The 72089-nt window shown below is 36.6% G+C and overlaps 1 protein-coding gene across 3 annotated transcripts; it reads left to right on the top strand.

Moving 5' to 3' along the window:
* Positions 1-23511: 23511 nt before the first annotated feature.
* Positions 23512-71029, top strand: LOC100018508 (NACHT, LRR and PYD domains-containing protein 3). Of its 3 annotated transcripts, XM_007491099.2 has the most exons (12): positions 23512-24623; positions 26430-26567; positions 37555-39196; positions 49035-49229; positions 51812-51982; positions 53452-53622; positions 60269-60436; positions 60991-61161; positions 62917-63087; positions 64902-65072; positions 67384-67495; positions 68897-71029. In XM_007491099.2, exons 1-11 carry the CDS (start codon positions 24344-24346, stop codon positions 67481-67483), a joined length of 3378 nt encoding a protein of 1125 aa, XP_007491161.2. In that variant the 5' UTR covers positions 23512-24343; the 3' UTR covers positions 67484-67495; positions 68897-71029. The 3 variants fall into 3 exon arrangements, with proteins under 3 accessions (XP_007491161.2, XP_007491160.2, XP_007491163.2); XM_007491098.2 differs by lacking the exon at positions 68897-71029 and having other exon boundaries at positions 67384-68710; XM_007491101.2 differs by lacking the exons at positions 49035-49229; positions 68897-71029 and having other exon boundaries at positions 67384-68710.
* The last annotated feature ends 1060 nt before the right edge of the window (positions 71030-72089 follow it).

Here is a 72089-nt window from a genome sequence, read left to right as displayed (position 1 = left end):
TCCTGTCCCCCAATCATTCCCCATTTTTATTCTGTAATCATAATCAAATCAACTGTCACTGTTACTAGAAATGCATAGAAATCCTCTATGCATTGCCTCCCATTAGACTATAAAGTACATGCATCATCTCTCCCATGAAACTAAACTCTTTGAGGACAGTCTTTATACAATGGATACAAATACTTTATAAAGAGGCCGTCTTTACTTTTGTATCTGTATACAGTGCACATTGTGCTATCGGCACAGAGCTTGCTCATTCATTGTTTCTTTTATGACATAAATATTATTTGAAATATTATTGCTCTTGTAGAACTGCTAAAAAAATTAAGACATTCTACTGGCTTTTACCTATGTATCCTTGAGATTCCAGTAAGTCATTTATATAGATTTTGGCACTAACCTGAGAATTAGATCCTTGGCTTTCTCCGATATAGGTCCCTCTGGAGGAAATACTAGAGTTTCTTTCTAGTTCATAACTTTCCTATAAGTTTCTTGTGGTGTTTCAGAACAGAATGGTGGATATCCTACACAGCCAAGATAACAAAGTTTCATCTGAATCTTTTTTATTAAACATAGGAAGAACTATACAGGTCAAGTCACACAGGAAGAGATTTTCTTGCTTCTGTAGGGCAGAAGCAGTCTTCTATGTACAAAGCCTTAGTGTTTTATCTTTGATTCATTTCTGTTCTTTAGCTCATATACACTTATTACTAAGACCTGCCAATTCTACATTTTTGAAACTTCATACATTTACTCCCTCCTTTTCTTGTTCTATTAACTCATTTCAAGACAAGCACGTCTCTACTGCCTTCTTGTACTCTTTTCATAGTTTGCTAAAAGCTTTCTGCCTTTGCTTTCTCTTTTCATCCAATCCTTCCTACACGATGCTGGCCAGATTTAGCTTCTTAACTAGAGCTTGGTTCATGCTAGTTTTTGCTAAATTAAAACCTTTCAATGGTTTCTTGTTATCTTGTGAGATTTCTTCTCTGTTCTGGTATTTTTGAGATCCTCCATGATCTGACACCTCTGCCAGTAGACTTCTGTCAGGCCCTGATATGTACCTGTACTTTCTCAACTATGGGTGCTTTTACCAAACTTATTACTCATGCCTGAAATAAGATGTTCCTCTTAAATATGTTTGATTCCTGCCCACCCTCTAAAGATCCCCTTATGCCACCTAATTAAAGATGTCTTCCCTGATCTACTCAGTTGGAAATGGTCTTTATTCTTTTGTTATTAAGTGCTATTATGAATTTAACATGCTTTTCATCTAATCTGACTAGATTTTAAGCTCTATGAGGGCAGACTTGCATCTTATCTGAATTTAGAATCTTAGCACAGAGAACACTAATAAAATTATTATGAGATGTTTGTTGAATGAAAATTAATTGAATTTCAGAGATCATAAGGACCTCAGGGGTTATCAAGGGCCACCTTTATTGGGCAGCTTTCTATATCTCAAAGATGTTGTTTATCTGGTTTCTGCCAGAACACTTGAAAAGTACTCTTTAGCAGAAAAGCATGAAATTTGGAGATAAGAAGCCTGGATTCTATTTCCAATATGGACGAGCTCTGTAACTGTGGACAAGATAATCAGCATTTCTTAAAAGTACCTATTAGGGCACAGGAATGGTGCCTGCTTTCAAGATTCATGTGTGCTGCTGAATATCACTTAAGCTCTCTGAGGCTCAGTTTCTCTATAAAATGCTGAGAAGAGAACAGAAGGAAGGCCAGAAGGAAGTACAAATAGAAGACCTTTGAAAGTTGCATGTTAAATTTATTATAGAGGGGCGGAGTCAAGATGGTGGCTTAGCAAGCATCAAAAGTTTAGACCTCGTGGAAGACCCTTCCTTACCAATACAGACTAAATGCTCCTAGGGCACTGAAATCCAAGCTGAACAACAGGACAGAAGTGGGGAACCCTCCTTCTGGACTCAAATCAAAAGGTACGCCCCCCAAAAGCCGGAATCTGAGAATACTCAGGGCTAAGGGGAAGGCAGAGGGTAGGTCCCAGAACCCCTCCCCCACAACCCAGAGCGCTGAGCCCGCAGCAGCAGCAGCAGCAGCGGGAACCTCTGAGTGGGCAAAGGTGCTGGTTTGGAGGGTCTACCTTGTGAGCAGCAGGGCTCCGGGCTCAGAGCATCCAGCTTGGACAGCGGGGAGGAAGCCAGGGAGAGCCCTCCATTGGGCTCCAGCCTCACTTTTGCCTCGGGGCACAACCAGATCAATCCAGTTGAACCTAATTCAATCAGAACTCCTCAGAGTTTAGGGAGGTGGGCAAAGGCACTTGTGGACAGCGGAGAAGCAGCTGGAGAGAACTGGAGAGAGCCTGGGCAGCCCAGCCTTCCAGGAGTCTTCAGATCCTCAGAGCTTCATACCACATACAGCCTAACCCACTTGAACTCAATCCAATCAAAAGCCTCCAGAGGACAGGGAAGCTAACATTCCTCCCCTAGAGACTGTACCACAAGATCTGACAAAGCTCCAAGAGGGGAGACTGACAGACCCAAAACCAAAACAAAATGAGAGGAGCAAGAGCACAGCCAAATAAGGGGAGCAAAGAAGGGGTAAACTCGAGCAAACAACAGAAAAAGAAGAAAGAAATTACAATAGACAGCTTCTGCACAGGTAATGAGCAAAGAGCAAATGAAACAGAGGGGAAGGGATCAGCAAAAGAAAAATCAGAAATCCCAGCGAATTGGATACAGGCTTTGGAAGAACTCAAAATGCAATTCAAAACACAATTAAGAGAGGCTGAAGACAATTGGGAAAAGAACTTAAAAACTAAGATAAGTCATCTAGAAACAGAAAATAGTGTCTTGAAAGCCAAAATCAACCAGCTGGAAAATGAGGCAAAGGAGATGAAAGATGAGGCAAAGCAGATGAAAGATGAGGTGAAGAAGATGAAAGATGACCTCCAAAGAAAATCCGACCAAAAGGAAAAGGACAACCAAAAAACTAAGGATGAAATCCAATCTTTAAGAACCAGAATACAACAACTAGAATCGAGCTACTTCACAAGGCAGCAGGACTCTATAAAACAAAACCAAAAGAATGAAAAAATTGAGGAAAATATGAAGCATCTCATTCACAAAACAGAGGATTTAGAAAATCGTTCAAGGAGAGACAATTTAAGAATTATTGGCCTACCAGAAGACCATGACAAAAGATACATTTATTATATGATTAAAAAAAAACAAAGTAAAGCAAGCTGTAGGTGAAAGAGATTCACAGTTTTGTGTTCAATCCTCTTTCCTTTTACTTTGCATTTGGAAATAACTGTTGAGGTTGGTTTGTTTGCTTCAGAATAAAACAATTTTAGAATCCCCTACCTGGAGGGATTTTTATGAAGAAAATAAATGTCAGCATGATATTGTTGTTGCAGCTGGGATTCAAATTCCATAATTATTAAGTAGTGAGATAATATCTATGAAGCACTCAACATCATGCTTGGCACATAGTAGGTCTTTTTTAAAATGCTCGTTTCCTTCCTTTCTTATTGAGCACCTGCTATATATATATATATATGTAATATAAGGACTGAGGTTACAAAGCCCCTTCCCTCAAGTAGCTTTACATTCTAACAAGGAGAGAGCACACATACAAAAATAAACTTGTAGGAGGTATGTGCTCAAGTAACTGATTGGAGAGGGGAAGAGATTACTTTCTGTTGAGATTCAGGAAAGGTGGACTCTCAGCTCAGTCTCGAAGAAACATAAGGAAAATCTGAAAGGCACAGGCAAAGGATGCCTTCCAGATGGAAAAGCCTATGTGAGAGCATGGGGAGAGGCAATGGTATGCTGAGTTTGGGGACTAGCTATTAGTACAGTTTGACTAGAACCCAGAGTATGTGATAGTAAGTAAACTGCAATTAAGACACAAAAGGAAAGTTAGGGACATACTGTAGACTTGATGGTAGAGCTCTCATTTCATCCTAGAGGCAACAGTGGCTACCACTGACAATCTTAACTAGATGCTCTCTTTAAACACTGCTAAATATGGGATTCCTTGAACCACATGATTTTAATACAACTCAACACCTTTTTAAAAGAGATATATATTGACTATACATAATATATAGTATTACATTAGTAAAGAAAGTAATTCCATTCCTGACTAATGTAGTTTCTCCTCTTCTCTGCAAAATATACTCATAAGAGATATATAATCCAAAGCACCAAGAAGTTAAGTGATTTGCCCAGGGCCATATATATCACAGTCAGACTTCTACACAAATCTTCCTGGCCTTCCTATCAAATTGTGTATAAAAGATTTTTTTAATTCCTTCTAAAGGCAGCTAAGTGACTTAGTCAAGTGAGAGCCAATTTCTATGAGAGGTCCTTAGTTCAAATCTGGCCCCTCGGACACTTAACCCCCATTGTCTAGCCCATATCTATCTTCTTCCTTGAAACTAATAAACAGTAGTGATTCTAAGACAGAAGGCAAAGATTCCTTTAAAAAAATTACTTCTATCTCTATCTTAACATGATGGTTATAGAAACGTCTCCCTAAACTCAAAACATTTTTAAAATCTCCCTTTCTTGAAAACATACATATATATCCAAAGCGCCTATTATTTCACCATAAATGAAAATGGAATCAACAACTTTCTAAAAGAATTAAAATAGATGGTATATTTGTAGTGTTGGTGAATATTTAGTATATTCTGTCAGGGACCCTTAAGAACATTCATGTATTGTGGATTGAACTTAATAAGGAAAGCCATACCTATTAGCATTTCATACATAATAACTCCCAAAGACCACCAGTCACATAATTTGTTGTACCCAGTCTGCATGAATACTTCTGGAGCAATGTAATCTGGAGTTCCAACTGTGGAATATGCCTGAAAGAAAATATTATGTCAGAGATTCTAACAGTATTCTTAATATTCTTTCAAAAGTTCTGTATGACTTGGAAAGAGTTATGAAATGAAACCTTTATCAGTTCATTTACCTAACATTTACTTTTAGTAAGGCACTATATGATAGGGTACCTGGAATACAAAGATAACAAAAAATACAAAGATACAAAGTAACATAGTCTGAACATTTAAGAGAAGGAATATAAAATAAATAGCACATTGTGTAAAATGGCATAAGGGCAAAGAAGAAGCTTAAAATGCTCCTGGAATAGCTGAATATGAAGGGATCATTTTTATCTAGGGTGAGAGGTAGGCATTGAGGAATAAGTGGCATTGGAACTGGGCCTAACCAAAAAAAGGAAAAGATTTCAGTAGAAAGAGATGAAGAGGAATGGGATAAACCCTATAAGAAAATGGGGAGTGAAGGAAGAGATCTGGAAACAGCTAGCAGTAGTTGGTTGGAATATAGAATGATGATTTTAACAATTTATAGTTTTAAAAAATTGGTGATGGCTGTCTGTGAAATAAGGATGACAACATAGATTGGAGGCAAGTTACAACAGGCTGTGACATCTGCATTTTATTCCAGGAGCAATAGAGAGGCACTGAAGAGTGATGAGTAATAAATTACGGGGTGGATTGGAGGTGAGCAAAAGGGGGGGCAAAGAAACCATTTTGGGGGGCAGCTGGGTAGCTCAGTGGATTGAGAGTCAGGCCTAGAGATGGGAAGTCCTAGGTTCAACTCTGGTCTCTGAAACTCCCCAGCTGTGTGATCCTAGGCAAGTCACTTAACCCCCATTGCCTAGCCCTTATCACTCTTCTGCATTGGAACAAATACACAGTATTGATTCTAAGACAGAAGTTAAGGGTTTAAAAAAAAAAGAAACCATTTAGGATGTGTTATGTGTAGTATAGGGTAGAGACAATGATTCTCATGTGTTAGTGTCATTATTATTATTAATAATAACTAGGGTACTAGTACTAATTTTAAAAAATTTTTCAATTACATACAGTAACAATTTTAACAATTTAAAAAATTGAGTTCCAAATCTACTTCTTTTTACCCCTCCACTCTTCCTGAGATGGCAAATAATTTAATACAGATTATGGATGTATAGTCATGCAAATCATATTCATATTAGTCATTTTGCAAAAGCGAACACAGAGCTTAGAATTATTAATAAAAAGTGGATAGAGGGCCAGAGATTCTATGGAATTAGAAATGACTTGATGACAATTTAAAATTTGAGGATGTGCAGAAGAGTTAAGGGTGAGCTTAATGTTTTGAATGTAGGTAATGATGGTACACCAATAATAGAAATAAGTTGTTATAAATAAAGGTCAAGAGTAGGGGTAGAAAGAAAGAGTACGAACTTGCAAGCAGAAACATCAAGAAATTTTGTCCATTATTAATACCCCAAAAAGATGACAGAGAACATTAACTAGTGACCTATCAGCCTACTTTTCCGTCCCCATAAAAATTTTATCAGAATATATGCATCCATTGAGGGCATCCTTGATAAGTTCTTAGTAAGGAATATACAGATTTTTGCAAGCAGTAATTGTGAGGACTGGCCTCTTCCTAGACCAGTGTTTGACTACTGATTGATCCACTTATGTATTGGAAATTTCGTATGGAGCCAATTTCATTGCGGTAAGAAATGCAAGACTGTTCTTATCATGATCCGTTTAGCAAAGACATCAAAATACTCTTGAAATCAATTTGGGGGGAGGGGGAGAGGGTAAGATGCAGCACATTCTGGGCCGCCCACTGATTGACTACCCTGAAGATCTCTCTCACTTGGGTCCATGTCAGTCTGCCCAACAACTATATCAGATATAAAGACTCAGTTCTTTGTGTTTTTTTTTTCATGAAGCCATGTTTGCCTGTCCCTAAGACTGGGCAGCTGCATACATGCATGTCTGTGACAAACTATCTGACACTTGTGATCCTTGGGTGCTTGTTCTCCTTCTCTATGATGCAACCACGACTTCCTGATGCTGCATTAAAACTATAAATTTACCATCACACAACCGACTGAAAAAAATCTGCAAGATCCCACAGAAAATGCTCTCTTCCACAAGGTGTCTCCCAAATACACATCAAATTTATGTAAGAGACCTTAAAGATATAATAAAGTTAAAAATTTTGATGGCTCTTTGATCAGAAATGGCATAAAGCTGGATACTGGCTTATCCATTGCTTGCCATTGTCATGGAGCACAGCCAGAGCAGAGTCCAAACAGAAGAGTTCTCTATAAATGGTCAAATCCCAGAAGCTCCTATCTGGCGATGATATCAAGTCCCAAAACATGAATGAGTCCATAGATAAGCATGATGGTCATTCAAAAGAATATGGCTTGATAAGCCATGAGAAAAAACAAGTAAACCCAAGTATGTGAGGAATACCTATTACTCCGACTATAATGATAGTAGATGAACAGTTCATCTATGTGGGTATATGTATTTGTGTACATATTGTTTACCATGGAAAGAGATTATAAATGGATCATTTGGATTACCTCTAGAAAACTACAGAACTCCTTTAATGAACCAGAACCAGAACTTTTCCCTGAAATTCAGTTCTATTTTTTTAAATAGTGTACACTTTTTTGCCCTTGGAGTCAGAAGACCTGAATTCACATCTCAGGTCTCAGACATACTGGCTGGGTTGTCACTCTCAGTGATCTGGGCAATTCCTTCTGACTGAGCCCAAGCAAACCTACATGGGTAGAGGTAGTTTCTTCAGTGAGAGTTCCTTAATGTCAGTGAAATCACAGGTCCAAAGAAGCAAACAAAAATTCCACTAGTAGTTCTGCAAGTCAGAGAACACTACAGTCTCAGAGAATTAATAGAGTATCACAACAGATACTACTATTAGAAAAACCAGAATAAAGAATCTCAGAAAAATGTCTGATTTTTAAAAAAGATGTAATGATTGCCTAACAAGAGGAGGAAGAAAGAAGAAAGGAGGAGAAAGAAAAAAAAATAGCTGGAGCAGCTAGCTTGCCCCACTGCTATTCTAGCTATGTCAAAAAAAAAAGATCACCTCCCCTCTCCAGCCCCCAAACATCATGGAATATACAGATGGACAAGTTGCCAAAGATTATAGCTACACATAGAGGGATTTTGACCTGTATCATTAGTGGGAACAGTCACATCAATGAGAGCACAAATTCACTCAAGCCAAAAGCATTAAATTTTTCTATCAAGTCTTGGGCATGAAGCTGCTTGTACATGGTATATTTTGAAGGAACAAAGTTGCTTTGTGCACTCTGGTAAACTACTAATGAAATGACCAGATTGCAAACAGCAGGAATAAGAGGAAGGCATTCTTAAAAGTTACTAATCATTTAACTCTGAATTAGATAACATAACAATGGGGGGGGGGGTCCTATACTGGCCATTTCATCAGGATGGGAAAATAAACTCAATCAATAAACATGTATTAAGTACCTACTTAGTGCCAAGAGCTATGCTAAGCACAGTGGAAGTTAAAAGACAAAAAGATTCCTTCTGCCCTCAAGGAGTTTATAATCTAATGGGGAAGACAACAAATATTTATAAAGCAAACAATTTCTAGAACAAAAAGCAAAGGTACTGGAATTAGAGGGACTGGGGAAGGGTTCCAATAGAAAGTGGGATATTAGTTGACACATAGAAGATCAGGGGAGGGAGAGAATTCCTATTATGTAGACTACTTCCATGATAATAGGTAACTTGCCATCTCAGACATCTTTAACCTGCCTTGGACTTGGATTAAATGATTTATCCCCCTTCAACTAATAGTGTTAGAAGCAGAAATTGAAATCAGCCCTTCCAGATTCTGAGGATTGACACATTTAGTGAATTTCCCCATGCGACCTTTTTCCATTACTATCCTATAAGCAAAGAAACTACAATGAACTTAGCCTCCCTATACAAAGTCATGGAACAAGCCCTTTGTTGGCTCTATTTATGTCAATCTTTCATGGCTATGTTTTAATAGTGAGCACATTCTTTTCAAGGGTGCAAATTGAAACCCCCATATTTTAGGGGACATAGTCATTCAAGAATTTCTGTGGCTGAAAAAAAATCATCAGATTTTTATGGAGTGGCTGACTAGATCATGCTTTAAACAAACAAACAAAAAAGAAACAAACTCTTCCATCATCTCAATCAATACAACTATATATAACAGTCAAGTTGAAACTAGTTTGATGTTATTAAGGAGATCCTGTTTTTAAAAATACTCACCAATTGCCACCTATTTTTTTCCATGTTTCTGCTTTTCTCTTTGAGTTCATATTCTGAAATGCTAATTTCAACAAAACAAGGATTAAAGATAGAGGGAAAAGAGCAGAAAGACATAAAAACTTTTACTTTAAAATCCCAATCTTTTACAACTTAAAGCAAATTTAATCTTGAAAAAAAAACTTGGCACTGTACAACAAGCATTGAGCTTGTTTATTAGAAAACTCTGAAACTTACAGAAATCACTTGGTGGGTTATGTGTGAGGTGCCTATAGAATTCAGTCCTATGTGCTTTCTTTAGTCCTGTGCATAGACCAAAATCAGACAACTTTACATGACCCTATAGGGGGGTAAAAAGGCAGTTGGAGCTGAGGGAGGGGCTTTTGGTCTCTGTGTCTGGGCACTGGAAGTCACCTTGTCCCTAGAGGCTTTTGCTGGCCACACTCTGAGAAGAGAAACTTGGCTTTTAAATTTAGCCTCTCACTCTGAGCAGTTGGAGTTGATCAGGGGGCCTTTTGGTTTCTGGGTCTCTGACTGGGGGACACACACTGCTTTATGGAGATTTGAAGCTGGCTGAGAGACTTTTGTGAGGCTGACTTGGCTTTTGGACTTTGTCTCTGACTCTGAGCAGTGGAAGCTGATCAGGGGAGAAGCTTTTGAGTTGGTGGTCTACTTTGAGAGTTGAGCTGGCCAAGAGGAAACTTAGACACTTTGAACTTTGTTTCTTTCTGATGGTTAAGCTGAGAGATCTGGCTGATTTGTGAAGAAGAAGAAAGAAGATCTTGAAAAGCCATTGACCTCCATCTTTCTAACTGTCTGAGAGACACACTTGTGACTCCCCCAACCCTCAATTTTACCTCATTTAGATTAGGGAAATTCCTCATCTCTCTTACCTCAGTTTCCCATCCCAATAAACCCTTTGACTGAGAAAGCAACTAGAATATTTTATAGTTTACTCAGGAGGGAGGGAAGAAGCAAAGGCTTCAAAGAAGATCTGGGAGGTGAGGGAGAAAAAAGGGAGAGGTTGGTAAGGGAGGGAGTGAAGGAGGAAAGGGTTTAGAAAGTAGATTGACCCCTCAGCAATCAGTAGGGATCAATAGGCAGACCCCAGAGTAAACCCCAGGGCAGTCCCTTATAAGCAGTGTCCCCTGTGTACCAGCATTCCTGTGTAGTGGCATCTCCCAGCATTTCTGTTCTACCTCCATTACCAATAAGCAGCATCAGGTTCCCTCAGCAGCCTCAGATCCCTGAAGCAGCCTCTCTAGTCACAGCCAGCCAAAGAACAGCAGTAACAGTTTCCCTCAGTTTAACCTCTCTAAGTAACCTCAAAAAGGAACAGTTTCCAGTCAGTTACATCTTTATTACAATTGGCACCCCAAGTCTGACAGTACCCAACAATCCCACAGGCAGGAAGGATAGTAAAACGGGCAGTTTTTGGTGTGCTGATCATAGCAGCCATCGCTAGCTTTTGGGTTTACAATATTATTTACAGCAAACTGACTCAAATGGTAGTAGAGACTGTAGATTATGTAGGAAACTTGACAATGACTGTGTTACAAATACCTTTCCAAAATGAATTAGTTCTATGGCAAGTCCTGGCACAAGTATACATACTATTCATGGCTGTGTTGCAGACTTTAACCCTAGTGAGGAAAGTTTGCAGATTCACGATTCCCCTGAAGGCAGAGAAGGTTATGGCCAGTGATAATAACTTAGATAAAATGATCAAGGCAGTATTTGAACAACTCATTAAGGAAAAGGGTTTAGATCTAGTTATGGGCAAGGAAAATGAGCAATCAGAGGATGCACCTCAGGAAAATGAGGGTAACAATGATAATGAGAACCAGGCTGCAAGTACCCCTGAGAAAATATGTCCATTGAAGGAAGTCACCAAGCTGACAACTAATGCTGGTGCTATTCACACTAAGGCCCATAGACAGTTCACTCCACAAGAACTTGAGTCCGTTAAAGGTCGATTTACAAAATTTATGGACAATCCTTTTAAAGCCCATAAGGAGCTTAAATGGGCATTCAGAATACTTGATCCTGATTTCAAGGATATTGATTTTCTTTTATCAGAAATATTCAGCCCCAATGAACAAAGGAAATTTGTAGAGAAAACTAGATCTGATACCACTTTGACAAGTTGGCCTACCCCAGAACAAAGAGAGGATTTTGATTTTGCCAATCCAATCTCCATGTCACACCTTAAAAGGTGCAGGGAGGATTTGCTACAAGCAATTAAGGAATGCTATTCCAAACCTGGTGCATGGTCCAAATTTGATAAGGTCAGGCAGGAAAAAGGGGAACATCCTGCCTCATACATAGACCATCTGTCAGAAATGGCAAAAGCAATCTTGGGTGTAGAAACAGACAATGAAGAGACAGCTGGCCATGTACGTAGGCAATTTTTGAAGGGTTGCACACCAAATCTGAGAACATTCTTTAAAAACTATTTCCCAAAGTATGATTCAGTTTCCCTAATAGAATTGAGAGAGGCTGCAAGTTACCTTTTTGAAAATAGTTAGATCAGAGCAAGGAAGTTCAAGATCTTAAGGAAAAGTTAGAGAGGACTGAAAAGGATTTGAAACAGAGGGAAATTGAAGAAAAGAAAAGAAAAGAAAGATTCTTATTTGATGTATTAAAAAATCTTCATAACAATTAGAAATGTCCCAAATTGGAAAAAGATCAATTTATATGATAATGAGTTTCTTATAATTAATGAGATTTGAAAAGAGAGAGAATGGCCCTCCTCTTTTTTTAAGGGCATTGTAAAAGGAATTCCAGTTCAGAAACAAGTTGGTCAAGATGACCTCTAAGGATTCTTCCAACTTTGTCTATATTTCATATCATACTTTCACAAACTGACAAATATTGGTTAAAAGACTTTAAGTACTCTTAGTTCTGTACATTCTTTCTGAAGATCATCAATAGTGGAGAAGATGTCAACCTGCACTGGAAGTTTCCTCATCATTTGGTACAAATATGTTTCACTGTGCCTGACAACATTTTTTCACATCACCAATCTCTCTGCCCAGTAGTCCAATGGGAATGCACAGAGAGTAAGGTGGGCAGCTCACAAGTTACAGAAATGGAGGGGAACAGAGTGCTCAGGGCATCCCCCTCTCTACACTTGCTGAGGATATTCCTCACTTCCTTTGCCCCTTTGCCCAGCAGCCCAATAGTAGTACATTCTCTCTCCTCCATGTGGAGTAAGGTTGGGGCACAGCCAGCACTTGGTGGGAGGAGGGACACAGCCTGCAATCTCTAAAAGATTCACCATCATTGCTATTATAAGGATGATATTATAAATTAAGTCTTGTTATATTAGTTCAGAGATAAGAAGTAGAGAAGCTGGCTTGAGAAAGAATTGGAGTTTAAACAGATCTGAGACAGTGTCAGTTTCAAATGTTGACAGTTGTAATGGTTTTCCTGTTACAGTTACTCTCTCTGGGTGTGGCTATTGCTGGGGAGGTCCTTGGCAGTTGCTGTGGGGGAGTGTCTTCTCTCTCAGAGTCCTGGGTGCAGGTGACATTTTCTCTCTCTCCTCACTGTCTGAGGTAGAAGGAAAGGAGGGGAAAACCTGAAGGAGCTAAGTGATTTTCCTTTTCCAACTTGGGAAAAACTAGTGATTATATATTGCTATTTCACAAATTGTTTTTATATCTGAGAAGACCAAAGAAAGACCTGGTCTTTGGTTTGGACTCTGAGTCAGTTAAGGCTCAGAGTCCTAACTTGGTTCTTGCTGAGGCTCAGCCAGCTGGCCTTTGTTATTTTTATAGTTTGGAGACAAAGTTAAGAGTTTTATATACTTCGTATAAGGATAATAGTATTTAGTTTACTGTAGAATAGTGAAAATTTGGGTTAGTCAGATCAGGAAGGATTAGGGTAGACTGTGGAAACAGGAGAAATGGTTCCTTGAGGAACCAGGGAGTTTTAATTAGGTGAATTTAGAATCCTTTAGAATTAAAAATCCTTTTTTATCCTCATTTTCAATAAATAGTTTATTTTTATTTTTATATAACAAGAGTCTCCTTAGTGTCCTTGTACCTGGCCCTGAAAAGAAGTTCATTTATGAACTTCACTTCACTTATATAAACTGAAGATACTTTGTAAGCACAGAAAGCAGACTATCAAATCAGTTTATAATCAACAATCAATAATCAATTCATTGCTCATTATTTTTACATATACAGTATAAATGAAAGGAAATCCAAGGATTGGAGGAGGAAGGCCAGGGCTGGAAAAGGCCTCTTACAAAAGGTAAGATATGACTTGAGTGTTGAAAGAAACCTGGGAAACTAAAAGACATAGGGGAGGGGAGAAAACATTCTTGACCTGTGGGACAGCCAGTGCAAAACAATGGAATCAGGAAACAGAATGCAATGTCAGAAACACACGAAGTTCAGTTGGTTCATAGCTTATGTGGAGGAGAATAAAGTATGAGAAAGGCTTCTTTACTCTATTTCCTCACTTCCCTTCTATCATTTTCACAAGACTCTGGTGCAAAAAGAGAAAAAAGGAGTCTTATCTTGTGACTTCATTGACTCTATCTGTCTAGGACCCTCTTCTGGACTGTCTCCACCACCTCCTTTATCCACTCTGGTTTCAATTCTGCTTTCCAGGATATAGACCTTGTTCTGGTCAGACTTCTTCCTTCTAGCCTCCTTGAAACACCAACTCCTAACAGAGGGACTGCATGTTGCTGAAACTGATTCAGGGAAAAATCAATTGGACACGATTCTTCCTTTGATTCCTTTGGCCACTTTGCTTTCCATGACTTAGCTCCAGGGCTATGATTGGTACAAGCAAAAATTATAATTGAAAAAAAAAAAGTAAAATTCCAAATTGAAAAGGATGAATCAATCCTTAAACTCCTCCTCTGGCCCTGGAAAAGTATATGTTTAAGGGACTAATATCTAATTGAAAATATCCTTTTAAAGCCAAGAAAATAAAGGTACAAGGGTCATTCTGTATCTGAGGAGTAGCTAAGTAGCATGGTGGATAGAGTGTCAGGCCTGGAGTCAGGAGGACCAGGGTTCAAATCTTACCTAAAACACTTTCTAGTTGTGCAATCCTGAGCAAGTCACTTAACCTTGTTTGCCTAGATCTTGCCATTCTTCTGTCTTAGAATTGATACTAAGAGAATAGATAAGTTTAAAAAAAGAAAAATCTACATAACAGAAAGTGTTGAACCACTTGCAAACTCTGAATTTTTTAAAACAACTGTTAAGTTGTTAATTTTTATAAACTAGTTTGTTTTATTCTCATTAATTTTTCTTGTGAGTAAAATAATTCCGTTAAAGATTAATTCCTTTGATTCCCTTGATTTGGGAATTAAGTTGATTTGGGGTCATCCATAAGGGGAAGAAAACTGGTTTACTCCCTCACATCTTCATTTGGGTTACTCACCATGGAGAACAATGGTCATATGTTATGCAGCCTCCTTCATCCTTAATGCATAAGAATCTCTAAATATATTTAACATGCTTTCTTTGGAAGCCTTCCAAAGAAATCCAGAAGCCTAGGAAATGAGGCAAGAGGTGAGGGAGAAATGAAGGTTTCAGGGTAGGTGAATGAATTTAAGCCTTGGTCAGTTTCTGCTGAACCTTTAAGGGCTCCCTCTCCTATTTTAAATACATACATTCTATAATGCTTCATCCTTAGCCCTTGACTGTATGTATTTGTTCTACAGCTACAGAATTAGGCAGAGTATGGGGCACTCACCAGACACACAGCTTCCTCCCTCTTGTACTGTGGTGACAGGAAGGACTTTCACTCTGGGGAACAAGGAAGACAAATAAAAAAGAACTGAAAAAAAATACTTGCAGTGAGGAGGTAAGAAATGGCACAGAAAGATTTTTTTATAGGCATTCAGTCTCAGGGAATTTAGCCAGCTTCTTAGCATATTAGTTCTTCTGTTTAGAAATTCATGTAAAGGGTTTTTGCACTAGAATGCAGAGGGAGCATCTTTACTGCTTTCTAAACCCTTGCATAGAGCCAATCCCCACAGGAAGTTAAGGCTCCAAGTCACCTTGACATTCCTGAGTCCTAACCTGGCTCTTAGGATTCAGAGCTCTGCAGCACCAAAAACTTAATTAAATTGCCCCACTCTTGCCTACTCCTCGTATCTTGCTTCCAGGTTCTGGAACCTACTCTCTTATTTCCTCATCTATGTACTGATATTGTTTGTATAGATATGTAGGGCAGGCAAGTACTCCTGATCTGAGGGCTTGCTAGGCCCTTTTTGAAGCTGTACATCTTCTGGTGTCTCACTATCACCCAATTTCCACCTATGGATTCAAGAATCTGTAGCCAGTGCAGTGCTCACACCCTGGTAAGAGGCATCTCAGCAGATGGGCTAACTCAAGTTAAGGGCAACTGATTGCCCTCAGATCTGTTGGTGACTTAGGGGAATGTCTACCCCAAACACATGAGGATTTCACTGGTGGAATGGGCAGAACAATTTGTTCCAGTGGCCATGAAGGCAGCTAGCTGAAGGAGGTGCTTTGGAACACTTAGAGCTTGCTCAGACAACAGAGATGCAACTAACACAGTTCTCTGCCTTCACTGGTTCTCATTGTTTCATAGAAGCAACTGTTCAAGGTCTGTTGGGCTCATTGGGATATGATCTACTCCATTTTATTCCAATTAAACCAATTAAACTCATCCAGGGGTGCCAACGAAAGTCTGTACAAAATGAGATCATCATTTATACATTCCTTAAAATAGGTGATTTTCTGCAGTGACCAGTTCTGCTTGCCATTTTCAAGCTCTTCCCCCCCCCCCCCCCCTTCACTCTTGGATTATTTTCACTTCTGTCTTCCATTGCATGCACAGTATGTAACTGGTTGCAACACTATTTTGAAAGGCTTGCAACATCTGTATTAGACACACCTCCACTTGGGTGTAGAGTCTTTCAATGACTAACAAACTCGGTTTTTCTCTCATCTTAATTTACAATGCAAAACCCTGTTTATTTACAAACCCTGAAATAATTAAAAGGAGTTCCAAGGATCTACTTTCTCTAACTTGGGAAATTCAATCCAATCATACAGTAAGCACATTCAGGGAGACAATCTATCCAAAATTCATGTGAGACCACTGGCCCAAAAGCATTCAATATTGCACAAGTTCCACAAACCTTTGGAGTTTTTTTTTTCCTTAAAACAATCTTGGTTTGAGAAGTAAAACAGAATAATAAATTGTGTTAGAGTAGGAATTATGGTCCACACACACACACATGTGGCAGTGCTGTGCAATGGAAAGTAACTGCAGGCTTCAAACCTGGTTCATCTCTCCACTATTTTTGTGACCTTAAACAAATCGATCTCTCTGGATCTCAGTTTCTTCATCTTGAGAAGAAGGGTGAATAAAAATACTTATAATGTAATCCCTCACTGATGCAAGACTTACCTCAGGATTAATGTGAAAATCAAGAGAGAGATTGACAAAGGAAACTTGTAAATAGGAGATTGTGAGTAAGGTATGAGTGGTGGTGGCAGACATGGTTATCACTGGCTGCTTCACTGAAACTACTGCTTGTCTCCACCAGTGAGGCACTGGCTGTCACAAGAAGCTTCTTGGACTCCTTCCTTGGGATTAAGATGTTTGGCAGAAAAACATTGATGCCAATAATGGTCACTCAAGTAAAGCGTGGATACTAATAATAATTTATTGATTACATTCTTCAACCTTAGAAAATCAAATGAAGAAGGAGCAAGACTGTCAAATCGTGCAGTAAGAGGTAGGAATACTTTTTTTAATGTTATTTAATTGATTAATTTAGAGCATTTTTCCAGGATTACAAAAATCATGTTCTTTTCCTCCCTTCCCTCCATCCCCCTCCCATTTCTGACACACAATTCCACTGGGTTTTACATGTGTCTTTGGTCAAGACCTATTTCCATATTATTGATATTTGCACTAGGATCATCATTTAGGGTTTATAACCCTAATCATAGCCCCCTCGACCCATATGATCAAACAGTTGTTTTTCTTCTGTGTTTCTACTCCCACAGATTTTCCTCTGAATATGGATAGTGTTCTTTCTCATAAATCCTTCAGAAATGTCCTGGATCATTGCATTGCTGCTAGTAGAGAAGTCCATTACATTTGATTGTACCTTAGTGTATCAGTCTCTGTGTACAATGTTCTCCTGGTTCTGCTCCTTTTACTCTGCATCACTTCCTGGAGAGTCATTCCAATTCACATGGAATTCCTCCAGTTCATCATTCATTTCAGCACAATAAAATAGGGGTTAGTATAAGATGCAGACTGTCCTGTCTAAGACCACGATGAAAATAATCTATAACCAGAGGGTCCAAAAAAAAGTCCTAAGGTCCTAGAGAATCTTGGTAGGGCTACAGATATGCCCTATCTTTAAATGGGATAGCTTATTTGGGACTTTCCCAGACTGATATGGTTAGATTAAATTAATTCATTTCCAATTATTCTGACCCTAAATTTATTTATAGCACCTTATTTCCTTGGAAATATATATATATATGAAACATAGTTAAGGGAAAATTAAATTAAATGCATGAAAAGCAAATAAATGGATATATATGTGTGTGTATGAATGTAGTGTGGGAGTCATAGTGTTGTAATATGAAGGTTTATATTGAAAGAATGTGATAAATGGGTTCTAGAAAGGATTTATAAACCATAAAATAGCAGGAGTTGGGACCTACATATTTCTCCACATACCTTATATATTTATTGATATCCATCAATATCTCTATCTATCAATCATTTATATCTATATAAGGGGTATGACTCTTAGTTGTATAATTTTGAAATAATTCTCTATATATAATGACCATGGGTAATTTGTCAGAGAAACTTGATGCAATCATTTTACCAGCTACTTATTTCCCTTCTAATTTTAGCTATAGTAGATGTCTCCAAAAACTACTAAATTTTATTTAATTAAATTTTATTATTTAATTAAAATTGTCATTTTCCTTGCATGATCTTCTTACTTATTTAGTTATGAAATTTTCTTCTATCCATAGACCTGAAAGGTCATTTCTTTCTTACTTTTCTAATTTTGGATGTCAACTTTTTATATTGAGGTCATATATTGACATAAAGTTTATCTAGGTATATAATCAGATGTGCTGGTTCAAACAAAATGTCTGTCACTGCATTGCTATCCAGTTTCCTAGAAATCAATGTTTGTCAAATATCTAATCCTTCTCTCAAGAACTAGAGTCTTTGAGTTGTTTATCAAAAACTATACGCCTGTGTTTGTTCACTTCTCTATGCTGTATACCTAATTTGTTACGCTGATTAAATTCTTTTTTAAACCAGTACCAAATTGTTTTAATGATTATTGCTTTGCAATACAATTTGAGATGTGACAATAATAGATTTCTTCCTTTGTACTTTTTTTTCAAAATTGGCTTCAACATTCTTGACCTTTTGCTCATTTATATGAAGTATATTATTTATTCTAAGTCTAAAATGTTCTTTTGGGAATTTGAATTGTATGACACTAAACAAATAAATTAATTAGTTATTTTTATGTATTGGTGTGACCTACCAATGAGAAAGATCAGCACTTCTCAAATTATTTAGACCTGTCATCATTTCAACAAAGAGTATTTTAAACTGAGATTCATATGGTCTCTTAGTGATTATTGATAAATGTACTCTCAAATATTTTATAGTTTCTATAATTATTTAAATGTATTTTCTTTTTAGATCTTCCTGCTATATATTTTTTATTTTGTTATATAAAGGAATGAAAATTTATGTGGTTTTATCTTATATCTTGCAACTTTGCTAAAATTATAATTTCAATTGATTTCCTATGACTCTCTAGATTTCTACAAGTACATCATCACTTCATCTGCAAAAAGGGTTTTTTTTTTTGCCTATGTTCGTACTATATTGTTTTTGCCTTATTGATCTAGTTAGCATTTCTCACATTATGTGAAAAGCAATAGGCATCCTTGTTTCACCCATATTACTATTGTAAGAAATTTCCATTCTATATGTTTGTTCTTTGATTTTAAAAAAGATTGCTATATTGGAGAAAAGTCCACTAATCCCTGTGATTTCTAGAATTTTTAATAAAAAAGCATTTTTTGATTTAGTCAAAAGCTTTTTCAGCATCTATCAATATTATCACATGATTTTTACTATTTGTTTAATTTACATTCTTCCTTACATTGAACCAACTCTGAATCCTGGTCATAGTATATGATCTTATAAAATATTGAATAGCCTTTGGATAACATTTAATTTATTATTTTGGTGTCAATGTTCATTAGCATTAATTTAGGTTTTTAGATTGTTTTCTCCTAGTTTATTTATCAAGACTTTATTTGTACCATTGAAAGAGACTGAAAGGGGACTCAGCTACAGGAAATTGTTCTTTCTCATTGTCTGTTACCATCCACTGCAAAAATTGTGACAATTTCCAAAGATATTTTACATCTGAATTTTCTCTCCATCTCCCTTGCTGTCATTTAGAAAGCCACAAAGAAATTTCATCACTACAGCCACAAAGCTCATGTCTGGCGTCATCCTTACCACATGTCTCCAGGTGGTGAAGTGCTACCCTAGCTCTGCCCTCACCTCACATCTTCTGAGGTGAACCCCAAACACCTGCTTCCACTTCATCTTAACTGATCTTTCTGAAGCACAACCGTAACAGCATCATAGCCCTGCTCAGAGCCTTTCAATGTGTCAATCTTGCCCACTGAATAAAGTCTAAATTGAGCCTAATTTGAGGAATTCAAAGCCCTCTTACTTGTTCCTCCTTATTACCCACCAACTTCCCCCAAATTTACCACAAAACTCCAACCCTCCACTGCTCAGCTCATGCTGTACCACTCAAGCCAACAAACATTTATTAAGTGCTTACTATATGGCAAGTGCTAAGGGCAGGAGATAGGAAGAAAGTCTCTGCCCTCTAGAAATTCAGTCTCATAAGGGAAACAAAAAAGCAAACAATTATTACAGATGTGATATAGACAGAGAAATTAAAAATAATTTCAGCAGCAGAGAAATAACAGAGGAACATTGTGGAAAGCTTCTTGTCAAAGATGATGATTTTAAGATGATGATTTTAAGAAAATCAGGAAAACCTGGAAATGGTAAGAAAAGAGAATTGTAGGCATAAGAGACATTCAGTGACAATGTAGTCAGCATTTGGGATATCTTGTGCTCACCACAAACTGTTTCCTCTCCTCTATCAAAATCTTATAAATCCCTCAAGACCCAAGACAAATTTCTCCATTTTGAAAGCTTTCTTCTGATCATCCCAGCCGCCCGTGATTTGTCATCTCCTACTGATTTCCTTTCTGTTACACTCATTGTGATCTCCTCACTGACTACCTTATATTCATTCTTACTTTTTGGTGAAAAAGATTCATATGTACTATAATCACAGAATTACTGGATTTGTAAAATGTCCTGAGAGCTTATCAAATCAAGTCCTTCCTTGAGAAATCATTTATTTTTTATTTCAATGAATTCTTATTAAATGCCTATGGTGTGCAAAGTGCAATAGGAAGTTTCTATAATACCCCTAAAAAGACCTTTCCATATTCTTCATAAAAACCACTAGTGATGGAAACTCACCACATCATGAAGCGTTAGGAAAGGGCTTATACTTATTAGGTGTCAGTCAGTTAACAAACATTTAAGTAATTACTATGTGCAGGCCCTGTGCTTAAGAACTGGGAATACAAATAAAAGTAAAAGAAAGTCTTTGCCCTCAAAAAAACTCAAATCAAGGAAGAAGATACATAAAAAAGAAACAAGATTTTCAGGGATGATACTCACTTTGATACATGCTAGAGAAAGTTCCAGATACAGCCTATACTCCATTTTTATTTCAGTGAATGTTTAAGATTTGTGTGTTTTTATAAAATAATATAAATTCTTAATTTTATTTAAATTAAGTAAACTAAAATTATTTCTATAATTGTTTTGTGGAGAGATGTGGTAATTTCCTTTCTTTTCTTTTCTTTTTTCTTTTTTCTTTTTCTTTCTTTCTTTCTTTCTTTCTTCCTTTTTTTTTTTTGGTGTAAAAGCATGAGTCATAACCACTTAAAGTTTGGAGACCAATAATCTTATCTAACCCTTTCATTTTCCCCATGCATAAACTAAGGAATGGCAGAAAGAGAGAAGAGAAAAGGAGGGACAACTAAGGCTAGGGAAAAGGATAGTTTAAATGGGATATTTGTTTATTTATTTTTCCTTTTTTTTTAATTTAGAATATTTTTCCATGGCTATATGATTCATGATCCTCCCACTCCATTCTTTCCTCCCCCACTCCAGAAGCCAACAAGCAGTTCCACTGGGTTATACATGTATCATTGCTCAAAACCTATGATTTCCTTAATATAGAAAACTCATAAGTAGTATCTCATATATCTCTCATTTTGATGTCATCTGCCTCAGTTAGGCACACTGTACATTGACCCTGACCCATTGTTGCCATTTTGGACCTCTTCTACCACTGAGGACAATCACCATAGTTGAGGAAATTAAAGGTAAGAAAGGATAAGTGACCTGCCCCTTGCCCCCATTTTGCTAAGTGCCTGAGGAGGATTTTGAACTCAAATGTTTGGAACTCCAAAGCCAGAACTTTATCCACTGAAACACCTAGCTGCCTACTAATCCCCTAAAGCTATCATACTGAATCTCTCCTCCCTTTCACAGCCAATTCCTTTATCCACGTCACTTTATCATTATTACTTCATACATATGTTTTAACCCCTCTAGTAGAATGTAAACACTCTGAGGGCAGGAACTATTACACTTATCTTGAGTGTCTATTATTGGCTAACAATTAGTAGATAATTAAAAAATGTTTGTTGAGTTGAATTTTATAGAGTTGAAGTTGCCCAAAACCTTGTTCATGACTCAGTACTGTGTATTGGTTCCAAGGCAGAAGAGTGGTAAGGGCTAGGCAATGGGGGTTAAGTGATTTGCCCAGGGCCACACAGCTGGGAAGTGTCTGAGACCAGATTTGAACCCAGGAACTCCCATATCTAGGGCTGATTCTGAACCATCTAGCTTCCCCCTATTGCTTTGTTTTTAAATATTTATTTATTTATTCTTTTTCTTCTCTTCTTTCCTCCCTCCCTCCCTCTTTCTATCCTTTGCTTCCTCTTTTCCTTTCTTCCTCTCTCCCTTCCTTTTATTTCTCCCTCATTTTCATTCTTCCTCCTTCCCTTATTTCCTTTCTTCCTTCATCATTCTCCCTTCCTTTCTTCTTTCCTTCCTTCCCTCCTACTTCCCATCCTCCCTCCCTTAGATGCTATAGTTTTTCATCTATCTCTGTATGCTCTATTCATGACCTTCTCAGATATCATGGATTCGGTTTTCTATGAAGATGCCTCCTAAATCTAAATATCCATCCCTAATCGATCTCCTAACCTCCAGTCTTTCAGTTCCAGGTACCTGGTGGGTATCCTCCTCTATAAAATGAGGATAATAATACTTCCCTAATACTACCAAATACTTCTCAGGGTTGTTCTGAGGATAAAAATGAGATATTTATGAAGCACTTTACAAATCTTCCTTCCTTCTCTCTTTCCTTCTTTTCATCCTCCCTTCTTTCTTTCCTTTTTTCTCCCTTCCTCCTTCTCTTCCTTCATTCCTTCATAGAGATCAACAAAAGAGAGTGAGAACTTGAGAACAGGGAATATAATTGTTCTATTTGCCCCTAAATTATTGAGACTGATTGAATTGGGTTTCGGATCTAGCATAAAGGGATAAAGCCATTGCTAATCTTGTGGAAAGGTTAAAGAGAGCCTAAACTACCAAGAATGTGAGAATTCCAAGCCAAGTATATTGAAGCAACATGTGGAGAGAGGGTAGACAGATTTAGGAATGTATGGGAGTGAATGTGTAGGTAGATCAAACCTACAAGAATACTTGACTCACAAACCCTTTCTACAAGCAGGGCTCCTATGATCCTCACCTGTTTAGTGTGAATATAAAACAGAGTTTCCAGCTAAAACAAACCTCTCACTCATCAAGAGGCATATAATTTGGTGCTGGAAAGAACTTCAGAACTCATCTAGTACAGCTTGAATTAATTAAAAGGATATTGAGTTTAGAGCCAGATGGAACTTGGGCTTAAATCTTTTTTCCTCTGATACAGGGCAGTTATGTAACTCAGCTATTTAGTAAACTTCCTGAGAGTCACTTTCATTGTGAATCTGGTACTTACAGTTGGTAGGGTTATTGTGAAGATCAAATGAGAAAATGAATGTAAAAGCCTTCGTAAACCTCAATGCACTGTCTACTATTACTATAGTATAGCAGAGGAAATTGAATTCTAGACAATCATGAGGTTCAAATGAAAAAAAAATATTTATAGGCTTTTGATGCACTCTATATATATATATATATATATATATATATATATATTAAATATAATAGGATAGCTAAGAAAAGCTAGGGAAGTCTACTATATCATGAAGATCAAAAGAGAAAAGTGATCTAAAGGACTTTGTAAATCCCAATGACATTTAGATGTTACCTTTTTTTAATCTGAGGAAATTGAGGTTCAGAATGATGTAGCAATTGCCCAAGATCACACCCCAAGTAATTCCCAAGTGTGAGATTCCAATCCCTGTCCCTCCTAATCCCTACCCCATTTCTCTTTCTGCTAAAAAATACTCTCAAATCTTTCTAGAAGTCTCATATGGCCATAGTTCTGCATCCTTACAAGGAGTGGTATGTTGGGCCCTTTAAGAATTAATGATGGGGAAGTAAAATTGTGTATTAAGAAACATTGTCTGTTGTTGCCAGACTTGGTTAGGTAAGAGAGAGAAGGCAGAACCAGAATCCCAATCCGGACTCTTGGTTATTGGGACAGATCTCTTGGTCCTTAGGACATCTCATTCATTTGCACTTTATATTTCTCTCCCAAACTGAGACGTATAAGATTGGAGAAGTTTTTGAGATTGATTGGCTCGGATAGAAGTGAGTAAGGATTAGAATGTGAGAAAGGGATATTAGAGGGAGAGACTAGATGGGAGGAACCACTGGGTATTTTTTTTCACTAAAGAAGCACTGAGAGTTTGAGCTTACCAAGTCTCCCTCCTTAGTAAGGAGGTCCCTGCACTGATCTATAGCAGAAGGTATTGAGTAATTGGCAGGGGTGAATTAAGGAGTAAAATAGTAAGATGGCTGTAGCCCATTAAACCCATCTTCCTTACAAGTTTAGAATTTTTTTCTACCATATTCTCTTGAGCCTAGTCCTGGAACGATATGACTGAGAGTGTCCGCTGCATACTGGTACGATACTTAGAAGAGTTGACCTTTGAGGAACTCAAGAAATTCAAGTTATTTCTAGAGGATTCTCCCCCTAAAGAGAAATTTCTCAGGATCCCTAGGAGTCAGATGAAAAAGGCAGATAATACTGACATGGCTGAACTCATGGTTCATCATTATGGAGAAGGGGAGGCATGGGATGTGGCTCTCATGATATGGGAGAAGATGGGCCTGAGAGAGCTGTGGGAGCAAGCAAAGAGAGAGGCCCCACAAATGGGTAAGTATGGAGAGACCTTTGCCTGTGAATATGCCTATTTTCTAACTTATTTTTCTTATTGTACCACCTCACCAAACTTATTTTCTCCTTTTTTCCATGTCATCTAATACCCAACTTCTCCTAATTTAATACTAGTTTTTGCTCATCTTAACCTCTTTCCCACCTTGTCCCTTCACCCACCATATTTTCATTTCCCTTACCTCCATTCTTTTTCTTTCTCCTATCTTAATCCTCTCTTGCATCTCTTCCTAATTCCTTCTATTACTCCCTCACTCAGCACCCCCTTCTTTTATTATTTATATATCAGGGAAAATAAAAATAAACAGAATATTAAGGAATATTAAGCTTTGGGAATGTATTAGTGGGTAGAAACCCTGGACTCCTTATTGCTCTAAAGGCCATAGGCCTTGCTATGAATTCTTACTTACTAACTTAATTAATTACAAATTATAATAATTTGCTTTGTAGTTATTTATTTGTGTGCTGTCTCTCCTATTAGACTGTAAGCTCCTTGGGGACAAAGATTATCTTTTTGCCTCATTTTGTATCTCCAGCATAACACAGTGCCTGGCATGAGCAGGAAATTAATAAATATTTATTGACTGACTGATGATCTCTGGAAATGAAGGAAGATCCTTTTTCCCCAGGCATGGTCACAGGTTAAGTACTAGTTGTGACCAAAGACAAAGATGAAAGGTTGGGCCATAGAGAAAACAAGAGTCAGAGAATCTTAAGTGAACTAGGAAAGGGAAAATCAAAATGGGAATAAAAGGAAGAAAATCAGGGGACCGGATAAGCTGAGCCCCTCCTCTGAACAGAGAAGAGACTTGGGTTTAGGAGAGCAGTCCCAGGAAGAGAGTAGCCAGAATAATGGTTTGGGGGTAAGATATTCAGGTTCTATATCTGATCTATGTTGTGCTTGGAATATCAGACCACTGTAGTTCATATTGGCAAATATCCTCAGCACTGATAAGGTTGAGGTCAGAACTTCAGGTGAGTTGGGCTTGATGTTTCTACCATATGCCATTGGATCAGGAGACAGAGTCAGTGACAATGATTGAAAGGAATGGCACTCTGATGGGACCAATGGATGAGAAGCATTCCTAGAGTCAAAGTGACAACTTTACACATGTGGGCTTTAACCATAGCTCATATCCCATCTGATTCCTGGTCTTGTGATCTATCCCAGGAATTACTATACACATTTTTGAGAAAAGAGGGAAAGTTTCCCTATCTATTAGAGTGACTATTTAGAAAGGGACAATAATGTTTTTGTTCATGTAAGTTTATAACATAATATGAATCTAAGGCTGATGCTAAAATATGGAAGGGGAGATATTTCTCTAAAATTGGTGTGGGAAACATTCCTTGGAGTCTTTATTTGACCATGCATGGGCACTGCCTAGGCTTCATTTGAATGTTCCACATTTATACTTCCTCAATAGAATGGAAGCTCTTTGAAAGTAAACAGTTTGAACTTTTGCTTTTTTTTTTTTTGCCTTTTTTTTATAGCTACAGAACTTGGCAAAATGCCAGACACATAGAAATAAATGGTTGTTGTCTAACTAATCACTGTCAATATCTGGGCAGCATCCAACTTCTAATGTCAATGCTATCTCTTTTATATTGTTTTAGCATGTAGATTTAATGACTTCAATTCTATCTTCTGAGCTAAACAGGTGAGCTCATTGTTTTGAGGTGGATTGGGAGGTGTGGCACTAGGATGAGTCTTTCCTTTTCTCCCTGGGCTTCGTCTAGGTCTCTTAAGAGACCTTTCCCCTAATAGTTTCTGCCCATGTTTTTCAGAGAAACTCAGATGGAACAGCAGGTTCCTGAAAGGGAAGGACAAGAAGTCAGAGAGAAGAAAGTTGGGATTTTGGAAACATGTTGACAAACTAATGAAAAAGTGGTCAGGCCAGGACCACATGGACCAATGGAATGAAGGTATGGATCAGGAATTCAATAACGATATAAGGAAAGGGTAACTAACTAGGAGTATGGACCAATAAGTGACAACATTCAAGAAAGAGGAAATACAGTCACTGGTGGTCAAAAAGGAGAAGCTAAAAGTCAGTGGCTAGACCAGAATTCAGATAGGAAAAGCTCCCAGCAACAAGAATTGAAATCTGCCTCAGAGATTAGATTGAGAACATAAACTATGGTCTAGAAGGAAGGAGTAAGATGAATCATTTTGGAGGAACATTAAATAATCTAGATAAAGGGCATTCTACTTATTTTTTAAACTTAGGTAAGTCCTTTGTTCAGGTATGATACTAGTTGTGAAGTTATAAGAAATGAAAGTTTATTATATTATATAATTATATAGTATCACATCATCATCATTATTATTAACAAAAATTACAAAGTATTTGCTCTCAAGGAATCATTAAATTAGTGAATGTACTTAAAGCTCTTTATGAGCCATTACTCATTATGTGAATGTTAACCATTATTGCCATTATGAATGTTACTATTATGGGATCATAGTATTAACATTACGTAGTAAAAACAGTATGGAGGATGAAATCTACACTCTCTTCATTACCCCTTCACAACCAGAAAGAGGCAATCATAATTCTCTCAGACAACACTTACTGAGCCTGGCTCATAAGGCAAGGATCTATTCTGCATCCTCTCTTTTCCCTACCCTCTCTTCACTCTTCTCTAGTTTCAGGGAAGAGGATGAGAAGGATTTATTCCTAGCAAGGATATTGGGTATTTAGGCTCTTTAGTTGTAGAGGAAATATTTACCTCAGATCCATTTGGACTCCTTTATCTATTTCTAGGAATATCCAAGGACCATAAATTATTTTAAGAATGGGTTTCTGAAGGCAACTCCATTGACTTTCCAACAAACAAACAACAACAACAACAAAAAGAATGATTTTATTTTGTATATTGTAAAAAATAAAATCTTCCTCTCAGAACAAAAAAAAAAAAGATATTTGGCACAAGCACATGAAGAGTGGCCATTTTTATCAAATTATGTATCAGGCTCACAAAATAGTATTTCAATAAAAAAATGTCAGTCTAAAGAATGTCATTTCTTTTTTCTTCCATCTCTATATCCTTCTCTTACTTCCTCCTTTATTTGTTTAAGTCCTCATCTTCTGTCTTACACTAAATATTGATTCTAAAGTAATACAGTGGCTAGAACTAGACAAATGGGATGAAGTGACCTACCCAGGGTCACAGAGCTAAGAAATGTCTAAGGTCAGATTTTAACCTAGGTCCTCCCAACTCCATCTCTGGCACTCTATCCATTGTGCTACTATAAAAATTAAATTTATATTTCTAATATTTCTAAAATTATATTTCTAATAATTTCTAATAATAAAATACAAAATAAAAACCACATGCCCATGGCTGATTAGCCTATTTAAAATCCTCATACTTAGCTTACCACTATACTTGCTACATCATTACAAGGAAGAGAAGAGAGCATGGGAGGTGTTACGGCCAGTTAAATACAAATTGTGATCTTGCTAACATGAAGACTCAGGAGAGATTATAGGGAATTCTGGGAAATACCAAGGACTTCTGGGGATTGAAGTCTAGGGTTCAAAATTTCCATTTATACATACACCCCTGTGATCCTGTTGGGAAACCAGTTTCCCCAAAAGGATGGTGGAAACATAATCAACTTAAAGATTGCAATAATTTGTGGATAAAAGGAAAAGAGAACAAAACCAATGATTACTAGACACATTGACAAAAAGCCAGTTAGGGGGCAGTCCCCTTTGGCATAAGAGTGTACATTCAAAACAAGTGCATTCAAACCCCACACAGTTCAAATCACCACATCCCAAAGTTCACTCTGGATCTTCTGGTGTAGTGTGTGGTCTATGGAGGCATCTTCATGATGTCTTCTCCAAACAGTTCACTTTCTGGATTCTGAGAGGTAGCACATTTTTTAACCTAAAATTACTCTCAAAAGGAATTTAAACTTTGCAATTTAAAATAATAATAATTATACATTTTCCCCCTGAAGAGGGTGATTGAAAAACACAGGGATCACTTAGGGATGCATCGATGAGTTATGAGATATATGAATCAATTGGAAAGAGAAATAAAAAAAATCAAAATAATCCAAATAAAAAAGATAATTTCTGGATGAAATATAGACTATCAAAGTCTTATGTGTAAAAATTCTAAGTAAAGGAAAAATAAATCTATAACAGCTCCTTGAATCAGGGCCCAATTAAAATGATATAACCAATTATGCATTTACCCAATCAGTAGCCAAGACTACAGAAAGTTTGCCACATTATGAAAGACAGAAAAGGGACTAAATTTTCAGAAACCAGGTAGGAGTCAAATTTGAGATACTTAGTAAAATGTGGGACAAGGAAGACCTGCCTTTAATACATGTTAAACAGCCTCAACCTCAAACCCCAAACACATTCAAGTCCTCTTGTCATGGCTCAAAATTTTCATCAATCCCATCAGGATTGATTGGTCTCTTTGACCTTGTGCTCGATTGGCACTATACAGTTTAGCTTTGTGTTTCTTTGGCACTGTGCAATGGCTCTTTTTGTATTCTCTTGTCCTGGAATCAGACAAAATCCAATGTACCATAAAAGTCCCATAAAAAATTTCTAAAACAATTAATGGCATAATTTTTATAGTCTCAAGCTTTTGAGGGCATGCATTGACATTATAGCAAATATATTGTAAACTTATATTACTGCAAAATCAAAAAAAAGGTAAAGAAAATCTTAATTCTGGTGACATGTGCTTCAAATATAAAAAGGAGAGGAAAAAATAAAAAACTGAAATAGTATATTGCACATGCAAGAAAAATATAATAAAGAGTTTTTTTAAATAAAAAAGATAGCTTATAATCATTGACACACTGTGTCAGCTAAGGAAATGTAGAATATAAAGTTTCTCACCAAAAATGAAACCCATTTCCTCTTCATACCTGGCCATGATCCACTGTGAGTACAAGGCAAATGAATTTCACAAAATAACAGTTTTTTTATAAAGAACAGTAGTACAACATGTAATGCACATTCAGAAGTATCAAAATCCCCAAAGTTATAATAGCCCATTTAATGACAATAGCAAACAAAACCACTATCATATTTAACATGAGTCTGCTGTATAACATATAAAGAGAATGGATACTTGTCACAAATTTTTCAGGTGTAGCAATATTTCAACCTTGGCAAATGCATTTTTCAACAAAGTAAAACTTAATTAGGTCTAGAATATCAAGAAATCCAGATTGTTCTGGTGGAAGTAAAGTGAGCTGAAGAGTTATAAATGAGAAATGATCCCCTTTTGGGAGCCATCCTAGGGTACCATGCCCTGGGATTAACATCCCAGCTCCTTTGGTATGAGACTGTGATGTCCTATCCATTCACATTTTTATAAATGTGGGAGGTGGGGATTATAATTATATTTCACTTAAGCTACTAAAATGGACCTTACCTCCTGTTAGAGGCAGGCAAAATGATCAGTTGTTGGAAAAAATCTAAAAATCATGTCTAAAACCCCCCTTAAAATCAATTTGAGATATTTAGTTCATTAAATTTTCCAAAGGTTGTTATACAAGTGTAACCAGTTTTGATGAAGTCTATCCATCCTCTATATGACAATTTACAAAGCCAAAATAGAAAAAAAGGCTGTTTTTCATATATTGGCTTATTCAATAATGTTTGTTCAGAATAGTTATAGAGGAAAAGCAACAGAATATAACAGTAGTTAAAACCCAGTACATTAGAATGATTCAGGGTAACAGAATAGTATTGAATACATTAATATATGAACTTAAAACCAACAAAATGAAATCTTAAACAAAACAATCAGCAAAATGCAATTGAAGTCTGAAAAGCCTTAAAAATATAACCTTTTTTTTTATCTGTTGAGATTCCTTTTGTCAGTACTGTGGAATTCCCCATAGTAGAGAACATGGGTTTTAGGAATCTCAAATTGGGCAGGTTCAAATGGCAAAGAGTTGCAGGGAGATGAATTTCTCCCCTGAATCTCAGGTAAAATAACTAAAAGGATCTGTGCACTCAAAAAACATCCTTTGAAATAGGCAACACCCTGCTATGTCATAGTATATGCCATACTTGTAATCAACTTCCTGTTTGGAAAAGTCTCTTCCCTCTCCTCATTCTCCCCCCTGAGGTCCCCTGCCACATGGAGGTTAATTGTTGCCTAAGGAAAGAACACCCCAGTTTTTACCAGTTGGTTTGTGATTCCAAAGACACAGGGGCAGCTACCAGCAGCCTGGGTCCTGGGGCTGGCCTGCGGCAATCTGTCTCGGAGGCTGGAGATCAGGAGTAGAGTTGCTAGGGCTGGGGCCTGGGCTTGAAGAGCAATCTGAGTCAAGAAGTGGATGGCTGGAGGCAGGAGCAGGCAGCAGGAGTGAGCTGAATCAAGAGAGCCTTGGCAGGAGAAATGTGGCTTTAAAAAAATGATCTATGCTATCTTAAAAAAAAAATGAGAAGTTCTCATCCGATTTTGTGGATGCCATAACTGTAAAAATTAAATTATATCCCTAATAATAAAAATATTATACTTTATGATATTTATTAAGGATTATTAGAAATCAAGGAATAAAGAAGATACAAAATAAAACCAGGTGCCCATGGCTGATTAGTCCATTTAAAATCCCTGCGCTTAGCTAACCACTATACTTGCTACATCATTTCAATGGCAGAGAAGAGAGCATGGAAGGTGTTACTGCCAGTTAAATACAAATTGTGATCTCGCCAATGTGGAGACTCAGGAGAGATTATAGGGAATTCTGGGAAATACTAAGGACTTCTGGGGACTGAAGTCTAGGGTTCAAAATCTCCATCTATTCACTACACAGTCATCCCCTTCCTCATTTTCTCTCAATTGTTTTGGTCTTCCTTCTTTCCTTTCTTATTCCTAATAGTTTTTCATTGGATCCCTTAAAGAGAATATAGCTCATGGTTTACTTTCTGAATATCTTATAGCTTAGTTGAGCAAAACAGTGCATTTTTAAAGAAATTGTTTGAGTGGTTTTCTCAAATGAGACAAAGATACTTTGGGAGATTTTGAGAATAAATTGAGTTCTCATGTTCTCTAACCTTATATTCCATTTTGAACTTTAATATTTGAAATTTATATTATCTGTCTTAAAAAGACAAATCATGTTAACTTATAATGAGATACAGCTCATTTGTGGTTCTACATCTCACCATCTCCTCAGATTCCTTATTTTCTCACTTAGGGGAGTGACACTGTCCCATTTTTGGTGTTCAAAGAATTCTAGAAATCATAGGGCATACAGCGAGAAGGCACCTGGAAGATAATGCAGCCAGTTCAACAGCAACTTGTTTTCAGGTAAAGGCTTGAAAACCATGATGGATTGAATGAATTGATCAAGTTAACAAAGTAGTAAATTGCTGTCAGGATTAAATCAGTCTCCTGACTCCAAATAGAATGCTCTCACAGGAACATTTTGCTACATCTTTTCTTAAAAAAAAAAAAAGTTGGGGAGGGAGATAGAATTTCAACCATAAAATATCATTCAATAGAAACTGTTCTCATTCTTAGCTTTTTATGGCAATATGTCCATGTTCTCCCTAGCTTATCCACTTCCTCTCAATATGTAGTAGTTCTATGGGTACAAAACTCACCTTTCCTACATAGTATGGAAATATTTTCAAGGTATAAATCATATCTATGGGGGTACTATCTTCAGTATACTTTCAGATTTTCAGTCAGTTTAACTCAAGTTTAATATTCCCATTGGCTTCTATTACACTTTGAAAATGTCTTAGCATCATAATTCCTTTTTTATAAAACTCTTACTCTATTTTAATATCAACTCGAAGACAGAACAGCAAGAGCTAGGCAATTGAAGTTAAGAGATTTGCTGAGCATCACAGAACTAGGAAATGTTAGATCAGATTTGAATCCAGATACTCCCAACTCCAGACCTAGCACTCTATTCACTTTGCCACGGAGTTTCCCAAAGCAATATTCTTAATTACATCTTTCACCTATCCTTATATCTTCTTCCAAGCTCCACATCATCTCTTTGTAGAAGTATATGATTTTTTCATTTGATCTCATATTCCTGAGGAAAAACTAGAATTGTGAAAAGCCAGCATGGAACAAGAGAGGAAGAAGAAAAATAGACTAAAAAAAAGAGTAGGTCATGTTAGGATGAATGGGTAGAAGTTTATCAACTGATTTTCCAGAAAAAAAAAATGTACTCAGGATAACTTTCAAGTTTATTCTGCATTGTAATTTTTCTCCATCATATTCTTAGGGTTAGATAAATTACAAAATATTAAATCAAGCCTTAATTTGTAGCCATTTGCCAGTTTCCAGTGGGAGCTGGTTCCAGCACACCCCTGAAGTCAGGTATATACTGATGGACAGCTTGTTAACTTAAGGAGGTAATCAGGATGAGCAAGGCTCATCCCCATGTCTCAACAAGAGTTGGATCATTTTCCTTTATTTTTTTTAGTACTTATTCATAGATGCCTGATCTTGTTTATTAGACCTGGAGGCCATATTTCCTTCTGTTGTTACTATTATCCTAATAATTCATCTGTTGATGTTCATGATATTTTTCTTTTTTGTGAAATCTTTGGTACTTTCCTTTTCCCCACTACCCTTCCCTTAGTCCCTTATTACTCACTTCCTGATTTCTTCCCCTTTGGTTGTGGTTTCCTTTGGGGCTTGATCTCAAAGAGTCTTAGTCTCCTCTCACTCAGAGGAATTCACAATTCACCAGATCATGTCTCTGCCAAATAAATATGGGATGCTCAGACATGACCCCAGTTGGATACTATGTTCTTTCCCCTAGTTTTGGTGGAGTGCTCCCAACTCATGTGACTCAACCTATTTCATTCCCTCTCTTCCTCAGTTCTCTGACCTGGCAACAGAAGTTTAGATCCTCTTTTCCCCTCAGCAACAGCAGTTTAGAACTTTGTAAAACTGTTACTTTCAGTTTTGCTGCCTCTGACAGACTTTTGCTTCTGAAAAGCTGTGACCAAGCTGATTGTTGAAGGCCAAGACAACTTCTGAAGCTTAGGGCAAGGTCTCCATAGAACTTGAAAGAGGCATGTATGAGTGGATTTTGATATATGCTTGAGTTGTGTCCTTGAATCCGGTAGTCATGCCAGTAGTGTGGGAAATGGAGGAAGGGTGTTACGTGGTCTCAGAGTCAATGACTGTCAGTTTGGGGGGGGGGGGGTAGCCTTCTTTTCTATTCTAGGTGTCCTACACACTATAGATAGCTAAAGCAGCTTCATCTTTGGTATGCAATTTCTGCTTTTGAAAGGTTTGCAAAGTCATAGGTATTGGAAAAATTGTCTAGCTGGCCATGCCCTGGATGTCTACCTATGTCAATTTTAGGAGAAATTATCACCCTGCCTCTCTAACTTTTCCCAGCATGCATCATATTTCCTCCCTACCACCCTTGCCCAAGAGAACAATTTCCCAAAGTTACAAAAGCTGAGAAACTGGTCAAAGTCAGAATCAATTATCAAAACAAAAACATTTTCCTCAGACCATACACTCCCAATCTTAGAAATTTCTGAGAAACACAGTTCCTGTTCTGCCCTCTTATACCTTTCCTGGCAGATTACTAAGCAATGTGTACTTTTACAGTAGGGAAATACTGTGAACATTCTATTTTCAAATCTACATACCTTACTTGACCAAAGAGAACTCTTTGATTTCAGAGGCTTAACCTAATGCGTGTGGGTGCTATCTGAAATCTGGCTTGTGAATGGGGCTTAGAAATTGATCTACTAGTAATATATGATGAAACCATCCTGAAAGTATTTTTTAAAAGAAAAAAAAATTAAGTTTTTTAGTTGGATGGGGGAGGGAAGACTCGGGGAAAAGAGAGGCAAAAACGTGGAAGATGGAGTGAATGAAGCAACACCAGGGGGCATAATCAGGTTAAGTGCTTACTATAAGGAAGTGATTTAGAATAATGACATTTTTTAAAAATATGCTTGACAAAGAAATTGGGCACAAAGTAGAGAAATGATGAAAAGTCCTGTAAGAGTCAATAAGTAATTAGTTCTGATTTTTATGCTATATCTAATTATAGATTAATACTATATATCATTGATAATTTTGTCATCTATAACAATAACTCATAATAATAGAGTAATAATAAAATATTATAATATTTTATATATAATAAAATAAAATAATATAAATAATAAATAATTAAAAATCTAAGATTTTTTAGATTTTCCAAAGAATTATCATCACTACACTGAGTGGCATTGTGTATTCCAAAGAATATTGATATAGGATTGGAGAGTAGAGGACATAAATTTAGATCACAAATCTGGTACTTGCTACTTAAAGCAAATCTTTTAACTTCCCTGGGATTCAGGTTTCTGCTTTGTAAAATTAAAAGGACATCTAAATATCTCAACTCCTTTTCAGTAGTAAATCCTATGACAAGGTGGATAGAAAAAAATATTATCAGCAACTTTCTTTTATAGATGAGGAACCTAAGCTCAGAAAGTTTGAATAAATTATTGAAAGTAACATAGTTTATAAGTATCAGAGATGTAATTTCAAAAAAATTATGATGAATTCAAATCCAGCATACTTTCTATTACCCTATTCTGCCCTTCTTGAACTCTTAGAATTGTATGATGGTCATGTTTTGTGTACTAAACTCCTTCAGTAATCTGGTCAGTCAGTCAATAGATATCCTTTAAGAACCCGCCATATGCCAGGTACTGTGCTAAGTGTTGAAGATAAAAAGAAAGGCAAAAGAAACCAACAGACTCCTTAGAAAAGTGGTTTTAAGTGAATAAAATAAATATATTGTGTAATTAATTTATGTATCCTAAAACTACAATTTCCAGCATCCCATGTTCATTCTCACATTACATGCTGATATAGAGAGGATATAAATTTGGTGTAGCCCTGTCTCTCTCTCTTTTTCGGTAATATCACACTGTGGAGGTGAGGTGAGAGAGAGACAGGAGAACTTGCTCACATGGTTTTAATTTTCTTAGATAATTAGATGTTTTTCTTCTATTTCCTTTTTATTTCTTCTATTTTAAGTGATTATTAATAAACTATAAAATATAATTCTTGGAGTGTTGGATATTAATTTTTAATCCTATATCATATTGAATTACAAATTTAATCCTATATCATTGAATTACAAAAATACAAATATTATTCTGAAATAAAGTGATGATCCTTTTTATTTTAGAGAACTCAAGTTTAGAACATTTGATTCTGAAAACATTAGTCTGGCCATGTCACCCTCCCTCCTTAGTCAATCAAATCCAATGACTAAAAATCTAGGATCAAATATGGAATCCTCTGTTTAGCTTCAAACCCAACATAATGTCATTAACCATTCCAAGGATCTGATGCTTTATTCCCATCTTGATCTTCACATTCTCTTCAATTCAGTAATACTAGCTTCCTTGCTGTTCATCCAACAAGATGATCTATATTCAGAATCTGAGCTGTCCCTTGTGCCTGAAATGTTCTCCCTCCTCATCTCTATCTCTGGGCTTCCTGGAGTTCTTTCAAATCCCAGCAAAAATATCACCTTCTACAAGGTTTCTTTTTTAATCTCCCTCAGCATTGGTAACTATCCTTTATTGATTATCTCCAACTTATCCTATGTAGATCATGTTGCACATAGCTGTTTGCATGGTGTCTCCCTCATTGGACTGTGAGATTTTTGAGATCAAGAATTGTTTTTGACCAATGTACCCTCCAGTGCTTAGCACAGTTCCTCGCTCCTACTAGATGTTTAATAAATATTTGTCTACTTGAATTTTAGATGAAATGAGTATTATACTTACTTAGCACTTGCTTCAGTGGGGATTACATTTGTGGCAATCATAAGAACATAGTATCATGGAATCCTAGACTAGATTTAGTTTAGCCTCTTATATAAATTGTATCAGGAAGGAATAACCACTAATCTATAACTATTTACACAGAGCCAATCTATGTTTCATTTGAGTCAACTATGTAACCACTATAAGTGAAGTCAACTGGGGATATTCTGGGTAAGTTAGCCTCAGGCCATAAACTTTCAGAAAGGACCATTTCCTTTCAAGTTAACTATTTGCCTATTAGCAGGACAGAACATCTTGAAGAAACTTTTATTTATTATACAAGAAAAAAACTAACTGCTAACATTCAGTCTGGGACTTATTCTGAGCCTTTGCCTGAAGGGCATATGTCTAGGGATAGGGCAGGATGTCAGTGCCATATGTTTTCCCTGGGAGATGAATTTGAGCCATAATTTCGGCTTCTCTATTCTCAAAGGATCATCAATACAAAGTTGGAAGAAAAACCCACATTTTGGTACATTCAATGGAGGGCTGATTGAGAATCGATTCCATGTTTTTAAAAAGAATGAAAGAAACTTTCTCATAATTAGACCACTAAAAATTGAATAGGTTTCCCCATTTGATAATAATATCCCCATCGACCTAGTTCACAAATGGATATTAACAATCATTTGTCAGGGATGTTGTGTACATGGGAGTTGTGACCTTAGGTAGGAATTAGATGACTCCTAAGATTTATTAAAATGCAATAATCTAAAATTCTGATTCTGTTCCTCAATTGTCTTTCTGAAGAACTTACTGGGGCAGTTGGGTAACTCAGTGGATTGAGAGCCAGACCCAGAGACGAGAGGTCCCATGTTCAAATCTGACCTCAGACATTTCCTAGCTATATGACAAATCACACCCCCAACCCCCTAGCCTTTACCACTCTTCTGTCTTGGAACCAATACATCATATTGATTTTAGTGATGGAAGGTAGGGATTAAAAAAAAAAAAAAGAATGCACCACAAAAAAAGTTGATACAGGAACTTCCTAAAGGGCATTACTACATAACCTAATTATAGAGAATTCATTGCTCTCTAGAGTTCCTTCTGAATGTGACTGTATTTTTTCTTATATTTCACTATTATAGGTTGCCAAACAACATATAGAAATAGAATTATGGAGAAATTCCGGGTCATGAGAGATAGGAACTCTTGTCCTGGGGAATATGAAAACTTACACCACCGATTCACACGACTGTTGCTTCTGCAAGAATATCGTCACAGAGAGCAGAAAGAACATGAGCTCCTGGCCATTGGATGGGAACATGCTGAGATCATGGAAAATCAAGGACAGCTTATAGAAGTGGCATCTTTATTTGATCCTGATAAGAAGAGAGAAGCCCATCCACAAGTTGTTGTGCTTCAAGGGGCTGCTGGGATCGGGAAAACAACACTGGCCAGAAAGGTGATATTGGACTGGGCAGAGGGAAACCTCTACCAGGACAAGTTTGACTATGTTTTCTATCTCCATTGCAGAGAAATGAATCATCTAAGAGAAAAAAAAATAAGATTTGCTGATTTAATTGCTAATGATTGGCCTTTTCTAGAGGCTTCTATGAAAAGAATCCTGTCCCATCCAGAAAAACTCCTATTTGTCATTGATGGCTTGGATGAACTAAAATTTTCATGTGATGAGCACAGCTATGACCTGTGTAAAGACTGGAATCTGCAGCAGCCAGTGCCTATTCTCCTGAGCAGTTTATTGAGGAAAACCATGTTGCTTGAGTCTTCCCTGCTCATCACTACACGACTCACTGCTCTGGAGAAATGTGATTTTTTATTTGAAAACCCACGTCACGTGGAGATCCTAGGGTTCTCTGAAGAGGACAGGTGGAAGTATTTCTGCAAGTTTTTTGGAGATGAAGATCAAGCCCAACAAGCCTTCAGTTTGATAGTTAACAATGAAACTTTGTTCACCATGTGCTTTGTCCCACTGATGTGTTGGATAATCTGCACTTGTATGAAGCAGCAGATGAGGAGAAAAAAGGATCTTAAGCAGGCCTCCAAAACCACCACGACCTTATACATGTGTTATCTTTCTAGTCTAGCGACCCCTGGTGCCAGAAGCTGTTCAGTTCAGCACCACAGGAGCCTCTGTCGCATGGCTGCAGAGGGAATTTGGGAAGGGAAAATCCTGTTTGATGGAGATGACCTCAGGAGGCATGGGTTAGAGGCCTCAGATGTCTCTGCTTTCCTGGATATGCACATTTTTCAGAAAGATAGTGACTCTGAAAATTGCTATAGCTTCATTCACTTGAGTTTCCAAGAATTTTTTGCTGCCATGTTTTATGCCCTTGGGGAAGAGAAGGAAACCGGTGGCAGAGCAGTCCCTCCCATTCCAGGAGTCAAAGACCTTCTAGCAAAGTGCAGAGACTCTGCCACTAGCTTTGTGGCTTTAACCGTGCATTTTTTGTTTGGTTTCCTGAATGCAGACAACAGAAAGAGGCTAGAGGAGATATATGACTGTAAAATATCACAAGAAATAAAGCTGGAATTATTGCAATGGATACAAGCAGTGACTGAACAGCAACATAAAGATCCATCTCTGAGGAATGATCTACTAGAAATGTTTTCTCATTTATATGAAACTCAAGATGAAGAGTTTGTAACAACTGCAATGGCTCACTTCCAGGAAATCAGTTTAAACATTTATTCCAAATTACATTTCTTGATTTCTGTTTTCTGCATCAAATTTTGCCATAATTTGGGGAAAATCCGCCTCAACATAGCGTAAGTACCCCATGTTTCTTCTATGCTCATTCAGACCCTTGGCTTTTGTTTTCCATTTGCCCATAGGAAGGACTCAGTGTCAGTCCCGTATTGGGGAGAGGGTGCAAATATTCAACCCTCACTTTGGGTAGATATATCCTTTATTTTATTTTTCCCAAGTTTTTAAATTTTTTTTATTTAATCAGTTAATTTAGAGTATTTTTCCATGGTTACAAGCATCATGTTCTTTCTTCCCCTCCTTCCCCTTCCATAGCCAATGCTCAATTCCACTAGGTTTTACATGTGCCATTGGTCAAGACTTATTTCCATATTATTGATATTTGCACTAGGGTGATCATTTAAAGTCTATATCCCCAATAAAATCCCCATCAACCCATGTGATCAAGCAGTTGTTTTTCTTCTATGTTTCTATTCCCACATTTCTTCCTCTGAATATGGATAGTGCTCTTTCTCATGAGTCCCTCAGAACTGTCCTGGATCAATGCATTGTTTCTAGTAGGGAAGTCCACTACATTCAATTGTACCACAGTGTATCAGTCTCTGTGTATAATGTTCTCCTGGTTCTGCTCCTTTCTCTCTGCATCAATTCCTAGAGGCTGTTCCAGTTCATATGGAATTCGTACAGTTCATTATTTCTTTCAACACAATAGCATTCCATCACCAACAGATACCACAGTGTTTTTCAGTCATTCCCCAATTGAAGGGCATCCCCTCATTTTCTAATTTTTTGTCACTACAAAGAGCGCAGCTATGAATATTTGGGTACAAGTCTTTTTCCTTATTATCTCTTTGGGGTTCAACCCTCACTTTGGGAAAAATGTGTACCCTTAGCATGCCCCATCCTGACCTTTCTTTGACTGAGGGCAGAAGGTTTAAAGAACTAAAGATATGTGGCTATATTACTTTATCTAGCTACACTTTGGTGATGCCCCCATCTTCTTCAAATATTTTTCAGGAAAGAAACAAATCCTCAAGAGTGAGATCTTGTGTCCATGAAATAACATAAGTATCTTGATTATAATTGTCTTCTGGTGATTTGCTAAGAACAATATAAATTAATTCTTCTACTTTCCATCTTCCAGTTTATCATAAATTCTTTGTTCTTAGAATCCTTTTGTACCCCAGGATTAATGTGGTGTAAGAAGTAATGAAGGAAATGGGCATTTGTTAAATGTGTACCATGCATCAGGAAATGTATTAAGAACTTGATGAATATTATCTCATTTAATATTCAGAACAACTTTAGAAGGAATGTGTTTGTCCAGGGGCAAACATCTTATAAATGTATGGGCCTGGAATTGAACTCAGGTCTTCCTGACTCCAGGTCCAGAACTACCATGGAGTGCCACCAAATAAAATTAAAAATATAATGCTAGGAATTAAGAAGGATGGCCTCCAATCTCAGCTATCACCAACCACCTGACCTTGGACATTTAACAACCACTCTAGGCATCAGTTTCCTCCTCTATAAAAGGAAAGTATTGAATTAGGAGCCTCTAAGGTCCCTTCCAGTTCTAATATTTTAGAATTCTATGACTCCAAATAGTCAGGCTAGGTTTCAGGAAGTCACATTTCCTGGTGAGAGATATGAAGTAAACCCTTACTCTAAGTATCTTCTTTCACAAGATAAGGAAGTTGGAAGCCCTTGGCAAATTTTTTTAATGCAATAGAAATGTGAAATTACTTTTATCACCATTTTTATGCCTTATTTTTAATCCAAATTTATAATTTCCAAAGTATTTTACCTTTAATTCCTATACTTTTGATGTTATCATGTATGATCAAATGAGATATTATAGAGTTTTGCAAAACTAAAATCACTATATACATATTAGCTATTCTTAGCTAGTATTACTATTGGAGTGCCAGAAATCTTGGTATTACCATAATTGCTAGCTGTGAGACCATGTAAAACTATTTGACTTTTATGAGGATCGGTTCCCAGATCTGTAGTAGTAGTAGTAGTAGTCTCTTGGTAACCGAGGATGACATTTGTCTTTGTGCGTTTTCATCTATGGTGTATAGATGAGTGTGCACAAAGACACTTGTGCATGAAGGAGATTTAAGTGGAAAAGTCGATGCACAGAGACAGTCCCACTCTCTCAGCGTTGGAAGCCTGGGTCCAGTGGCACGAAAAGTCATTACACCTGGAGACTTTCTCAGCTGCATTGGGTGGCGTGTTGTCTTTTGTGCTCCAACATGCCCTGAGCACTCCACAGTGCTTTGCTGCATCGCCATCTCAGCCGTTGAACCTTCTAATTGGTTTCTTCCTTTCAGCCGAAGCAGTCTTCACATGCTGGGTGAGCAAAGCCTTAGTTCACCAGGGGTCGATGACCCGATGGCTACCCGCACAAGGTTTAGCCGGCTTGTTGAAGCCGTTGCCCGGGGTGTGGCCTCTGCCGCATGCTAGCAGCTACTGGGAGCCACAAGTGAGAGCTGGGTGTCAGGTGAGGGTCAGAGGCTGGAGAGCTGCCCTAGGAGGGTACAACAAGCCCTCCATACCAGAGATACTACTCCTCCCTGACCACCCCATACACCCCAACTGACAGGGAGGGGCTCTCTAAAAGACCAAAATAAATAGATTAGTGGATATATGCAGGTAGGTGTCACAGGCAGCTAAGTAGCACAGTGGACACAACTAAGCTTGGAATCAGGAAGACTCATCTTCATGATTTCAGATCCAGTCTCAAACATTTACTAGATTTATTACTCTGGGCAAGTCACTTTACCCTGTTTGCCTTGGTGCTAAACATTGAAGAAGATGGCTATTTAAAAAGTTACATCAAAGACGGGAAAGGCTATCTATGAAAAAGCTAAAACATATCTTAAGGGGGGCATCTGGGTAGCTCAGTGGATTGAAAGCCAGGCCCAGAGATGGGAGGTCCTGGGTTCAAATATGACCTTAGACACTTCCCAGCTGTGTGACCCTGGGCAAGTCACTTGACCCCCATTGCCTAGCCCTTACCACTCTTCTGCCTTGGAACCAATACACAATATTGATTCCAAGATGGAAGGTAAGGGTTTTATAAAATTTAAAAAAAAAACATATCTTAAAGAGTACAGATGGATGTACAGAAGCAAAATCCAGTCAGCTGGTATCACACAAACCTGGCAACTACCATGTATCTGCTGAAACCAAGTTAGTGTTTGTGATTAGCATCAGAAGTATCAGTAGTCCAAAGATCTGCAAAGTATTAAAGCTTCTTCCTCTTTACCAAATCTTCAGTGGTAATTTTGATAAGCTTAAACCAAGGCAAACAGGATAAAGTGACTTGCCCAGAGTAATAATTTCTTTATATTTCTACTTAAACCATCCCTAGAACCAAACAATCTAAAATCTCCTTGTTTTGTAAAGATTAAAATTTAGGGGAGACTGAGGCAGGTAGAAATTAGTTTCTCTCTGCAAGGAGTATTATATTTTTTAGAGGTTTATTAAGTATTAAGGATTAAAGAAAATACAGGATAAGGAAAACGTGCCTAGGCCAGAGGCCTAGACAAGACCTCACTAACTTGAAATATTTGAAGTCTTGTCACATACTGTAAAAATATCAATATTTCAATATTTCAAGTTAGTCACATGTCTCATCTCTAATACCACTTCTAGAAATATTCTCTTCTTCAGGCTTCTTTTCATTTCTTTCAACAGATTATCATTACATACATACATGCATACATACATAACTATTTCCCTTTCCCATTCTGGTTGCCCTTTCAGGACAACCTTTTAGTTTATAAATATCTCTTCTGAAATGTGCCATTGAAAAAAAAAAGTCTGGTGATGGTTTATATATTCCTCAAACCAACAAAGATAGCCAGGAAGAGTTATCTCAATAAACACAGGAAAGCTTTGTGGTTAAATGTATGTGCCCTAGGGCTAAAAATACACATTCCCAAAATGTTATTCTGAGAATAAAATCACTAAATAAAAGTTTGCCCATCACTAAGCTTTCTGGGCTTTTCTACAAATGCACTTTTATAGTTCTCTGAAGTCTAGGCTCTTCACCAAAGACAGCAAAAGCAGGCTAATTCTCTGTTGGGGGTGGGAAAAAAAAAAACACAAAAAAACCTAGCAATGTATTGCCATAATGGAACAATCAAGGTTCTGATGCAGGTCATACTCTGTCGATATCACTTGGTCAAGCCAGTGAACTTACACAACATCCAAAATGCATTTATGTCCAAACTGAACGTGTTCCTGGGGACACAGTGTTCCATTATCTGAGAGTGAAAATTAAGATTATTTTCTTCCAACTCCTAACAAGTCTGATCCTGTTGAGAGGAAGGAATCCTAGTGTCCTGCCTAAGGGTTTATTGTACACTCTCATAGTCAGCACACGTTTGGATTATGAAGTTCAGTTCTGGGTGCCACATTTGAGGAGAAACAATAAGTTGTCTCTGTCCAGATAATGATCTGAAAGGAGAAGAGTCTTGAAAATATATCATGAAGGATTGGCTAAAGAAAAGAAGGCTATTTAAGTTGGGGAAGAGAATATTTTGAGGAAGAGCAAAGTATGAATGCTGTCTTAAGATATCTGAAAGGTTAAAATAGGGAACAGGAATCATATTTAACTTGTTTGACTCTATATGACAATTTCTGCAGCCTGAATTAGAACCTCACATAACATTTTATTTTGTAACTTTGTACTATTTTATTGTGTTTCAATTTGTGCCTTTTTCCTTTTTCAGGAGTGGAAGTTCCATGAAGGAAGGGACTAAGTTAACTGTTATCTAAACTTTAAAAACTTTTTTTTTTATGTGCTTTGTATCCAGGTGCTTAAGAAATATATTTGTTTGGATTGAAAGAACTTTTAACTCCCAGGCTAGAGCCCTCTCTGTTATGTCAAAATGTAGACTTTGGCAATTCTGCATACCACTTTGCTCATAATAAAGATGATGATCATGAAGTTTTAGAGTACTACTTTGTAATTACCAAAAAATACTGCTGCCAAAGAAATAGGCTTTTCTAAAGGAAAATTTAAAAATAGATATAGACATTGAATACTGCCACTTTAATATTTTTGAATTCCTGTGTTGACTCTTTTTTTTTTTAAACCCTTACCTTCCGTCTTGGAGTCAATACTGTGTATTGGCTCCAAGGCAGAAGAGTGGTAAGGGCTAGGCAATGGGGGTCAAGTGACTTGCCCAGGGTCACACAGCTAGGAAGTGGCTGAGGTCAGATTTGAACCTAGGACATCCCATCTCTAGGCCTGGCTCTTAATCCACTGAGCTACCCAGCTGCCCCCTGTTGACTCTTTTTTTTAGAAGCCTGATTTAGGGTATGCTTATTCTTATCCAAATAAAAATAAAGATTCAGGTGAAAATATAGTTGGATAAAATTATTTTTCAATATTTTTCTTCTTTGGATAGTGCACAGTGGGTTATAGAATAATAGAAAATTAAGTTTTGGGGATTTTCCTGGTTATTTAGTACAAATCTTTATCTAAAACCCTTCCACCACATCTCCATTAAGTTGTTAACATTCTTCCCCTTAAAGATTTCCAGTGACAGGAAATTAATTCATATCTTCCAGATCTGTAAAATGAGATAAATCCTTACCTTATTTCATAAGGTTGCTGTGTAGAAAACACTTGGTAAACCTCAGAACACCACAGAAATAATAATTTTCCATTATTACTATGGCAATTTTCCTTATATCTTACATTTGCATTTAATTTCAAAGTTTAGGGAATACTTTACACTCATTCTCTAAAACAATTATTTAAGGCAGAAATGGCAGAATAACATAATTTCACAATAAAACCAGCATTGGAATTTTGAATCCTTTTTTTAATTATAATCAGTGGCATGCCTTTTTTATGCTAATCACTGGAATCTCTCCATCAAAGAATATGGAAACCTTAGGCACTTTCTTTGTATACTTCCAAATTGACTTCCAGAATATTTAGACCAATTCCCAGCTCCACCAATGGTAAATAAATGTGTATATCTTTTTACAACACCTCTAACACTGATTTTTGCCAACTCAATAATTGTGAGATAAACTTCAAAATTATCTGGATTTGTATTATTTTGTTTTTGAGTATTTAGACTTTCTTTTATTTATTTGTTTGTTACATTTAAATATACAATTAACTATCTTCTTATCTCTCCTCCTCCATCAGAGAAGGCATTATTTTACAAAAAGATATGTGTATATATAAAACTATGTCTTACTTATTTCTATTTCTCAGCTCTTTCTCTGGAGATAGACATACAGAAGTCATTCTTCAAATAAAATTTCTGTTGCTATAGATCATGTTCTCTTGATTCACACTCTTCATAATTTTACATAGGTCTTTCCATATTTTTTTCCAAAACTAATCTGTTTCTTATTTCTTATAATGCAGTAGCATTCCATCACAACCATATTCCACAACTTGTTAGTCATTCTTCAATTTAAGGGCAACACTTCAATTTCCAGTTCTTCACTACTGCAAAGAGAGCTGCTATTACTTTTTAATTTTTTATGTATTATTTAATTACTAGTTATTTGAAGCAAAAAGACTGCTATTTGGTATGGGAATTTTTCTTGAAAGAAACTACCTGACTGTCTATTTCTTTCCTTCTTATGTCATAAGCCCTGGTATTCTCATCCAAAAAGTCAAGATGGATATGGCTGCCAGTGTCACGAATTCTTTTCCTGTTTGTTGCCCAGTGCTGTGTTCTCTCAGCTCATGTTCATACATACTGAGATCAGTAGTATATTCTATGAAACTGACTGAACTCTCATTTATATCTTGCTTCACCCACTTAGAACATGGATTTCTCAAGAACATGTAAAGTCACTTTTTATTCTTGGATCTAACGTTTAGCACATGGTTGGCAGATAACAAATATTCAATATTTTTCCATGCTATGAAAACATGTGTAAATTTTGTAGGAATGTTCTGCCTTATAAATCTCTACCTGATCAGCTACATAGCCCAGGGCAACAATTCAGCAGTACTCACACTATACTCTGAACCAAATGAAATATCATGATGGCATTATGTAGGAAAGCAACATGATTTATTGTGGAAAAAGTAGTGGGTCTACAAGTAAGAGAACATGGATTCTAATCTAGGACCTAGATTTTATCACCAATATGACCTTGGAAAAGATACAAAATTAATATATATCAATCAATCAATAAGCACTTATTATGCGCCACTCTGCATTTTAAGTTCCATGGATCCAAAAGCAAAAAAGAAATATTCCCTGCTCTCAAGGATCTTATATTCTATCAGCAAACATATCTATATACACATATATACACAGAGAGACATAATAAAGCATATAGAAAGTAAAAACTAATTTCACAAGAGGAAGAAGCACTAACAAATAGGGAAATCTGGAAATGGTCCGTGTAGGAGGCAGCTCTTGAGCTGAGTTCTGAAGGAAACTAGGCATTCTAAGGTGGGATAAAGATGAGATACCTTCCCTATTGGACAGACTGGGCAAAGGCATGGAGAAGTCAGATGGAGATAATAGGTATGATGGATGGGAAATATGCAAATATTGATGGACTATGCAATATTAAAAAGGAAGAAGGGTATAAAATGTCTGGGAAAGGTAGGCATGCCGTTCAAACTCTCTAGGTCTCTATTTCCCCCATCACTATAAAATTATGAGTTTCATATAAATCATCCTCAATGTCCCTTCCAGGGCTAAATGTTATGATTTTATGTCTCCTTTGGTCTTCAATTTTTAATAGTTTTTACATCTCTCCATGATGAAGTATATAGGCCAGATATAAATGGCCACCAATATGACCAGCAAGGTGTAGATATTGAGTCCCACCTTCAGGCCTGGTCAAAGCTATGCTAAGTTTTGGGGCAATCTTCTCCTTAACCGGTGCTAATTGCTTAACTGGAAACAGGAAGAAGTTAGGTAGCCTGGGAGATATTTGGCCTTACATAACCCTACTGCACAGAACGTAAGCACTAACTAGTGTCATACAGCTAGTATCTTATGAACTCAAGAAAATGAATTTTCTTGATTTCAGGATCAGTATATTCATTGTGCCACCTAGCTGCCCAATATTTGCCAATCATTTCTTATGGCACAATAAGATTCTATTACATTCACACATCATAATGTATTTAGTTATCCTCCAAAAAGTGGATAGCCTTTTAGTTTCTAATTTGGGGCTACCATAAAAAGAACTACTATAAATATTTTTCCACTCTCTTTAATCCTTTTGGAATATAAGCATAGTAGTGGGATAGTTAAGTCAAAGGGGAAATGTACAATTTAGTAGCTTTTAGCCTGCTCACTGATTAAATTGTGTGATTATTTAACATGTGAAGATCTAAATTAGTGCTTCAAAGGAATTACTAATAGATGTACAATGAATAATGATGATTTGAGATACTTTGAATTAAAAACAAAGATACTCATCCTATTATTTTTATTTTGTATTATGTTTATGTTATAATAGGAAAAATACTGAATTTTCTCATGAAATGTTACACTATCATTTCATATTTTTACATTTTATTTTAGAAAAGTAACAATTTTCATCTTATTTGAATAAATTCTGATATTAGAACATGACACATATTATTTTATGAAAAGAATGTCTGAGGCACCTAAGAATATTTTATAAAAATAAAAAGTGGGACTATTACTAGAGAAAGTTTGAAAACAACAAGCTGTATCAAAGTCCCCTGTGTCTTCAGAATCCCCATCCTTTGGTGTAGCTCAATTCCACAGAGCTCTACTCGCTCTTGGAATAAGTGTTGAACAGAGCCTGAATGTTGGAGGAGCAGGAGATAGAATTCAGGAAGTAGCAGATGTATGAAAAAACTAACAGGTGATAGGTATGGAATTGATAGGACAGTTGAACCTCCCATGGGCAAACAGATGGCACAGTGGAGACAGTGTTGGGCCTAGAGTAAGGAAGACTATTGTTTGGTTGCTTTAATTTGGCCTAAGATACTTATGAGCTATATGATCTGGGCAAGTCACTTACTTTTTTGCCTCAATTTCTTATCTGTAAAATGAGCTGAAGAAGGAAATGGCAAACCAAATATCTTTGCCAAGAAAATGGGGTCACAAAGAGTCAGAAAGGACTGAAATAATTAAACAATAATAACAAAAAGCCTCACATCTATTCCATCAGGTCTGGCCTTAAAAAAAAACAAGTTCATCATTTCACCTTTTATACTTACCCTAAGAGAATCTTGCACTGGAAAACTCATTGTGTGATCTCTCCCCAACATAATCTGCTTAGCAAAAGACATTTTATTTGAATAAAATTACCCAAGTCCAAGTTCTTTATCTACTATCAACTATATATAGTTATACAGGAATATTTTATTGTTATAGGAATATTTTTACTGGATTTATATAAAGCACTCCATGAAACCTATGAATAGACATCCAATCAATCAGTATAATAGGATTTTCTTCTATTATAATTTTTGCCACCACTTCCTTTTGATGGGATCCCCTAGCAAAAAAAAAATGATTGTTATTCTTTTTGGGGGGTAATGTAATCTTAGGTAAATTATTTAATTTTAACTTCAGTGTCATCATTTATAAAATGGACTCAGATTTTTATAAAGATAAAATGAGAAAGGTATTTGAAAGTAGTTTGGAAAGTATGGACACATTATATGATATAAATAAAGTGTAAGCACTGTCATTGCAATTTTAACATCAACATCATAGAAATTCTAATAGATTTCTCTAATTTCTGATGTTCCATGACACTTCTCCATAGTTCTCCCATTGTTAGCTCCTTGAGAGCATTTTTGTTTTGTATCCCAAATGTTTAGCCCAGTACACAACATAAAAAGTTATAAGCTATTTTGAAAGAATTGTATGAAGGTTTTTGGTCTTTCTGCCTCTCCAGTAGGTTCCAAATGAAATCCCTTCAATTCAAAGTTTTCCAACTTGCTGTGGTTGACTGGCAGCATCTATTTTCAGTGCTTTCCAAGAATCAAAACCTAAGGACCCTGGACCTGAGTGGCACTGAACTTGCCAATTCAGCTGTGAATGCCCTTTGCTCGGAACTAAGTCAATCTAGCTGTAAATTACAAAAATTGAGGTGAGTTTGAAGTACTTACTTAAAGAAGGTGCCATAAATATGAGGACAAAGGACAGAAGTGAGGCAGAAGACAGAGGAAAGGAGAAGAGATATAGAAGAAAAGTGGGAGGTAAAAATGAAACATTTTAAAGAGAAAACATGAGAAATGAAGAACAAGGAAAAGGAGGAATTCAAATATCATGAAATGATAGATTTAGAGCTCAGTTATCTGGTCTAACACCCTCATTTACAGATAATGAAGCTGAGATCTGGAGAGTAAATGACTTCCCAAGTTTACACAGGTAGCAAGTGGCATGATTAGGATTTGATCCAAGGCTCTCCAAGAAAAAAGAGAAGAGTATCATCAGAAGAGTGACTCTTAAAAGAAAAAAACATTTTTGTACAACTAGCATTGCCATAATATGAATTCCCTGAATTGGATGTCATGGTGTGGTCAATTGATAGTTGTTTATCAGGGATATTGTAAAGGAGATTCCTGTTGCTGTTCAGGGCTAATTGACCTCAGAAGTATGTGCCTCAGAACATCAATATTCTGTGATCTCTGGCCCCTTCATGGTATTGGGTGTTGGGAAAGAATATTGGGGAAAGCTATGTGGAGAGAATTTTATGGGTGTAGACCAATGAATGAAGAGTGAGAATAGAGTAGCTGAGTTGAAATAGAAACTCATAAAATGTCTTTCTCTCATGGAGGGACAGCCAAATAATCTACTGAGAATTGGTCAGGACCAAAGCTGCTCCACTGCTTCATACAGGTTGGAGGGGTTCCAGCCTTTGGCCAGAGAATACATCCTATCTTGTGCCAAGACACAAGGCTTCTCTCAATAACACAAATCTATCCTCATAGACCACTTCTGAGAGCAAGTTTTGATTGGAAGAGATTCCAGATGAGAGTAGTTCCAAAGAATGATCAGTTAAATTTATAGGAGGAAAAGTAAAGATCAATTCATGTAACTAGAGATGTAGATAAAAAAAAAAATTAGCATGTATTTCTACCAGTGTTGTGAGTCTATGTCTCTGTTATTCTTCTCTTCTTCATGTTCTTTTAGTTATTCTGACTATTGTATAAGTAGATAGGGCACTGAATATTTTCTCTATGGCTGTTTCCTCATTTATAAAATGAAGGAGATGGATTCAATGACCTCTAAGGTTTTTCCTAGCTCTATTCTTTTTTCCAATTATGTGTAAATTTGTAAATGATGACTTCATGTCTCATTTGTCTTTCTTTCTCTACTGTCTTCATTTCTACAATCCCTCTGAATTATTCATGCTAATCCAGAGAAAACAGCAAATGTCCCTTTTTTCTCAGGTGAGATCATATTGTAAATTAAGTACTTATAAATAATTAGTGTATGCTTGGCCAAAGATAACCCCAGAAGTGGAAGGAACTTGTATCGCTAAGACTTAAGAAGGTCAGAGTTATAAAGTTCTTTACAAGCTACTGTAGCAATGGAAGTTGCAAAGAAGTTGAAAAGATTGATTGACACCCCTCAAGCCTAGATTCTTAAGAAATGGCTGGGTGAAGATTCTAAGTTGTTGGATAGTTTTTCAACTATCTGTCTCTGAAATTGGATTCAACACAGAAGCTATGAATCTGAGAGACTCTCTGAAATAACCATATTTTAAGGTGCCTGACTTGGATTATCAACAAGAAAAGGTTGAGTGGGACTTTCCCATTCATTCTGGTGGGCAGAGTGATTTGGGTGAGGATTTCTCTACTTCCTTGATCTTTTAAGGACCTTCAACTAGATTTTTCAGTCTGACCCACCAAGGACTCTGGAGAGTATGAGAATCTGGGCTCCCTGTTTGGACTTTATCCTTTATTTAACTTGTAGATTAGTTTAGTTTAGTAAGATTAAATTAGTGTAGAAACTTTATTGTGTTAAGAATCTGGGTGGGAAATAGTCAGATGGTCCATCCTTCCCTACCATTCCCTTCATTTTGTTAATAAAATTATTTATTTACTTGTGTGTGTTCCCTTTCCTAAATCTTTCCCCCTTTCCCTTAAAATCCCCTTATTACAGTTTTGGCAAGCCAGCTATTACACTAGCCACTTCCCATTTTTCTAGTCTTCCTACACTTTGTTCTTTTCTGTATACTCTGATTCAGCTAAACTTGTTAGCCATCTTGTTTTTGTTTTTGTTTTCTCATGACCCTATCTTTCAACTCCTGTCTTTTATTGGCTATTTTCCAAGCCTGGAATAGTCTCCCTCTTCACTATCCTTCAAGATTCAGATCAAGTTATACTTTCATTAGGAGGTCTAGTCAGTCCACCTAGCTGTTAGTGCTTTCTGTGATTACCTGTTATATTCATTTGTATACATTTTTTATGGACATAGTTATTTGAATGTTGTTTCTCCCATTAAAATGTGAGCTTCCTGAGGACAAAGACATTTTTTGTTTCTGTATATCTGGACCCTAGAACAAAGCCTTACAAATAGTAAACAGTAGGAAATACTTGCTGACTGACCAAGTGACTGACTATTCTATGTTTAAAGCCAATGAATCATGAAGGGATTGAGAGGGAGGGAATGAACTCTGAGGAAAGAAGCTCATTTCTACTTTGAACTTTGCCTTTCTTGTAGTCTGTCCAAATGCCAGCTCACTGCCTCTTGCTGTCAGCACCTCTCATCCCTTCTTAAGAACAACAAAAATCTGACATATCTGGACCTGAGCATGAATTTCCTAGGAGATGAAGGAATAAAAGCATTGTGTGAAGTCTTAAGAAATCAGAACTGTAATATACAAGAACTAAAGTAAGTCCATGCAAATTGTTTTCGGGGAGAATTCTTTGTGCATTGGGAACAGGCTGAGAGAAAGAATGAAAGATAACAGTTTAGTGTCTCCACACTCATCACAAAATTAAAAGGAACTTCAGAGATCATCTGATCAACCCCTCTACAACCAAGGATTCACTCTACATCATCCCTAACATGGAGTCATACACATCTAAAAGAAAACAAAACCCAGTAATTGCCAAGATACTTTCTTTTATTTGTTAAGGTCCTTCTGTTGTCACTAAGTTCAATGGGTGGGAACATTCTGTTTCATATGTTAACTCCCCTAGGATTTTTCCCATTGATTGAGAGATTTCTCTCCTTCCAAACTCCCCAGAATATGAGGTGATTCTTATGACAGAAAAGATAAGCATTTCTGGAGTTAAGCTTAATATGCCTCTTTATAAATAATGATTCTAACCATTTCTGGTTCTTAGTTCTCACTGATCCATAATCCCTTGTCCTGGAAAATGGGCACCATTCTAGGAATTAATCCTAAGAGAGCCCTTCACATTTCATCTTTCATTCTTTACTAAAACTTCATTCTCTGACACCAAGTAGAGGCATCAACTCTTCTGAGTTTGCTGGACTCCTAAGTTACCTAAATTATTGGATAAAGAGATGTAGCATGCTTTCTCCATGATCCATATACCATATACCATGATTTCCCCATTTCCTTGGTCACTGCCAGCTTTTGGGCACCATTCCTAGCACTCTTTCTTTCCCTTTTCCTTCCTTTTTCCATATAATTCAGAACACAAAGGCATATCTTACTTTGTACAGCTTTTTTAAACAAAAAGTGAATACAGATTCAGAATTAATACATCAATATAAAGTCATTTTGTGTGCAAACAAAATAAAATACTTAGTCAAAGTAAAGCTAAATTTCCTATTCTGTACTTCCTAGTTACTTTTTCCTAGTTTAGCTTAACTGTTCTTTTCATTACTCTAAATGTGATGTCCATAACTACACACACACACACACACACACACACACACACACACACACACTGATTGGATGGGGAATTGTCTTACACAGGCTCCATGGACTAGACATGTTGATTCATTTTATCAATTATATATATCAATATATATATATAGTGTCTACCTTCTTAATTACATATTGTCTTTCCCATTAGACTATGAGATCCTTGAAAGCATGAAATAGTAGTTTGGCTTGTTAAGGGTTTTTTTTTTGTTGTTGTTGTTCTTCTTGCCCTCCAGCACTTAGCATAGTGCCTAATAATAATGATTAATAACAGAATACTATAATTAATTATAAATGATTAATAACTGCTTATAGACTTGACTGATAGTCAAGGCAAGGTATCCATAACACTAGTACTCCATGAGTTTCTCAAGAAACCATGGGCACAATTGTGTTTTAGAAGGAAATAGATTTGATGGGCAAGTGGAATCATTTTTCACAGGGAATGTCTACCTTGCAGTTTATCCAGGTGCCGCTTTTCTGATGCTTGCTGTAAGAATCTCTCCTCTGCTCTCATGGCTCATGGAAAAATAAAATATTTAGATCTGAGTGAAAATACTCTTGGAGATGTTGGGATGAACCTGCTTTGTGAGGCCTTGGGAAGTTCAGACTGTAACCTCCAGGAACTGAAGTAAGTCTCTTAGGAAAGAAAACCATTTTAGATTTTCCTGCAATGAGAGAAAAGAGGAAATGCCTAAAAAGAATGAAGTCTATACACAAAGAACTTATCAATCTATTTAGATTTGGGGGGTGGGGGTTGTCTGTTGTTTTTTTTTTTAAAGAAATTTATAGGAGATAAAAGCAAGGTCAAAGAACTGAAAATTAATTCGAGTAACATAGACCTATGAGAATTGTCTCAAGAGCTAAGACCCCTTAAGAGAGGAAGCTGGCAATAAATTCTAAAGATAATGAAAAAGATGTTTTGTTTCAGTTTGCTAAAAGGGAAAGGAGGATCAGGGAAAGAATAAGATCATGCTTTGGAGATAGATGAAATATTGACAAAATGATGATAAGACTAAGTATTGAATTATAATTTTGCATCTGTTTTATTCTCCCAAAGAAAATGCCTCTGAAAGCTATCACTCTGGCCAAACCAGCTACTTGAGCAGGCAAGGTAGAATGCTTATGGTTAGCTGAAAACAGAAAGAAAATACCTGCGAAGGTCAGAGAACTTCCAGTCAACTTTGATTAGTTCAAGTCATTATACTCGCATGAATTATATCTCAGGTTACAGGGGAAGGGGGGGGGGGGGGGAAGCCAAGAATATGGAAGACAACAAAAATTATTTTAAACTTTTTTTCAGAAAAGAGAAACAAGGCATAGGGCAAATGCATGGAATGGACGTGGTGGGACTACTACCACTGATGAATGAATGAATGGATAGATGAAAGGATTAATGGATAAAAAAAAAGTATTCTGTAAGAGATTATTGTGTACTAAACATTGGGCAAAGTTTTAGGTGTATAAAGGCTTAACTCTGCTTGCTCTCTGCCCTTCACTTCCTTGTTAGCACCCTTTTCAAGAGGAAATTAACTGATATAGTGATATAGTGGATAGAATACTAAACTTGGAGTCAGAAAATCCTGAATTTAATCTTACCACAGACACTTTCTAGCTGATTCCAGACAATTCACCTAACCTCTGTCTGCTTCAGTTTTTTCAAACATATAATAGTTATTATAATAGCATCTACCTTCTAGTGTTATTTAGAGAATGGAATAAGAGAATATTTATACAGTGCTTAGCACTGTATAGGTACACAAGTTTTATTGTTCAGTCATTGTTACATCCAACTCTTCGTTACCCCTTGGACCATAGTTATCCATGGGATTCTCTTGGTAAAGATACTGAAGTATTTTTTTTCCCATTTCCTTCTCCACTGGATCTAGTGGATTCCTTTTTTAGGCAATCGGAGGTTATTTGACTTGATGGGGACACATAGTTAGAAAGTGTCAGAGGTCAGATTTGAATTTCAAGTTCTGTATTCTTAACCACTGAGCCACAACAGCCTCTTACTGGCACACAGTCGGAACTTAATAAAAGCTTGTCCCCTTCCTTTTTTCCCCTTTTCCCTGATGTCTCACTCACCTTTATGTCTTATATTACTCCATTAAAATATAACATCCTTTAACAGAAAGACCATCTTTTTTCCTTGAATTTATATCCCCAGCACTTAGCACAATGCTCTTGCCACCTAATAAATATCCTGTTTTTCTAACATCTTGCCACCTAGTTAACATTTCCCTATTTTGTCCATGAGGATATCATGAGAAAATTTGTCCAAAACCTTGCTGAAATGTGTATAAACCATGTATTTGTATTTGAATAGCATTACCATAATCTAGTAGCCCTCACAAAAAAGGGGGGGAAATGGGGTATTTTGACTTCATATTTTTAAAATGTTTTTAATGACATTTTCTGTTTCTTACATCCTCATAGTCTATCATGTATCCCTCTTCTATTCCTCCCAGAGAACTATCCCCTATGAAAAATAATATTTTCGAGAGAAAAAAAATGAGCTCAATGTTTTGATACATTGAAAAACTCTAAAAACATTTGCAATTTGTAACACCTCCATTTGGAGATGTCAGGAGTGTCCTGTCATTTCTCTTTATTTGAGTTCTACTTTATCTTTAAGATAGGTTTCTTAATGTACTTTTGATTTTTTGGTGTGCCAATCTCCATTTACATTATTGTGGTTACTGTGTTTACAGTGTTGTTGACTCTGCTGACATCACTCAGTAATCTTTCTCAGTAGATCATTCCATGTATCTATCTATATGTCACATATATCATTTCTTACAGTACAGCAATATTCCATTACTTTCATGAACCACAATTACTTTAGCCATTCCTCAAATGATGGCCATCTACTTTATTTCTGAGTCTTAGCTATCAGAAAAAGTAATGCTATGAATATTTGGAGTATATAGAGTTGGAAATTTTTTTTCTTTATCTATGGGGTATATATGCTTAGTAGTGGAATTTCTTATTCAGAGTATAGTTACTTTAGCCAGTTTATTTATATAATTCTAAATTGTTTTACAAAATGATTGCATCATTTCACAGTTCCACCAACAATGTATTAGAGTGTATATCTTTCTACAACCCCTCCATTACTAAATGTTACTATATATTATCATTTTTGTCAATTTTGCATAATGAAATATCAGGGTTATATATATATATAAACTATGCTTATGTAATTACATATATACATTAGAAGTATCTCATCTATTATATATGTCTAATTAGTTTCTCTGTGTTAGTACATATATATGTGTATATAAATATTTATCATAATGGATAGAATAATATACCTAGAGTCAAGAAGACCTCCTTCCTTCTGGCCTTCTTCCTTCAAATCTGACACTTCCTAGATGAGTAATCCTGAACAAGTCATTTAATCTGTTGGACTGTTTCCTATAAAATGATTATTAAAATAATACCTACCTACAAGGAATGTTATGATGATCAAACAAAAAAACATTTGTAAAATATTTAGTACAGTGTTGTAGGTATAAATTATTGTTGTGTATTTAGCTTATCAAATACATATCAGAAAAATTTGATTATAAGATTATTTTTCCATTCAATAACTTCTCTTGTGATCATAGATGCACTAATGTCTCTGCAGGCATTTTTCATTTCCAATTTCCTTCTAATGCTGTAAACACAATATAGTATTCTTTCAGCTTCTTTATTTTCATCTTTTTCCTAAGGTGTTACTATTTCCATTGACTTTCTTTTCCTCATCCCTGATCACTTCTTATTTGATATCCCATTTCTTTTTAGGTTTTTTTATATTAGTTCCTTTTTTTCTACTTTTATCTGGTTATATGTTTTGTGCCCCTGTTTCTTCCTTTTCTTCTACTCCCCCTCTGTTAATTCTGTTCCATAGCATTTAAATTTCACAAATATGCTTTTTCTTTTTTGGTTCATTTCTAGACCCTCATTCTCTGATTTATGACTTCTATAATTATCTTCCCTTTTCCTTTTCCCTATATTCTCATTCTCAAAGTTTCAAAGGTATCCAATTCTAGACTCTACTTTCTAGGCAATGTCTGTCATATCTTATAGGACTTGCCTCATGGATTTCCCTTTTCCATTGTTCTTCACTTCCAGAACAATGGTAACGATTACAGGTGTACCCCCACAAGATCTCTGATTAAGTAGTCCACTACTGATGTGTAACCTTTTTCATTAACCTTTTTTTCTGTATTTGCCTAGAAATCTTCCAGATCCTTCAGTGTTCTCCCACTCCTCCAGATACAAACTGACTCCAGAGCTTTCAACTCTCCCCATATCCCTAAAGGACAAATTTCTCGAGTACCAAATCCCTCAAGCCTCATTCAGTGTAAGGTTCTCATCTCTCTTCATTGATCATCTTTCTTCACCCATAAAAGCATTCATCAATGGAACCTTCTCTCACATTCTAAATAAAGTCTTCTCCTCCCCTCCTTTTAATCTCTCTCCTGAATGTTAGCCCCTGATTTAACTCAAACACATCACTCACTCCTTTATACCCTTCTGTTCCCCTCTCCCTTCATTTATATACCCTCTCATGTTTTAATCTAGTCTTACAATTTTAAAAAATTGATTCACTCTGTAGTCAGAACATTACCAGGTTCTGTGCATTATGTCCCAGTACATATATTAATTGTTACTTCTACCAGATTTCCAACATCATTCTTCTCTGCTTGTATACATTTAAAAAGTCTGTAGGTGGTCTCTCAGTTGTTATTCTGTTGGTGTAGCTGTGTAAAGATTAAAATTTAGGAATATGGGGAGACTGAGGCAGGTAGAAATTAGTTTCTCTCTGCAAGGAGTATTATATTTTTTTAGAGGTTTATTAAAGGTTAAAGATTAAGAATATACAAGTAAGAAATATGTGCCTAGGCCAGAGGCCTAGACAAAATAACCTCACATCATGGAAGAGACGCCTCTGCTCCAAAACGGAAGTCCAAAAAAAACCAACCCCCCTCAAAAGCCTTTGAATGAGCTTAAATACCTTCTCGATCTCGGCCCAGGTGAGATTACAAGGCATTCTGGGGAAGTGGAGCAAAGGCTCATGGGGATTGTAGTCCTGTATTCGAGTCTATTTTTCACAGCTGCCCTTACCTATTGAACTTATTTACTCTTCCTATATTTCTTTGTTTAGAGTGTTTGGGAAGTAAGTCATCTCATTAATTCTGATTTTCTTTGTAAAAAATGCTTCAAATTCCTTTTTATTATTGAACATTCATCTTTTGCCCTTTATGGTTAAATTCAAATTAGTAGGATAGGTCACTCTGGGCTACATTCTGAAATTCAATATTCTTTCAAACACATTATTTCTTCCTTCAATTATTCCATTCCTTCCTCCTTTTTCTGGTGGGTGGGGAAAAGTCCTCTATTAGTTGACTATCCTTTCCTTTGTATTTGAAGTTCTTTCTCTAGTAGCTTATAGAATTTGTCATTTCTGGAATTGTTAAATTCAATCAATATGTATCTTGCAGTTGGCAACCTTTTTTCTAAAGCGGTATTATGAATTCTTTCGTTTGGAATTTCATTTTTATGTTTATAAATTCTGAGCAATTTTCTTCTATTATTTCCTTTAGTATGGCATTCGGATTTATAGGGATAGATAGAGTATTGAGGGTGGATTAGCACCTGAAGGTGTAAGGGCTTGCTGGGTCCTTTTCAGGGCTTTTCATCTACCTTTGGTGTCCACCTTTAATCTAACTCCATCTTTTATCTAACTCTCACCTGTGACTCTAAAAAGCTAGAGTATGTGCAGTGACCACACTCTGGCAAAACAAACAAACAAAAAAAACTGTCTTAGCAAATGGGTTATAGCAGATTGTTGGGAGGCCTCAAACCCACCAGTGAATTAAGGAAATGTCTATGCCAACCACATGAAGATATTTCCTAGTGGAATGGGTTGATGAGAACAATTTTTTCTAATGGCCATGAAACTGGATGAAACACAAGTTGTATAGTATTTAGAGCTTAATCAAACATTGAAAATGCCAAGGCCATTGCCAATCATCCTTAATTTTGTCTTGCTACTGGGTTTTCAGGATTCTGAAAGAAAGAATGAGGTTGATGATGTGCTACTGTGCCTCACTTAAATCCAATTCACTCAAAAGTCAAGACAACCCCATGATATTCTTCAAAACAAAGAATGAACAACAATGTTTTTTATACTGTCATATTCCTCTGGAATACCTATGATCCTTAGGCTGTCTATCCATCTATCCTGGAATTCAATATGTTTTGCCTGCATAGTGAACAAATTTTCTTTTAATATTATTCTTCTCTCCTTCTAGAGTGTCCTTCACTTCTGTGTATTTGCATTCCCAATCTATTGTCATCTCTTTTGCTTTTTTGGTGAGGTTTGTCATTGTAATTCAAGTTTTGCAATTGTTTTAATTATTTTTGCTGTATAGGACATAAATTCTGATCCCATGATTCTTGTTTCTTTTTTAAACTACTCAGAAATAATGTGCTGTTGGTTTCTTGTTCTCAGATTTTATAGGGTCCTTTATCTCATCAAGAATTGAATCATTTTCCTTCATTTTGCAGTATTTATTGATAGATGACTTGAACTCATTTACAGGATCTAGAGAACATATTTACTTCTGTTATTTTTTCTTTTTTATCTATTTATGTTCAAAGTCTTTGAGTTTTCTTCCTTCTAAAAATCTTTCTTATTTTCAGTCTTTTTTTTCTTATGTATTTTTCTTTATTACTCACTTATTGACTTCCTCTCCTCTGATTGGTTTCCTTAGGAGCTAACTCAAAGTATCTCAACCTCCTCCCACACTAGGCAATTCATGGTACACAAGTTTTGGTTAATAATAACTGGCCCCAACCTAGTGCTGCACTGACTCTTTCCTTGGGCTTGGTAGCATGCTATACAGCCATGAACAGGTCACCTGTCCCACTTCCTCTGTTTGTCACTTCCCTATCCCAGATGTGGTGATGTAGAACCTATTTACCCTAGAACTAGCATATCAGAAATTTCTAGAAATGGTGGTCCAGATTGCAGCCCCCCAATAGGGAACAAAGTTTAACTTTACTGGTTGGGGGTCTAAATATTATGAGGTGAGTCAGGAAAGGAAAAGGGAGAGACAGGCCAAATCTTAATGTCTGGACTAGGCTGGACTGGGTGGGAAGAGAGTCATTTGACAATTGCTTTATAGAGGACCAAAGAGGCCAGGTCTGTGAACAACTCCTGGAGATATGATTCTTATAAGGAAAACATTGCTCTTCTGGGGTTCTTTTCTCTGCAGGTTATCCCAGTGCCACTTTACGGATGCCTGTTGTCAGGATCTCTCTACTTGCATCAAGAATCAAAGCCTGATACATCTGGATGTGAGTGGCAATTTTCTGCAAGATAGTGGAATAAGGTTGCTGTGTGAAGCCTTAAGACACCCTACCTGTAATCTACAGAAACTGTTGTAAGATTCCTCAAGTTTCCTTTTTGTATTATCCCCTGAAAGACTGGAGTCATGAGGAGAATGTTTGAGAAATTAGCATGAATTATATATTTTTTAAAACCCTTTAAGTCCAGTGTGTGACATGGATGGGAGCTAAGGTCACACACTCTGTGCCTTCATACAAAAGTTAAAGTGCTCCCCATTTCTGCAAGGGGAAGTCTTTCTCCTTTACAGTATTCCCACCTCTTGTTTCTGCACCTTTGAGAAAGACTATCCCTCCAGCTTGAATTCATTCTCTTCTGACCTACATTTCTTAAAATCCTAGCATCCTTTAAGGCTGAATCTCAACATTTTCATGAGGTCTTTCCTGAACCCTCAAATGTTACAACTGAACAACTCCCCCCAGATTACTTTGTATTTACTTGTTATATGTCATATCTATTTATAAGTCTATATGTTCCCTACTTGGAACATCTAGGTGACTTAATGGATAAAGCACCAGTCCTGGAGTCAGGAAGACCTGAGTTCAAATCTGGTCTCAGATCATTTCCCTCATGAGAACCTTTTTCTTGTAGGTTATCCCTGTGCCATATCACAGATTCCAGTTGTCAGGATGTTTCCTTTGCTCTCAAGAACAACCGAAGTCTCATTCATTTGGATTTAGGATGCAATAACCTATATAATCATGGAGTGAAGCTGCTGTGTGAAGCCTTAGAAAATCAGAATTGTAATCTACAGACCCTGGAGTAAGTCATGTGTTTCCCTTTGGCAGAGTGTCTGACTTGTTTGGTTGTTGCTTGTCCTTTGTTTTTTGAAGAGGATCTGTGACTCCACACAGGGTGATCTCTTGACTTGTGAATGCTTAGATTTAAGTAAGGCAGAAAGTTCTCAGCTTTACTCTCTCTACCAGATACATTGAAGTCCAGTGGCAAGACAAAATCCAGGATAACTGGTGATGGATTAGGATGTGGTGGATGATCTTGGCATCTTTGATGTCTGGCACCTGCTTTAGCTGCCTTCATGGTCATAGGCACAAATTGTTCTCATCTGTTCTTTCCACTGGGGGATGTCTTCACATGCTTCACACATCTCTATCTCACCAATGGGTTACCCTCAATCTGGTTAAGCCCATCTTCTGAGTTGGTTTACTGGGGTGTGACTACTGCTAAAACTTCTTGGAGCCACAGGTGAGAGTTGAATAGCACAACGGTCTTTTAGCCCTGAAAGTCATCATACCAAAGGTACTAGTTGTCTCCAAACATTCCATAAACCCCATATATGTTAGTAGAAGATTGTAAGATAAAACAACATCATGTTGCAGAGTAGTGAGGTTAGGAATTAAGTCTCTGATGGAGCAAAAGGTAAAGGGCTTCACAAGCCTCTACTGAAATTTATGGTAATAGTCTTTGCTTTTCATTCTTTCATTCTGTTATCAGTTTCTGAGAATGGTTCAAAGCAGAGATATGTTCTATGACATATGACAAACCCAGACAGATTTCCCTGATATTTTGTAATCAAATATTCTAGGCAAAAAGGGAGAGAGCACTACTGGTTGAATGAAGCTCAATCTATTAAAAGTTTTACCCTCTCTCTGCCTATTAAACACCTTGCCTAGTGAAGGTACATGGACAGATTTCCAGGATTCCATGAATCTGGATTTCAATATATTTATTTTAATATAACTGATTTTCTTTCTGCCTGTGTATTGCAATTTTATGCAATGAAAAGGTTATCCTGAGAAGGGATTTGTAAACTTTGCAGATTGCCAAAGGGGCCCACAATATTCAATGAGCTACTTTTCCAAAGGTCCTTACTCCTCCCACAAACCTAACTTTGAGTCTATGAATGGAATTCAGGGATGCTCCTTTATTTTCACAAATCTATAACTAGAATTTTACATTTCCTTTCATTAGGAATATAGGCAACATGCATCCTAAGAAGGAAATAACTAAATATTTATTAAGCTCTTACTATATGATAGGAATGCACTAGCCTCTTTATAAATATCTCATTTGACTTTTATAACAGACTTGGAAAGTAAATGCTATTATTATTTTCCTTTTATAATTAAGGAAACTGAAGCAAATTGGGGTAAAGTGCCTAGCCTAGTAATATATCCAGCTAGTAAATATCTAGGCTAGGCATAAATTCAGGACTTGTTGAATGCACGCCTAGGACTAGTGCTCTATTCACTCCCATATCTGTCTCTAGCCAGGTACTAATGGGCTTGATTACACTGACAAAGGAGTCAGTCCATCATACACAAAGAGGTCAAGAACTCTTGTGCTAGAGAGTCTGGACAGAGGAATATGAGGGAAAAGGCCACTGGGCTAGGAGTGGGTGTGGATAATGCCAAAATAAGGCTGTACATGGGGTCAAAGAGACATTGTTATAAACCTATGCTGAAGGAAAATTAGGAAAATAATAAGCCCTAAAGAATGAAGAAATAATTTTATTCCATTACCCTTCATCTCCAATTTGTGAATGCATGCTCCCTACAGGTTGTGGAACTGCCAGCTCTCTGCTGCTTGTTGTCATGAATTCTCCTCCGTCCTCAAGAAAAACCAAAGTCTGACCCATTTGAATTTGGGTGCAAACCCATTGCGCAATAATGGAGTGAAAGTGTTATGTGAGGCTCTGGGAAACCAGAATTGTAAATTACAAAAACTGAAGTAAGTTCTCTCAAGCATTCTTCATGTTAGATTCCCCCTATTCCTTTGGAGTAAGAAAAGAAAATGCCAGAGTTTGAGGCTGGAATTAAGAAGGTTTTGCAGAAGAATAGGGCAAGGAAATCAACGTTGAAGGCAGTAGGTCCATTTATTAAAGGAAGACTCCAAAAGGAAGGTCATATGCCTTAACTGGAAATACACAAGGGAGTTGGTGACAGAGACCATAATCCAAGTATCCTAAGGAAATCCAATTATTTCCTGACAATAAGACATAGGTCTTCCAAACTAAGGCCACCCCTCTGAGCCTCTCACATTGAAGTTGGGAACAACACCTTCAAACTACAACATCCTCCAGTCTTCCATTATAATAGGATTCAGACTGACACCTTCAAAGCTTACTTGGAAAAGTCAGGAAAAACCATGAAAGTCACTAAAGCAGTCATAAGGATCTCCTAGGCTAGAATTCTATTCCTTTTCTTAGCTAATTTCTATCTCTCTCCCAGTGACCTTGGTTGTAAAAATTAGTCATGCCCACCTAAACTACAGTCTGTCCTTCCCAAAAAACATCTGAGTGACTATGTTTCTGGGACATTATCTTTCAGCTATATACCCTGAAGATCAGCATATCCATTCTGGGATTATTCCTGGTTTTGTTCCTTGTCTGCCTTATGCTTCCAAGGGAGATTATCAAAAATCTATTTCAATCAATCAATAAACATTTATTAAGCAACTACTTCATGCCAGGCATTGTGTTAAGTGCTGGTGTTACAAAAAAAGAGGCAAAAAAGAATTCCTGCCCTCAAGGATCTTATAGTATAATAAGAAAGACAACATGCAAACAAACATATGCAAAGCAATCTATATACAAGGTAAATAGGAAATAATTAACAGAGGGAAAGCACTAGAACTAAGAGGGGTTGGAGGACTCTTACAATAAAAGATGGGATTTTAGTTGGGACTTAAATGAAGTCAAGGAGGTAGGTAAATGGATCTAAGGAAGGAGAGTATTCCAGACATGAAAGATAGCTAGAGAGAATGTCTGGCAAAAATTAGTGGAATGATTTGTTTATGAACTAGCCAGGATGCCAATGCCACTGGAATGAAAACTGGAAAAGAAAGAGTGGGCTAGATCACCAGGTTCTAGGAAAAGATAGCACTGCTCTGAGAAAGCCTTTGTTTTCTTTGATAGATCTATGTGAGGCTTCCTTTATACATTCTAACAATAAATCACCTTTCTAAAGCCATTGGGTGAAATAATACCTTTGAAAAAGGGGGAAGGAGTTCTTGGTTTGGGAGTCTCCTAAGGTCTGGAAGAGAGGCAAAATGAGCAAAGACCTCCATCATTCACTAAATGACACAAAAATAGAACCTTTTGTGCCCCTCCTTTGTTGTTTTCTCAATAATTTTTCCCTCCTCTAGCATTCTTTTCTTGGATATAATCTCCATCTTCAGCCAAAAAGCTTTCTGACATCATTACTCACATAGGTACAAGAATTTGAGGAAGCACTTAAATATTAGTAGCACATCCAGAGCTCAATATGAAAGACAAATATTGAGATTGGGTCAGTCAGGGGCTATGCATATCAGTTAGGTTTTAAGCATCCTATCAAGAAACAAAGACAACAAGGTTAAGGATAAAGCCTTGGCTCTTGGATTAGTAAGGAAGAAGGAAAGTCAAAGTATAAGAGTTATTAGACTGACACTATGTGTATTTCAAAGGAACTATAAGAATAAATATCTTTCCAGGGAGAAGCAGGAAATAAATAAATTCTTGAGAATAAAGTTGTTCTTTGGCATCTGTGCTGTCTCTTCTATAGGTTGTGTAAGTGCCTTCTCTCTGCAGTAGGATGTCGGTATCTCTCCACTGCACTCAAGAGCAATCAAAATCTGACGCACTTAAAACTTACAGGAAATGGTCTGGGTGATGATGGAGTGAAGCTTTTGTTCGAGGCCTTGAAAAACTCAGACTGTAAACTACAAAAACTAACGTGAGTCCCAAGAACTATTTATGGAAATTTCATTCCTGGATTGAGAGATCAGGGAAGGTGTTCAGATGAGAAGCATGAGTAGGGGAACACTGAGTTGATACAAAGCACCTGAACCAGGATTAGAGATCACAATTTGACTCCTGGTGAAGGAAGGGAAAAAGTTAAGGATTCTGGCCAGTGCATCTTCCTGAGAAACCTCCATTCCTCTGTCCATGATGCTATTTGTTTATCCTCACTAGGTGGAAAGTGTTGCTCTTTATGAAGTGATGGGAAGTAATTAGGGATCAGCTTTTTCTCTTTCACTAATTGAGATGAGTGAATTAACATTTTTCAAGAACTTGATTTCTCTTCTTTGAGAATTATTTTTAACTTCTTACTATGAGAAATGCAAGTAAATAAATATTTTGTCTTTATAGTGTATCAAGGAATTCATATATTTAAATCATTGTACATATCTGATCTAAAACAAAATACATATTTTAATATGTAAGATTATGAGAAGATAAATACAAAACCTACCAAAAATAACAGCCCTTGACTTCAAGAAGCTCAGGAGAAAATATTTGTAAGGTTCTTTGCAAACCTCAGCATGTTCTAAATGTTAGGTATTCATAAAGGAGAAAATATTTTTATATCTTTTCTTAGGCATCAAGTTTGCTGAATATCATTACATGGCCCTGTTGTTGACATCCAGGGAGGCATTTGCCAAGAAAGGGGGAGAAATTCATCAAAACAATGATTGTATATATCTCACTTGTAATATTCCAAACCCAAAGTTTCCTACCTCTAAAACAAAAAGGTGATGATCATTTTAGTTTACATACAGGGAAAAGTTTCATGATTATAATGAATTAGTCAATAAGCATTTGAAAGCACTTACTATATGGCAGGCACTTTGCTAGGTGTTATAGCTACAAAGACAAAAAAATTCTCTGCTGTCAAGGAGCTTACGAAAAGTATATTAAAATGCACATAGAAGAAACACAGGGGATGCTAGAAGCTGAAGCACTAGAGGGTGACTCTTGCATTGAACTGAAGGAAACTAGAGTTTCTGGAATATGGAACAGAGAAAACATTGTTTTAGAGTCAGAAGAATCTTAAAGATTATCTAGTTTAACTCCCTCATTTTACAGATGAAAAAACAGAGACATAGACAGAGAGATGAGGTAACTTTCCAATGAGCACCTCAAATGGAAGGATTTGAACCCAGGTCCTATGCAATTTGACTCAACTGCTCTTTCCAATGTACCACAAGTAGAGAAAGTATGCTAGACCTGATGGGCAATCTTTGCAAAAACATAGAGGCAAGAGATGGCATTCTGTGTAAAAGTCAGAAGGTGATGTGTACTTATATGAAAATCAATATGAAGAGTAATAGAATGTAATAAAGCTGGGAAGGTTTGGGCTAAGATATGAAGAGTTTAAATGCCCAAGGGAGGAATTTGCATTATATCTTGGATGTAATAGGAATGCATTTGAATTTATTTTGTAAACAGTGACATGGTTAGGTCACTTTGGCAGTTGTGTGAAGGATGAATTGGAGAGGAGAGAGATGAGCAAGATCAGCTAGAAAGCTATCATAATAGTGTACATTATAATATAATTATAAAATCATCATTATAAATAATTATAACAATTGTTATAAGTGGCTATAAAACCACTGTTTTATAAGGTAAAAATGGAATAATGAGAAAGGCAATCAAGGACCTGAACCAATGTGGTGGCCATTTTAACAAAGAGAAAGGAACAGGATGGTACTAGAGTCCTGAACCTGGAATCAGCAAGACATGAGTTCAAATATGATCTAAGATACTGACTAGTTATGTGATCCAGGACAAATAATTTCACTTTTCCTAGTACGGAGGCTTCAGGGATAGCCATCATAAGAGGTGACAAAAAAAAAGGCAATTCTAAAACTAGACAGAACAGAGGTAAGATATGTGAAAAAAACAACCAAAGGAGAACAGTGTCATAAGGTTCAGTGTTATTATTCTTCCCATTCTTATTATTTACCCCAGCACACAGACATTTACATATATGTATGTATACACACATATATATCCACTTCTATACTTGTGGCAAGATAGTATAGAAGAAATCAAAAAAAATATGAGATGCTTCTGAAATGCCAAGTCTCCCTTTTCCTTCCTATTTTATGATTTGATTCTTTGTCCAAGGTAGGGAAAAGACTCTCAATTCCCAATCTTCCATGTAGATGTTTATATATATCTACTTTCTACTGAGTCAAAAGGAATGATTAGAACATTGGAAATGGAAACAAGAATGATAATTAGGTATTTTGTTTCCACAGGTTGGATAAGTGGAAATTAAGTGCAGATACTCAAAGAATCCAAGATGAACTGAGACAGAGAAAACCTCACCTGATCATCGAGAATTCAAGTCTATGTTGATCATCTTTTTTGGTATATGATAGAGTTGTGAATTGCTGGTCAAAAAAAGAACGTGGAAAATTTTTGTTGAACTATTAGCTAAAGTGTTTTAAGAAAATCTAGAGATACTTTGGATAATTGTCTTGTATGATGAATAAAATATTTGAAAAAAGTTCCTCATGTGGCTCTGCCCCAAGCCTACATTCAAAAGGGATTTCAAGCAATGACGCAAAAGACAAATGTGTAAAATTGTAGATGGCATCAGACTGTATGAGCACTGAGGACAAGAAATCTAGCATCTGTATCAAATATAAATACTTGGTGTAGACCTTACTCGAGAAGGCTTCTTCTTCGTGCTGTTGATTTTAATAGGAATCTTGATTTTATTTAATAGGAATTTTGGTATGCACTTATTCTGTTAATCAGTTCCCATAGAATTATAACTCAACTTCCCAGCCTTTGACACTGTTAATCACTCTCTTCTCCCTGAAATTCTTTTGTTTTTGTGACACTGTTCTCTCCTGCTTCTCCTCTTATTTCTCTGAGTACTCCATCATAGTTGACTCTGTTGAATTTTCATCCATTTCACACCTGTTAACCATGAGTGTCTCCCATGGCCCTGTCATAGGACATCTTCTATTCTCCTTCTCTTAGTGATCTCATCATTTCCCATGAAGTCATTTATTATGCAGATGATCCTCTGACTGTCTTATCCAGGCAAATATTTCTCTCGACTTCCAAATTTTCATCTCCAATTGTTTATTGAACACCTCAAACTGAATATCCCAATTACATCTTATACTCAAGAAAACTAGCTTTAAAAAACCTTCCTACCTTTCTAGTCTTCTAATGCTTTACTCCTCTCCAGATACTCTACAGTCCAGTGACAATAACTTTTCTTCTTGCATATGGAATCTAACTTCCATGATTTTTCACTGTTCATTGCCCCATACTTGGAATGTTCCCCATCCTTGACTTTACCTTCTGATTTTCATGGCTCAATTAGTGTCGGCAAAAATCCCATCTTTTGCAAGAAATATTCAACAGTCTCTCTTAATGCTAGTACCTTTCCTTGAAAATTGAGTCTAATTTATAGTTTTTATATCTTGTATGTACATAGTTGTTTGCATGTTCTATCCCTCATTAGATTTAAATACTTGAAAGCAGACTGTTTTTACCTTTCTTTGTACCCTCAGGGCTTAAAATAGTACCTGGCTCATACTAAGTGAGAAATAAATGCTTGTTTACCTGAATACTTAATTAAGGCTTATTGAATTAATTTGTTAAATATTACCTTCATGATTGCATGGATGTAAAAAGATATTTTATGATTCCAGTTGTAATCATAAATGCCTTTGTTTCCTTCCATGCATTCCCTTATTTATAACCAAGTTAGATTTTTAAAAAGAGATTTTCCTTTTTCTATTTTCTTAGAGTCAGATTGAAGAGAAGCAGATCCTGGAAAATTAGTGTGAAGACCATGAAGAGAAAGGATTTGCAGTCACTTCGTGTGTATGCTCTACGTGTACCAAACTACTATTGGATTCTAAACTTGAGCTTGCTCTTTCATAGTATTCTGTACATAATCATGGATCCCTTCCAACTCTCAATCAATTACACTATTGGACAACCTACAAGGCAGGCTATGCTGTTTTTGGACAGTTCTAATTTTTAGATGTAAGCTCAATATTAGGAAATACTTCCTGTCTTCTTATAACTGTTGCACTCTGGTTCTCATTTGTCCTCTGGAAACAAACTAAAGAAACAAATGCCTCTTCCTCATAAAAGGAATCAAAATATTTGAAGATGTGTGCTGGAGACAGCTCTGATCTTGTGAGGGCCACATGTTAAATTTTTATTGTGAACACTTACTGCCTCAGAAATTGGCAGACTAAAAATCAGTTTAAATTATTACTTTGTTGATTGCCTGGGCATAAGAAAGTAATGAAGAAAAATATTAATAATGTAAATTAAACAACTGCATCACACATATTTTTATTTTCCAAAAGCTAATTATTAAATATTTACCAGCACAATCCATCTCATCAGCCACACCAAGTTTTTTCTTATCAAAGTTAAACATTCCTAGTTTCTTCACTTGACTTTCCTGCCCTACGTTATCACCTTTCCTCACCATCCATCCTAGCATCCTACTCATTGTTCTCTGAATACTGACAAACTCCAGTTATTAGTTCCCATTCTAAAACCTTAGTAACAGATTATACTCTGACCTAGTCAAACAAATACTTTCCTATTTATTACAACTTTCACTCTGGAAATTATGTTTTTGTTAATTTTGGGTGAGATTATATTAACTCTTTTGTCCATCATATCACAATAATACTGTGGGAAAAAATCACTAGGACTTCAACAGACTTTTTCCATGAGTGCTTTTCTAATCATACCTCTCCCAATTTGTGTATTTTTTAACCCAAGTGCATGACTTGAAATTCCACTTCACTACTGGTAAAATTTTCAAAAACGGGGGCAGCTGGGTGGCTCAGTGGATTGAGAGCCAGGCCTAGAGACGGGAGGTCCTAGTTTCAAATCTGGCCTCAGACACTTCCCAGCTGTGTGACCCTGGGCAAGTCACTTGACCCCCATTGCCTAGCCCTTGCCACTCTTCTGCCTTGGAGTCAATACACAGTATTGACTCCAAGATGGAAGGTAAGGGTTTAAAAAAAAATTACTTTCTGTCTTATCCCCCTTTTTTTTTTAATAGCATACCAAATATATTAGCATCTTTTACATTTTTCAAACAGTAGTGCAAACATTAATACAAATATCAATTTTGCCATAACTATGACATTTTGATTTGTTGAAGACATAACAAGAATGAAGCTAATGAAATGACATTGTACCTTCTGGCTGCATATTTCTTACATGAGCCTTATTTAAATCTCTGCTACAAATGAACTAATCAATATAATAACCAAGAATATAACATAACCAATGTTTGCAAAATTCATTTCACCAAACCAATGTTTGTATTAATAGAAGCTTGATTTGCGTTCTATGTAAAAGCAATTTCTACAGTTACTTGTTCATAGAATTTGATGTAACTTATTTTTCCTTGTTATAAATGAATAATATTCAATGTGATTTTTCTACAATCTTATTAATGCCAAATTTTTTTTCCTATTTTCAATACATACTACAAAAAAGAGAAACTTAGTGTATACTTTGCGGTTGCTCCATGTACATGTGTAATAACCTATTCCATCTAGGAGGTTCAACAACTGCGCGTCCACAGAGATTGTCCAACCTAGGCTTTACTTTCATGTACCAGAACATCTTCCAGTACTTGAAGTGGAAGCTAATAGACCCTGAATCCAGCGGCCTGCCTGAATTCTGGGAATGGTGGGAGAGAGCAAGAAAGAGTTCCCTAAAGATATTACCCAAGAGATGGGGTTTCAGGAGTAGTGATCAACAATGATATTAACATTTGACTACAGCAATGGCAGTTGGCACATAATGTCTACATAGTCATTGTCAGGAATATGATCTACACATAGATGTAGATGATCAATTTTCAATAACCTTGGTTCCTAATTAAAAATTTCTGAAGCGCATTTTGCCCGATATCTCATCCCTTTTTTAAGAGTGATATCAGGACCATCTGTCCATTAAACATTCCTGTGCAGCATCTCCTGCATTGAACATAATTTTTGTAGTCAGGGTTGCTAGGTTTGTGTTATGAATGAAAAATTTCTATCTCCTTCCCTTTGGAGAGTCATATTGATGTCTATTCCTTTGTCAATAGACCAATTTTTTACAATACAAGGAGTTTTACAATGCATACAAAATAAATTTCCTTTTGACATATATAACAGATATCCAAAATGAAAGGTATACATTAGTGTTTGAACAATTATGGCTGTTTCAATTTTGATCCCATGGTAAAGTCTTTGCAGTGTGGGATCCATCTGGTGTCATAAATATATACGAGTGGGGTTTAGTCCATACAAGTTGACATGCTTGATATTGGTTTAGGTATAAAAGACCAATGGATGTCAGCATGACAATTGTCCATCAGTAGAATAGTAAGTGTCATTAAAAGTAGTGTAATATCAGTGTTTGGTTTTTATAGTCACCAATAATGGTTTCTTCCAGCGTTCCTGTTATGCAATCAGCTGGCATCATAGATGGTACTCGTCTGCTTCTCTTCCTGGTCCTGTGCCACATGGCATGACGTGCTTGGTGGGTGACCAGGTGTTTTCATTTTCTGTAAATATACAAACAAAACCTCGACCCAAAATTGTCATCCTGTTGGGTCCCTGACAGTCTTAATCTCCTGGCAATATTCAGCCCAATCCATGTACAACATACAATGCAATGTTTATCATTACATGGGAATTGTGATTTAATAATATTAGCTTATATTCCTTCTGGGGTGTAGGAGAGATAGATGGTTAGTAATACCATTTTCACCCCATTTGTTTTTTTTTTTAAGTTTTGATGCCTTTTCCAAAAACTTATTGAATAAGATTGATTCTAATGAAGATCTAATTCATTCTTACAAATTTAAAATGAACCCTATAAGATAAATATTATACATACATTTTGGATGATAGCAACAATTTGTGTTACAATTGGACAGTATTCACTGTATTGTTATAACATTTCA

Source organism: Monodelphis domestica, chromosome 4 (assembly GCF_027887165.1).
Source record: "Monodelphis domestica isolate mMonDom1 chromosome 4, mMonDom1.pri, whole genome shotgun sequence".
NCBI classification, from domain to species: Eukaryota; Metazoa; Chordata; class Mammalia; order Didelphimorphia; family Didelphidae; genus Monodelphis; species Monodelphis domestica.
This window is presented reverse-complemented; position numbering and strand designations above follow the sequence as displayed.

Bases quoted from the DNA above. Each gene is read 5' to 3' on its own strand.
- LOC100018508 (XM_007491099.2), top strand. From the start codon at position 24,344: ATGACTGAGAGTGTCCGCTGCATACTGGTACGATACTTAGAAGAGTTG. The intron at 49,230-51,811 runs GTGAGTTTGAAG...CCTTTCTTGTAG, and splicing joins TGTAAATTACAAAAATTGAG to TCTGTCCAAATGCCAGCTCA. The intron at 61,162-62,916 runs GTAAGTCATGTG...TGCTCCCTACAG, and splicing joins TGTAATCTACAGACCCTGGA to GTTGTGGAACTGCCAGCTCT.